At 33.3% G+C, this 51,628-nt stretch overlaps 4 protein-coding genes, 2 long non-coding RNA genes and 4 other non-coding genes across 23 annotated transcripts; 5 read left to right on the top strand and 5 right to left on the bottom strand.

Annotated features, from left to right (window-relative positions):
• The first annotated feature begins 330 nt into the window (after positions 1 to 330).
• On the top strand, positions 331 to 2,901 carry LOC7478659 (protein NLP1). 2 transcript variants are annotated; one of them, XM_002298741.4, is made up of 3 exons: positions 331 to 499; positions 726 to 1,608; positions 1,800 to 2,901. In XM_002298741.4, exons 2-3 carry the CDS (start codon positions 927 to 929, stop codon positions 2,675 to 2,677), a joined length of 1,560 nt encoding a protein of 519 aa, XP_002298777.4. In that variant the 5' UTR covers positions 331 to 499; positions 726 to 926; the 3' UTR covers positions 2,678 to 2,901. The 2 variants fall into 2 exon arrangements, with proteins under 2 accessions (XP_002298777.4, XP_024452202.2); XM_024596434.2 differs by having other exon boundaries at positions 332 to 499; positions 893 to 1,608.
• Positions 2,902 to 15,642: 12,741 nt separating this feature from the next.
• On the top strand, positions 15,643 to 19,400 carry LOC112323316 (uncharacterized). Of its 5 annotated transcripts, XR_002976741.2 has the most exons (7): positions 15,643 to 15,908; positions 16,049 to 16,451; positions 17,105 to 17,543; positions 17,798 to 17,916; positions 18,517 to 18,606; positions 18,984 to 19,046; positions 19,140 to 19,400. It is a non-coding gene; the product is annotated as an uncharacterized LOC112323316 (long non-coding RNA). The 5 variants fall into 5 exon arrangements; XR_002976742.2 differs by lacking the exon at positions 18,984 to 19,046; XR_008059246.1 differs by lacking the exons at positions 18,984 to 19,046; positions 19,140 to 19,400 and having other exon boundaries at positions 16,049 to 16,508; positions 18,517 to 18,794.
• A 1,543-nt stretch (positions 19,401 to 20,943) lies between these two features.
• On the top strand, positions 20,944 to 24,521 carry LOC7478661 (ADP-ribosylation factor-like protein 8a). The gene is made up of 6 exons (XM_002298743.4): positions 20,944 to 21,137; positions 22,778 to 22,859; positions 22,968 to 23,000; positions 23,140 to 23,261; positions 23,825 to 23,986; positions 24,095 to 24,521. The coding sequence occupies exons 1-6, from the start codon at positions 21,100 to 21,102 to the stop codon at positions 24,210 to 24,212; spliced, it is 555 nt and encodes a 184-aa protein (XP_002298779.1). The 5' UTR covers positions 20,944 to 21,099; the 3' UTR covers positions 24,213 to 24,521.
• A 2,666-nt stretch (positions 24,522 to 27,187) lies between these two features.
• LOC112328221 (uncharacterized) lies at positions 27,188 to 32,180 on the top strand. 4 transcript variants are annotated; one of them, XR_008058767.1, is made up of 5 exons: positions 27,188 to 27,542; positions 27,973 to 29,280; positions 29,485 to 29,591; positions 30,704 to 31,153; positions 31,274 to 32,180. It is a non-coding gene; the product is annotated as an uncharacterized LOC112328221 (long non-coding RNA). The 4 variants fall into 4 exon arrangements; XR_002982965.2 differs by having other exon boundaries at positions 27,188 to 29,053; positions 29,173 to 29,280; XR_002982960.2 differs by having other exon boundaries at positions 27,188 to 29,280; positions 30,704 to 31,014; positions 31,112 to 31,153.
• TRNAP-UGG (transfer RNA proline (anticodon UGG)) lies at positions 29,825 to 29,896 on the bottom strand. Its single transcript has one exon. It is a non-coding gene; the product is annotated as a tRNA-Pro (tRNA).
• TRNAP-AGG (transfer RNA proline (anticodon AGG)) lies at positions 30,382 to 30,453 on the bottom strand. Its single transcript has one exon. It is a non-coding gene; the product is annotated as a tRNA-Pro (tRNA).
• TRNAP-UGG (transfer RNA proline (anticodon UGG)) lies at positions 31,377 to 31,448 on the bottom strand. Its single transcript has one exon. It is a non-coding gene; the product is annotated as a tRNA-Pro (tRNA).
• Positions 32,181 to 32,389: 209 nt separating the features above from the next.
• TRNAP-UGG (transfer RNA proline (anticodon UGG)) lies at positions 32,390 to 32,461 on the bottom strand. Its single transcript has one exon. It is a non-coding gene; the product is annotated as a tRNA-Pro (tRNA).
• A 3,253-nt stretch (positions 32,462 to 35,714) lies between these two features.
• Positions 35,715 to 37,849, top strand: LOC7478662 (LIM domain-containing protein WLIM1-like). Its single transcript, XM_052453346.1, has 5 exons — positions 35,715 to 36,340; positions 36,776 to 36,872; positions 37,003 to 37,046; positions 37,156 to 37,239; positions 37,334 to 37,849. Exons 1-5 carry the CDS (start codon positions 36,203 to 36,205, stop codon positions 37,559 to 37,561), a joined length of 591 nt encoding a protein of 196 aa, XP_052309306.1. The 5' UTR covers positions 35,715 to 36,202; the 3' UTR covers positions 37,562 to 37,849.
• A 336-nt stretch (positions 37,850 to 38,185) lies between these two features.
• On the bottom strand, positions 38,186 to 45,875 carry LOC7470751 (uncharacterized). Of its 6 annotated transcripts, none has more exons than XM_024584544.2 (18): positions 45,826 to 45,875; positions 45,589 to 45,651; positions 45,193 to 45,286; positions 44,957 to 45,065; positions 44,829 to 44,867; positions 44,214 to 44,297; positions 44,023 to 44,084; positions 43,456 to 43,558; positions 43,122 to 43,262; positions 42,746 to 42,814; positions 42,600 to 42,656; positions 42,249 to 42,509; positions 40,969 to 41,052; positions 40,716 to 40,826; positions 40,303 to 40,373; positions 39,425 to 39,643; positions 39,153 to 39,246; positions 38,186 to 38,849 (listed from the first exon to the last, which is right to left on the bottom strand). In XM_024584544.2, the coding sequence occupies exons 2-18, from the start codon at positions 45,647 to 45,649 to the stop codon at positions 38,550 to 38,552; spliced, it is 1,959 nt and encodes a 652-aa protein (XP_024440312.2). In that variant the 5' UTR covers positions 45,650 to 45,651; positions 45,826 to 45,875; the 3' UTR covers positions 38,186 to 38,549. The 6 variants fall into 6 exon arrangements, with proteins under 6 accessions (XP_024440312.2, XP_024440319.2, XP_024440339.2 ...); XM_024584551.2 differs by having other exon boundaries at positions 45,759 to 45,850; XM_024584571.2 differs by lacking the exon at positions 45,826 to 45,875 and having other exon boundaries at positions 44,957 to 45,060; positions 45,589 to 45,644.
• Positions 45,876 to 51,628: the final 5,753 nt, after the last annotated feature.

Raw genomic sequence — 51,628 nt, 5'->3', positions numbered from 1 at the left:
GGACCCTTTATTCAATAAAATACCTGAAAATGGTTGAGGCAACTTGCTCTTGATTAATGGAATATACGTTAAAATAGAGTTGGACAGTAGAGCAAGGAATCTTTTAATAAGGCAGAGAGAAACAATAAACATTCAATATAACTTAGTGGCTAATCTTTTACTTTTCAAAATTTTCACTTTCACTGATCTTTGAAAATTAATGCTCTTGCTGTAGAAAGGGTGCCCTTCCTATCTTTCCCCGAGTAATTTTTAACCTTAATTATTATGTTTACACAGTTGACTTTAGGATGGCTGCGTCACTGCGTGGATAGAGCACGCGTATGGCTAGCCTATATAACTAGAGGGGTGTCACAACTGAAAGAAGAATAAACTCTCTCATATTCAGAATCTGTGGAAGGGATCTCATCCTGAGAAAACTCTCAACTTCCCTTAACAGCGTCATTCTTAGCTTTGGTTTACTGCATAAAGAAACTTGATACAAGGGTCTTCAGAAAGCGAGGTACTTCCTCTGCATCTTTCATTTGTTGATTTATATCACCCAACTGCTCTGTGTTTAATGTCCTCTGTTTCCATTCTCTTCGTTTTGGCTTGTGAGATCCTGCAAGACCTGATAAAAATATAGATTCTATGTACTTATGATGATACTAGTTTACTTATTTCGAGTTTGTGTTAGTTTGCCAAAGAACTGCGGTAGGTTACTGCCTCTGATCCATCTGTGATTGCAGTGGACAAGACAATTTTAGTTGAAGCCATGGTTCTGCGGCTTGATCATATCGGATTCTTGGATACAAGCAATAACAATCCTTCCTGGAAGTCCCTCCTTTTATTTTTCATCTTTACTGTTCCATGGTGTTCTGCCTCGTGACACTTTTCTGCAATTTCGATTTAATAGGTTGGACTAAATACAAATTTGAAGAAAGATCTGCATGGAAGGTGGTGCCTTCAGGAAAAATACAATATTCAGGGCCACCTCGGACACTTTTATGGACTTGAATTTCACGGATGAACTCTTGGTTCAAGGATATTGGTGCGAGAGAAGTGATGGAGTCAACTTTTTCGAGCCTGAACCTTCCATCTCTAGTGTTGTGTATGACCCTTCACCATATTTGCCTTGTATGGGGTCTGGTCATTTGAGTATAAACACACACGATCTGACCTATCAAGAAGAATCAGAGAACTCCCTTGAAAACCCTCCTCCAGTTTATTCTGAAACCGAGGAACAAGTGACTGAGACCATCACAACTCCAGTACACTCTGAAAGTTCTCAACCTGAAAGCAATGAATTGGTCCCGGAATTCTGCGAATCATGGGAATGTCTGAAACAAGAACCCGAGGAAGAAGAGATGTTCAGAGAGACAGCTGACTGGAATGACAATGATTTAGACCTGTTCCGAGAGCAGGAATTTTCAGAGTTTGGGAACCTTCAACAAAATCCTGAACACTGTACTGTTGAAAGCGGCCAAGATTCTTATGTTCCCTGGAGTAACTTGTTAGGCAGCAGAAAAAAAGGCAAGAAGAGCCAGACCAAGGCAGAGAAGACAATCAGCTTGCAAGTTCTTCGAAAATACTTTTCTGGGAGCCTTAAAGATGCTGCTAAGAGTATTGGAGGTACAAAAATATGCCATTATATTTGAATCTCATTTTCTTTTTCTCTTTTTGTATTTAGTTTTTTTTTTTTAAGTTAAGGCTAATTTCTCAAGAAGGCACTGTAGCCCAGCAGACCAATAAGTTCCTATCCGTTTTGTTTTGCTTTAGCCTAGTGAACAAAAAAGTGCTTACACAGTTTGTTTCCATTGCAGTTTGCCCCACCACTCTGAAAAGGATATGCAGGCAATATGGTATCAACCGTTGGCCTTCTCGAAAGATCAAGAAGGTTAACCACTCTTTGAGGAAACTCCAAGTTGTAGTTGACTCTGTCATGGGTGCTCAAGGTCTCATTGAAGTTGATTCTTTTTATACTGCCTTCCCAGAATTGAGCTCCCCTAACTATTCTGGGCATAATCCCTTTTCATCTTTCAAGATAACCGACTACTCAAAGGAATCAAACCCAAAACCTGAGAGTCACTTGTTCAGCCCTGAAGGAACTGATTCAAAATCGCAGTCCTCTTTGAGCAGTCCGAATTCTGGTTTGAGCATCTGTCATGGCCAAAAGCACCTTACCCGCACAGCCAATGGCTCGAGCACTGGACATGCCTCAGCTGTAGAAGACCCTGTCGAGGCGCTGAAGAGAACTTGCAGTAAATCAGAAATAAATTCCTTGAATCAGGAGGAATTTGCTAGAGCCAAAAGCCATGAAACATTAGGCCAGCATCAAAATCTGGGGACTCAAGCACGCCTAGCAATAAGTAATAGCCAGGGTTTACAAGATGGAGGTGCCTTTAGAGTTAAAGCCACTTTTGGTCATGAAAATATCCGTTTTAGCTTGCAAGCAAATTGGGGTTTCAGTGACTTGCGACGAGAGATTGCAAAGCGTTTTGATATATATGATTTCAGCAGAATTGGTCTCAAGTATTTGGACAACGAACACGAGTCAGTTCTTTTGACTTGTGATGCTGATCTTGAAGAGTGTAAAGATTTGCTTGGCTTCTCTCAGAGTCGCACAATCAAAATAACCCTCTATCCGGTTTCCACACCAATTCTAGGAAGTTCATTCAGCAGCAGCAGAGACTTGTTCTGATGCCAATGCCAGTTCGTTGTTCACTTATAGTGCATGTGCACAAAAATAGAAATGTTCTCATATGCTATAGAGGTGGCAACTTTTGTAATGTTGGGAGATTTAGATTTTGCTAGTAATCCTTTCATTTTCATGTTAGCGTAACAGTCATCAATCTCTTTTATAAATCAAAGACTATTAGAGACTTATTAAAGATGATAAGAAATATGCAGCTTGGCTTACCAAAATCACTGGATCAATGGCTGCGTATTATATTATGTAATTAATTAGATATGTAGCATTAGATTTTCATTAGTGACTTTGATTAGAGTGTATCAAAAGCGAAAAAAAGGAGTAGTTCAGGCACCAATGGTCTCTAGTTTATTGTTATACATAATGGGTACAGGAAACTTGAGACTGTGTACCCTTTGGCTGGAAAGAAGGAATTTAAGGTCTCAGCATCATGGGAGTAAAAAGAGAGTTTAAAATGAAAACAGATATGTAGTTAACCATTGATTGTTATGGCATGACCAATAACATTATGTAACAGCCTGTGGTCTCCCTCAGCTGCAGGTTGTGAAAGAATAGGAAGAGGGATTGGGCTTGATACGGCAAAATGAGCAACATGTTCGGCAACAATTAAGGAGACTAACTCTAAGGGAAGAACGTGTAAGGGGTTAACTCCACTCAACAAACCTCCAGATAAGGAGATCAGAACTTGAAGTTCATCTCCCTGGCAGCAGCGGGGGAAGGAAACTTAAATTTCCCTTTCCAGTTTCTTTCGCCTTTTCTGTTCTACTTTCTTAGTATAAATAACAGTCATTGTTGGCTGCAGGAGGGCTTCTCACAGTGAATTCTATTATGTCTTCAGTTTAGAAATTGAGGAGGTTGGCTACCTCGAATTAGTCAGAACTAGGAACAAGGCTTAGCTTTGTTATTTTCTTTCGTTTTTTAAGTTCCAGCAGTAAGTTGTTCAATTTTCCAGCAGCAAGGCCTGTCACACATTTTTTATAATAATAATATAAAAAAAAAACCCTCTTGACCTATAACATTGTTCTATACATAACACACAATCTATCAGATTGTAAGAAGAATAGCTTGCTTCCCTTTGAGGACAATCATTTGAATCTTTGAAAAGATGTCTTCGGGGGATTTTAATAACTACCAAGTACATATGTATAAAAGAAGAAGAAGCATTCTTGTGAGAAAGCGAACTCATGCGATTATAACACAAAAGATATTAAGAATTTGAGGAAAAAGAAAATAACGAACAACAAAAACAATTCCAACCAATGCTCCTAGGTGTGGTGGTCTGATGTTATATTTACCACGCACCACTCGGTCCTAGCAACAACAATACAAACAAACCTATCAAGAGTAAAACAACTCAGTCCATGTCCTGCCTGCTGAAAATCACCAGAAACAAATTAATCGTTAATTTCATCGTCTCCTTATGGCTATAAAACACGATACAGCAGCCATGAATACTGACGCTGCAATGGAACTTACACCATCAAACACATTTGCAAAGCGCATTTCTTGCAGATCCCACAGAGTTGAAACACATAGACATACCCCTTCAAAGACATCTACCAAGATAGCCATAGCACTCTTATATAAATGAAATTATAACTAAGAAATTAATGCCTCCTATATGTATAGTACGGCTTAGAGAGTGAGGGGCAAGAGTAAGTTCAAAGCACATAAATATGCAGCTTCGTTAATGGAAAGTGAAGTTATTGTAGAATTAGGTGAACGGAGTTGGATTTTTGCTGCCTCATGGGAATGGCGGCTGCTGCTTCTAGGATGCTTCCTTGTTATTTCATGCTGATTCCGTAGCAGGTACGAATATGGTGTCACTTGAAGGAACTTGCTGTAACATTGACAGAATCTCCATGTCGAAAATGAAGGGCCTTAACTGGGCTGGGAAATATTTATCGATCATGTCTTATCAGGCCATCTATGGGCTAGATGCCCTCGTTCAGACTTATGTTCTCCACCTCAATAAACTACTTCCATGGCTGTGGACACTCGGTGTGTATAGGGGTCCGATTTTGATTAAATTGATTATTTCAGTTAGTTTTTGTTTTTTGTTTTTATTTAATTTGACTGTATTAATACTTTTTTATCATGATGTCTTTCACACATTGTTCTGAGTAATATAATTAACACAGATTCTACCCATTTAAAACTTAATCCCAGTTCCTTATTGTCCCAAATTTATTTTATATCACACCTGCACAACTTAATTGTATCTGTTTAGCCTGAGGGTTCTTCATCAATTGAAATTGATTTCTTTTTTTAAAAAAAAAACACATGACTATGAATGAAAACACTACAATATATTAAGAGACTGTTTAGGAGTGTAGTAGAGGTTGTATCTCAAAGTGTTTCTCACTCATAAATATATAAAAAAAAATTATAAAAAAATTTAAATTTTATTTTTGACATCAGCACATCAAAACGATTTAAAAATACTAAAAAAACTAATTTGATCAAATTTTAGGCAAATAATATTTTGAACGCAATATTAAACACGCTCTAAATTTAACATAAACAGCTTATATACACCATCTCCATTAACTTTTTACAAGAGAAATGGAAGATAGGAGTCTAATTCAATTTAAGAGAGAATAAAGGGTTTTAAGTTGTTTTTTTTTTTTTTTTTGTCGAATAGCTTGTCACGTGTAGTGTGGTGGTGGATATGATTCTAGAATTGCTACTAGTAGGTAACATAATGAGAGCAAATAATTTGCTCGTAAGGAAATAGTGATGAATCGACTAAATTCTCACTATTTCTTCTTCACTAGTAAAACATTTTATATTTTAAGTTGGTTTTCATTACCTCTGGCTACTGTTGTATTGATTCTATTTTCATTTGGTATATTAGAGCCTTGGATCTTCGAACACTAGGCATGGCACCAAACATAAGGTCCAAGATCTAAGAAAACTAGAGGATTCCCGTGACTCTGTTAATAAGGAACAATTGCAAAAATATGAGCAAGTGATGAAGTTACTGAAAGTTTATGGGCAGAAACTAGAAAGTGTCTAAGCTAACCATAAATCCAGAATATTAAGAAAAAATTAAAACTGCTTAGTGTTTTACTGTGCAAGTCCACAGTGAAATGCTGAGCAGTTTTTTTTTTCTTTTTTTTTTGTTTTTTTTTATTATTTTTTCCCTTTTTTTTTGTTTTTATTTTTTTTGTTTTTATTTTTTTTTCGTTTTCTATATCTTTATGGGTTTTTTTTTGCTTTTTTTGTGTATTTTTCTTTTAATGAATTTTTTTTTTAATTTAGTTTGTTAATGTTAATTTTTTTATTTAGTTATCAGATTTTCATAATACGGATTCCGGGTTTGACGGGTTAACCTGGTTTGACGAGTTAACCTGAATTTTTTTTTTTCTTTTTAATTAATTGTAAAATATACTAAAACTGCTCAGTGTTTCACTGTGCAAGTCCACAGTGAAACGCTGAGCTGTCTTATCTCTCTCTTTTTTTTTTTTTTTGCTTTTTACTTTCTTTTTTTAAGCAGTTTTTTTTCTTTGTTTTTTTTAAACTGTTTCTTTTCTTTGTTTTTTTTAATGAATGTTTTTTTGTTTAATTTTTTTTGTTAATGTTAAATTTTTTTCTATTTAGTTATCAAATTTTCATGATACAGGTTCCGAGTTTGACGGGTTAACCCGGATTTTTTTTTCTGGTTTTTCTTTTTAATTAATTTTTTTGAGTGCAGTCCATAGTGAAATGTTTAACTATCTTTTTTTTTGCTTTGTTTTTTTAAGCTGTTTTTTTTTTATTTTTGCTTTTTTCTTTGTTTTTTTAAGCTGTTTTTTTTTTTTTTTTTTTGCTTTTTTCTTTGTTTTTTTAAGCTGTTTTGTTTTCTTTGTTTTTTTTTAACGAATATTTTTTTTGTTTAATTTTTTTTTAAAGTTTAATTTTTTTCTATTTAGTTATCTAACTTTCATTACATGGGTTCCGGGTTTGACGGGTTAACCCGGATTTTTTTTCTGGTTTTTCTTTTTAATTAATTTTTTCGTCTAATTTAGTTTGTTAATGTTAAATTTTTTCTATTTAGTTATCAAACTTTCATGACACGGATTCCGGGTTTGACGGGTTAACCCAGCTAATTCTGGGTTAACCAATAAATTTTTTTTTCTTATTCAGTTATCAAACTTTCATGACACGAATTTCAGATTTGACGGGTTAACCTGGTTTGAAGGGTTAACCCAGTTAATTCAGATTTTTTTTCTTTTTCTTCATTAGTTTTTTTTCTTCATGTAGGCTTTTCTTTCTTTGTTTTTTTTTTAAATTAATATTTTTTTTGTTTAGTATTTTTGTTTTTTTCCTTTTTCCTTTTTTTTCCTTTTTAATTTTTTTAAAAAATTTAGTTTGTTAATATTAATTTTTTTCTATTTAGTTATCAAACTTTCATGACACGAATCTCAGGTTTGACGGATTAACCTGGTTTGACGGGTTAACCCAGTTAATTCAGATTTTTTTTCTTTTTCTTCTTTTTAATTAATATTTTTTTTGTTCATTTTAGTTTATTAATGTTAATTTTTTTCTATTTAGTTATCACTCTCTCATGACACGAATCTCAAGTTTGACGGGTTACCCTGATTTGGTGAGCTAACCCAGTTGATTCAGATTTTTTTTCTCTTTCTTTATTAGTTTTTTTCTTCCAATTTCATCTTTAAATATTGTAATTAACTATAACTAAAAGACATCAATCTTTTTTCTTTCAATTTCATGACACAAATTCCAGGTTTGACGGGTTAAACCAGTTGATTCAGATTTTTTTTTCTTTTTTTAAGTAGTTTTTTTTCTTTCAATTTCATCTTTTAATATCGATTTGATTAAAAATTAAACTTTATGATTTGTTTTGTTTACTGGTCATTAAATTATTATGATCTCATGAGGGTATTTTACTGTACCCCTCCTTGCAAAGCACTATTCATCGGAATAATGCTTTGCTTTATTGTTTTTTTCTTTTCAATTAATCTTTTTTTTTAATTTCATTCTGTAATATTAAATTTTTTCTTTTTTAATTATCACACTTTTATAACATGACCTTACAACCAGACTCATATCAAAGGCTCTGGGTTTGATGTTGCAACCAAACTCACTTAAACTTGGGTCATACAAGTTTAATATTATTATTAATATTATAAATATAACTTTTGGATTAGGAGTAACAGAGAGACCCAATGCTCTTAGGTATAACTTTGTAGAAAAACCTAACACTCTTAAATTTTAAATTTTTTTGATATTTTTTATACAAAAAAATTGACCCGCGGCGTAGCGCGGGCCACGTTTCTAGCATATACTAAAAGGGATCAGTGTTTTACTGTGGACTGCACACTGCAGTCCACAGTAAAACACTGACGCTTTAGGTTTTTTTTTATATATATAAGTTGTCTTATTTGTTTTAGCTGTTTTTTTTATGTTTTGGGGAATTTTTTTTTGCTTCTTTTTTTGTTTTTTTTTTTAACAATTTTTTTTTGTTTAATTTAGTTTATTAATGTTTAATTTTTTTTATTTAGTTATCAGACTTTTATAACACGTTTTCCGGATTTAACGGGTTAACCTGGTTTGACAAGTTAACCCAGATTTTTTTTTTTTTTGCTTTTTTTTGCTTTTTAATTAATATTTTTTGTTTAGTTTAGTTTGTTAATGTTAATTTTTTTTCTATTTAGTTATCAGACTTTCATGACACATACCCCGAATTTCACGGGTTAACCTGGTTTAACGGGTGAACCCAGTTAATTATGGGTTGACCCATAAATTTTTTTAATTTTTTAATTTTCATAAATTTTTTTTGTTTAATTTAGTTTGTTAATATTAATTTTTTTTATTTAGTTATCAGACTTTCATGACACAAATCCTGGGTTTAACGGGTTAACATGGTTTGACGAGTTAACCCAGATTTTTTTTTAATTAATTTTTTTTGTTTAGTTCAGTTTGTTAATTTTCACTTTTTTTTTATTTAGTTGCCAAACATTCATGACATGGATCCCGGATTTAACGGGTTAACCTGATTTGATGAGTTAACCTGAAATTTTTTTTTCTTTTTAATTATTTTTTTTTTCGTTTGGTTTAGTTTGTTAATGTTAAATTTCTTTCTATTTAGTTTTTTTTTCTTCTTAGAGGTTTTTTTTTCTTTTATTTTTTCTTTTTAATTAATTTTATTTAATTAATTTAGTTTATTAATATTAAATTTTTTTCTAAGTAGTTCTCGGCTGATGCCTTTAGTTTTTCTTTTTGTTTTTTTATTGTTTTTATACCTTTGACTGTGGACTGCACAGTGCAGTCCACAGTGAAAAGGCTGATGCCTTTTGTTTTTTTTTCTTTTTAAATAATTTTTTTCGTTTAATTTAAATTGTTAGTATTAAATTTTTTTCTATTTAGTTATCAAAATTTAATGACACGGATTCCGAATTTGACAGGCTAACCTGGTTTGATGAGTTAGCCCAGTTAATTCTGGGATAACCCATTAATTTTTTTTTTCTTTTTAATTATCAAACTTTCACGATGCGAATTCAAGGTATGACGGGTTAACCTGGTTTGAAGGGTTAACCCAGTTAATTCATATTTTTTTTCTTTTTCTTCATTAGTTTTTTTCTTCCTGTTGGTTTTTTTTCCTTTGTTTTTTTCTTTTTAACTAATCTATTTAATTATCACACTTTTATAACATGATTTTGCAGTCAGACCCACGTCCAATGCTATTGGGTCTGGTATTGCAGTCCAGACACTTTTATGCTAAGGGTTAACCCAAGTTTAATGTTATTATTAATATTATAAATATTACTCTTGGGTCAGGCATTGCAACCAAACCTAAGACTCTTGGGTATAACTTTGCAAAAGAACCTAACACTTTTAAATCTTAATATTTTTTGAAATGCAAAAAATAATTGACTCGCGGCATCGCGCGGGGCATGTAACTAGTAAGAGCTAAAGGACCTCATTAGTGGGCTCTTTTTTCAACAAGGCTCGATTTTGTAGAAGCTATAATCAACTATTGTTGAACATAGTCCGATGAAAGTTTACCATGACCTTCACAGTGGAGATTCTGCTTTAAAACCTTGCTGGACATGTGAAGAATGACATCACTCTTATAAGGAACATAAGCATTTTTCATGCTTTAATGGTGATGATGTATATAAATAGCTTTATAAATACAATCTATACTTTGATATGAAGACTCTGAAAAACTTAAATTAGCCTCTTATTACTTAGATGATATGACTCTTTATTGGCATTAAAGTTTCATGAGAAGTTTAAGTGGTCAATATATCTCCTAAGATGAGTATACAGAGATTTATGTTGTGGGTTTAAGGGAAAAAAGGTTCCTTGTTAAAGGATCTTAAACAAAATGAGAGACTAGAGGCTCATATCCAAGATTTAGATTTTAATATTTTATGTAACAGCGCAGGATTAGTGAGAAGCAAGCCTTAGTGTTTTTCATGGTGGTTTGGAGGAGGAGGTTAAGAACCTAAGCAAGCCTATGATTTAGCTCGCCGATAAGAGAATATCATGTCCTATTGCAGAAATCATTGTCGCACCCGACATCACGACAACCTTTAAAAATTTAAGGAGTTGTCACCTTCACCCCTTAAACGTCGTGCCTGATGTAGGCTGCATTGTTGGTTTTGTCTTAAATTGTTAAGCGTTTGTTGGTTTATGCTATGATGGTCTGTTTGTGATATTCCTGACTCTAGTATCAGTGAATGTTCAACTACGAATACTTTCAACTCTAACGTTGGTAAGTATTACGTAGCCAAAAAAAATTTATGGTATTTTTGGCTCTAACGTCAATGAATAAACCAATAAAATAAATTTAAATCAATGCATACATCTTTTTAAAAAGAAAAAAATGTATCGTATATCGAATTTGCATTTCATAGTAAAAATCCACAGATAAATTATACAGTGAAATTAGGGGTGAGCAAAAAAATTAAAAAAACCGATTAAACCAAGAAAACCAGAAAAAAAATAACCGAATAAACCGAACAGTGAAAATAAACCGATTAAACCGATTAAAATTTTGAAAAAACCGACCTGTTTGGTTCGATTTCGGTTTTATAAGCCTGAAACCGAAAAAACTGAACCGAACCGAACCCAAACCGAAAAAAACTGGAAAAAACCGAGCCAAACCGAAAAAATTGATCCCAACCGGTTTGAAACGGTTGTTGTCCAAAAAAAACCTAACCGAACCAAAACCAGTCGGTTTGAACCGATTTTGGTTCAGTTTCGGTTTTTTAAAAAAATAATTTCGGTTTAGTTACTTTTTTTTATAAAAACCAAACGAACCGAAAATAGCTTATAGCTTGTTAGTAGTTCACTTTTGTTGAATTTCATAATCTGCTTTTTTTGTTGTAATTATTACTTTTTGATTATGTCTAGTTAGTGCTCTATAATTATAGAAATTTGTATTTTAACTATTGAATTTAAGACAATAATTTTATTTTATAAAGTTAACTATATAATTATGTTGTGTAAAACTCTAGTTTGTTTATTTTAGAGAAAAAGTTTGTGTGTTTGGGTCACATCGGTTTGGAAATCTAAAAGGACCTTGTTTATGTGTTAGTCATGGATTCAAGAATAAGGTTGTGACATTAACATATATTAAATCTAAATCCTTAATCTCTCTTAATGAAATGCTATAAATCGCATCTTAAAATTTTATGATTCTTATTTAGAAAAGTTAGATGAAAAGTTACAATAAAGAGTTGAAATGATTTACAAACTAACACACACACGCAATAATAAATGGATTTTTTGCTTTGTATAAAAAAAATACAATACAGAAAGGATACATACAAGAAAAAAAATTTAAATAAAAAAATTTAATGAGAAACTTAATGGAAATTAAGAGAGCATTTCTTAAGAGAATGACAAGCTAGTAATAATATATTTGTTTCAACCATTCAATCAATACTCAAAAACAAAAGAAATCTAGATAAATATATAAACAATGAATTTTAAACATAATTAATATTTATTTACGTAACACACACTAACAAAGGGAAGGGGGGGAATCATTGTTCTCCTCTAAGAAAGTATTGTTAATTTGAAATGATATTTTGTTTTTATTTTATTTTATCATTTAACATTAAATTTATTAGGGATCGAACTTAATAATTTATTTTTATTTTCTTTCTATGATTTTATCCAATCTCATGACTTAAGTCACTAGTTTTATGGGTTTGCCGGGTTGACTCAAGTTTTTCTTGGGTTCTTTTTTGTAATTGATTTTTTTTCAATTTCATCATTTACCTTTTGGGTTGATTGAGAATTAAACTTCATAATTTTTTTGTTTTTCTTTCTATGAGGTTATCTTAGTCTCATAACTCGAATCAAGGGTTTGAGGTTTTAAACAAGTTGACTCATGTCTATTTTTGCCATTTTTTTATTGAGTTTTTTTTTCCCACATCATAATTTATTTTGATTTTCTTTCTATTAGGTTATCTCGGTCTCATGATCCAAGTTTACGAGTTAACTAGGGTTGACTCAGGTTTTTTTGTTCCTTTTTTAATTGATTTTTTTTTAATTTCATTCTTCAACATTAAGATGATTGAGAATTATCTTTAACATGTTTTTTATTTGCTTTTTATGTGGTTATCACTGTCTCATGACCCGACTCGTGAAATTTTACATGTTAACCTGGGTTGACTTATGTCGATCCAATATGTTGTTATTTCAATATTTTTAAAAAAAAATTATGTCGTCTTGAAATTTTTTTAGTCAAACTATATTTTTTTTTTATGTCTAGGTTGTTTTTGAACCTGTCATGTTGATCAGGTTATATTAGATTAATTTCTACATGGTTTAATTTTTTTTCCTTTTTAAAAACATGTTAGCAATGCCTGAATATTTTTTGACTTTATAAAAAAAAATAATTTAACCCATAACATAATACAATTAAATAATGTAGTATATATTAAAGAATTAACAAAAGCTAAGAGGCGAGGTGAAAATGTTGTGGTTATAGGCACATCAACACTTTGAATTATAACATTGTAAATATGTTTTTGCTATTGGTTATAATTATAAAAAAAACTAAGAGGGGTCAACATTTCACTGTGTACACATTCATATTTAATTGTGGATTCATGTATTTAAATTACTACTTTGCCCTTGGAGGACAAGTTCATTTAACGTGGTCTTAGAAGTGAGAATGCCTTTTCTATAGGACCTATTAGTCATTTCAAGAATGAACAAGGTTAATCAGTCTTTTTATATTTTTATTGCACAATATAATTACTAAATTACCTTTAAAAATAAAAAAACATTAAACTTGAATCACTGGGCTTTTTGGACTTTTCACTTTATTTTACACAGTACAATGGCTTAAATTACTCTTGAAATTAAAATTTCTTGGCTTTAGGTATAAGGGTATTTTCATCATTTTCTTCTAAGCCTTTTGTATTTCTTTACCAACTAGTCAACGCTTGAGCTCCGGTTGCTTGTTTTTCTTCCCTCCCTCCCTTTCTAGAAAAACCTGTTGGGCATTGAAAAAAGAAGAAGAAGAAGTTTGCTATCTGTTTATTGAATCAAATTAGATCCTCATTCTTTTGGTTGCAATGTATTTAATCTTGAATCATTTATTGATTTTCTAATTTCATCTCTTGATATTTGATTTTTATATTAAATTTAGTCTCTATTCTTTTGATTTTGATTTTTTCTTATTCTTTTTTTAATTAAAATTGCTTTTCAATTTCATCCATCATAATTTGATTTTATTTTTTGTATCAAATTTGGTCCTCATTCTTTTTAAATCTATATATTTTTTCTTTTTTTATCTCTTTTTTTTGTTGAAATTGTTTTTTCAATTTTATCCCTGATTATCTTAGTTGGTTTGGAATTTGACATTATTATTTTTTCAAGTTTGTCTTTTATGCTGTAATCTAGCATCATGATCTATGTCACAAGTTTTCAAGATTAAATCGGGTTGGCTTTAGTTGTATTTGGATTATTTTTATTTTTATTTTTAATTCCATCCATCATCATTAGGTTCATTTGAAATTGATATTCATTATTTTTTCAACTTTTTTTTCCATTGAGTTATCCCGGTATTATATCTTGGATTATGAGTTCAACATGTTCACCATGGTTGTCTGAGACCCCTTTTTTATATAGTTTTTGATTTTTTTAAATTTCAACTTTAAATATTAGGTTATTTTGATAATTGAACTTCATAATTTTATTAAATTTGTATTTTATAGGATTATCTCGATCCCACAACTAGGTTATAGACTTGGTTGCTCGAGCAGGATGATAAAAAATTATCATGTCTCATTCCTTCAGATGATGTATTTTTAAAAATTCATTTATGTGCTGGCTCGAATAGACTTGAGTCTCGGATAAACACAAGTCTTGCTTTTTGTTTTTAATTATTTTCTTTTTAATTTTATTTTTTATTATTTTATTTGTTGGGAATTGAGATTCATAATTTTTTTTTATTTTTTTTCTATTCAATTATTCCATTCTCATTTAATTTTTACTTTGTTAACAAATAAAATCATTGAGATGTTTTAAAAATATTACTAAAATATATTTGTATAATATTGGAAAGAATTTACATTTTGTATTGAATCGTTGATTTTTTTTCTCTTTATTTGTTGTCAATATTTTATTTTGTAGTCATATTATTAAATTAGCATAGCTTACTAAATTTTTTCGGGTCAACAACTAGAATCTTAGATTAAAAAAAAACATTTATAATATCTTGATGTTTTTTTACGTCAGGAAAAAAAAAAATTCATCAATGCATATTACCTAGTGTACCTCTATGACCTCTACTACCTTAAATGGAAAGGTAAAATAGATACCCAATTGCCTTTTTTTTTTTAAACTACCAAATTAAATTATCTTTAACTATATGGTTCAGTCTATTATTTTCACCAGCTACAATGTTTTGCTGAATTTTCTGCTTCGGTGGTATTTAATATTGTATTAATGGTTATTTTTTAAAATATATATTTTAAAAAATATATAAAATAATATATATGTTTTAAAATTTATTTTTTAAAAAATCAAATTTTATGAAAATCATTATATTGCCAACCCCATGCACCTTCAACTAGAACAATTTTTTTTTTTCACGAAATAACATATTTTTAAATGTAGCAATTAGAAACTGTGATATTTAATTAGTGTTATGATTACAAATATTAATATAATTTTAATTAATGTCACAGTTTTTAACTGCAATATCTTTTAATTTTCCATAAAAAAATTTATTTTCTTCTGATATTATTTTTTTTAATGATTAAAAAAGAGAAAAAATAATTAACTTATGTTTTCATGTTAGATTATACTATTCTTTTACTACACTAATAGCACAAAAACAAAATGATTTTTGCTCTAGAATTGGAATCAAGAAATCAACGGGACTGGAAATTAAGTATTTTTTTTTTTATCATATCATGATATAATTCTATGTTTCTCATGAAAAATTAATTGATATTGCCATTCCAACCATAACATCTAAAAATATATTGTTTCACTAATTTTTTTGCTTCTATATCATTTTGCTATTTATTTTAATTTTACGTGCTAAATTCCTAATTTATCCGTTGTTTTGGGAGGGTGTCATGGAGTTTTTGCGGTGGCTTCTTCTCCAATGCTATCACCCACACTTGCCATGGGTTCGGAAATGGGTTGGGTTTTCACGGGGGAATTTTTTTTTTTTGGTTATGTAACTCATAATTTTGAAATTTGACCTCATGGGTTGATCAAAAATTTAGCTGATTCGGAGTTGAAACCGGGTCGGATTGAAAAAAAAAATAGAGAAAAAATAAAACCTGGTATGACCCGGCAATCTGATCAAAAATCTGGTTGCAACTCGTTAAATTTTGTTTTTTTTACTAAAATAAAATTATTTTAATTTAAAAAAAATTAACCCGAGGAATCTAATGATTTGATCAAAATCTAATAAGGTGGTTAAAATTTAGAATTCAGATCTTGGACCGGGTTTACCAACAGAAGTTCTAAAAACTATGGTGTCACGTAACACCTGCCTAATAAAAAATAAAATTTGCAGATTTGGGACTTACACATCGACGAGTAAATCAAAACTCTCTCCTCTCTCATATCATTATTAGTGTGAAAAAAATTCTATCTTGGCATGAAAGCTTATCAGGAGATGGGAAGATCCAATGCAATTAATTGGCGTTAAATTAAGGGCTTAAATCCATGATTGATAAGGAAGCTGATATTATATCACATATGTCATGCACCATGCTGATCTCTCCAGGTTTCTCTCTTCCTTTCACCTCCTGAATTTGGGGATTCTTATTTTGCTTGATTTGGTTGGTGAGAAAAAAATAAGCATGAGATTTTGAATTGTTTTGAGGTGTGATATTTCTATTTCAATGATTTTGTTTGATTTTTCAGTGAGGAAAACATGGGTTTCTGGAATGTCTGAAAAATATGGTTCCAGATATTAGGGAGTTAACTTTTGCTTGAATATATCTGGCATTACCAGGTCATCAACCTTCATCTGCTACTGCTCTTCCTGAAGGCCTTGGCATGAAGCACGGCAAAGCCCAAAGGACAAACCAGTTTCTGGAATCCTTGAAAGCAGAAGATGAAATGATTGTTGAAGACATGCAGCCATCAATGTTAGCCCAATATACATCAACTGCTCAAAATCTAACTGATCCTGTCACTTTGACCGCTGAGAAGAAACTCAATGTCACTCTAAAACGGGATGCTTGGTGGAATGAGTAACTTCGATGTTCAAGGGAAATTATCACTTCAAATTCTTAACCAAGAAGATGGGTTCATCCAAGTTCAGGTCTACCATCAATCTCTCTCTCACACTCTTTGTCTCTGTTGTGCATGCCTGATTGAGGTAACAAAAAAAACATCTACGTGATTATTAAAAGAAATATTTTATGTATTATCAGGTAATTAAGAGATGACTTGGCATCCATGACTTTAAATTGTGAGAACTTTTAAGTTTGCACTGGGAATTATCTTGACCATCATCTTTTATTTGTGAGCAAAAGGGTTTCTACCATCTTCCTAGGTTTACTATTGTTTATGAGCAGAATGCTCATCTTTCCAAATCAGCCTCTAATTTATTGCTGCTCTTTTCTAACTAACTAGAATTTACATAAACATGTGAAATGCATACACTTAATTTGATAAAGTTCGCTTCTTAATTTGGTCTATATCATCTGCATCCATAGTGGGATATTGCTGAAGGGTTGGACCATTTAGAGTAAATCACACCATCCTCTCTCATGAATAAAATGCTTTTGAAATAAATTGTTTCTGTCTTATAATGGCTACTTCACATTTACAGATAACTAGAATTTCATACCCTTTGGCGACATTTAGTAGCATATATATGTGTGTGTGTGTGTGTGGCTTTGATTTTGAAGTTACTGCAGTAGCTTCTATGCTTGGTCTTATTAACATTGTGATGTCTATTTTGTTTTGCAGATTGAAACTAGGGGAATCCATGCGTCATTTTCAAGACACATCCTAACATGAACAAAGAATTATTCGCTAATGAAAGCATTTTAGGCTTGAGGGATCCCAACAGACCTTTCCCCACTGGTCAAAACAGGGATCCAGGTGTTGGACTTTGAAGTGGAGAATGCAAAGAGTCGATGAGTCAATGGTGCCCCTGACACGTGGATACAAATCTAAAGCAATAGCTTATCTGATCACTTTACACTTTCTGTTGTATGTTTTAATGCTATGTTTAATTCATGCATATTGCAGTCGATTGCTGGCCATCTGATTCCGGAAATGAAACATATGTCAGCATCGAGGATGAAGCTTCATCAAGGCTTGATCTATGAAACATTGTGATTTCAGTTCCTCTACCAGCCCTTCGAGATGCACCAAGTGTTAGGCAGATTGATGGAGAACAGAAGTAAGAATTTTGCTCCATTCTATTGTTGTTTCATTGGTGTATCAAGTTGAAATTAATTTGGTGGAGATCCATATGTTGGGTGGAGTAGAAATTGTCAATTCAAGTTTCGCTGACAGCATTTCTCTAAAAATCAGTAACATTTAACTTTGATTTCCATTAAAGTTGCTTTAAAAAAACTAACACACCCACTTTACACTTCTATAGCGCCTTCTTTTAATCAATCAGCTATTCAACCGACACATTGTTTTCTCCAGCCTTGCAGCTTCTCAGACAGCACTTGAAGACATCACAACAACCTTTGGAATTTCTACTACATGATGCTTCCCTTTCAAGCGCTGAGAAACACAGGCAGTCTGCATCGCCCTTCACAAAGGTCTCGTTCCACAAATACTTACCACATTCTAAACATATTTTTCTGTAATTCTATCATCTGTCTCATATTTTTTTTACATATTGCCTTGGACACTACAACTACAATTGGGATGATAATAATTATCATATCCATTTGTTCAAAAACATCATTCACCTTTATCTCTATTGGTTTTCCCCTTTCCCTGTAGAGAAATAGACATCTGTTAAGCATGATGACGGTCTATGTCATGTTCATTTTTGCTGGAAAGCATCCACTCAACCTGATTCGAAAGCAATCAAGAAGTGAGGATAGAATCTTTGACCTCTGTTTTTGAACTCGAGACCTTTTGTTAAACCTTTTGAACCACTGGTAATTTTAAGGAAATAACCAGGCCTGGCTAGGTTTGGTAGGATAGACGTGTATAGAACCCTTTTTTTCTTATTGAAAGTGGACATAAGTTGCCCAACATGAATTCATTGCGAATCATATACTCATGTATGCGTGTATTTTTAGACACACATTTTGGTTACAAGATCAAACTACTAAATAACTTATCTTTCACATCAATTTTTCACAATTATTCCACTTCTAATCAGATTACTTTCCCTTTTCTCTTTGCAGGACCTCTAAAGTAGACATACAATTACATCAGCATTACTTTGGATCTCTCCTTTAGTACATTTCAGCTTCTTTTTGCTTGCTTCAACTGCAGTATGCCTTTTTGCTTTGAAACTCCTTTCATGTTTATATACTAACAGAAACTGTTGCATCAGTTTATATGTAGTTTTGTATACACAAGTTCACCTTATTATAAACATTTATTTTGTATGAAACACCACTGAAGTTTTTGTAGAACAATTCTGGTGTTATGTATCCAATTGTTCCTCTTGCTGTAGTAACCGTGACAGTTTATCATCTCCCATTTAATATCATTAAATGGATAAAAAGCCAACCTAATATTTTAGAGCTAAAATTGCCATGAAATGTTAATTGTGATTCATTACATACATGATACAACTTGACCCATGTGGTGCTTAACATTGATTCTTACAGTAGTCTCTCTACATCTTCGTTGTCTGATTGAACAGGTATAACAAGTATTGACATAAATAACAACACACACACATATATACACATTGCTAGAAGTGATGGTGAGGGGTTGCTTTGTGGTTAAATCTTCTATTTACTATGTAGTGTTAAATCTAGATTGTTCAATATGAGACTTGATTAAATTTTTCAACTAGGATTGTGATCTATGATCTTCAATGGACCTACACCACTTTTCTGGTGAGGCATGCCCATGCATTCAACAAAGACTTTCAATCCTTCTTTGCTTGGAACAAATAATTTCCTCTGGAAATAGGGAACTCAACTTCGACCATCCTTCTTCTCCCAGGTGACTTTAATGTTATACAAGGCTTTAACAACTTGGGAATATGATATATGCCTGGCCTTTTTCAGTTTCTTCAGGACATTTGTACGTAATAAAAGAAAATGTTAAAGTATATATAGTGTTAATAATTAAGTATGTTATATCGACGATGGTGAGTGGGGTAGTGATTGTTTTTCAAAGTATTTTTCGTGTATCAAAGAAATAGTTTATTTTTTAAAAAATATTTTTGATATTAATATATTAAAATAAATATTTTAAAAATATAAAAAAATTAATTTAAAAAATTATAGAACACAAATTGAACTGTAATTCTAAATAACTTTTGAGGGTCTAGAAGAAGAAAAGTGTGTTAGAAATTGTTTTCTTTGCCAACAAATTTCAACAATGTTGTCGTGATAAGTATTGCAAATACATTATCAGGACGGGTCTATTTAGAATTGTGGTAGCGGTTGTGGTTTAAAGTGATTTTTATTTGAAAATATATTAAAATAAATAAAATTTATTTTTGACATTAATATATTAAAATGAAAATATATATAAAAAATTTATTTTAAACTAAAAGAAAACTAAACGTTTTGGTTGTATTAAATATGGAATTATTCATTCTCATGCCTTGGGACAATGAACAATGATTGGAGAAAGGTTCCTGCCATTTTTGGCTTTATATTCTCAAATCATTGAATCAGAAAGCTATTACAACAACTGTTAGCCGCGGGGCCTCACATCTAGTTAAAATGCTATAAAAACATACAATTTTTTTTTTTTTTATTCACGTGGGGTGTCCGGGCCAGTTTACGCGCACCACGATTATTCCCCACGACCCACTGGACATCCTGCAAGCCCAGGAGCAGGTAAGGCACCTCGGGGGTAACAGGCATGCACACAGAGGGTCAAACCCGGGAGGGGACGGAACAAGTCCACGATGGACCACAGCAGCTAGACCCTCAAGTACTGGGTACACACGAGAGCTCGAACCAGGACACTTAGGCAGGGCAAAGCCTGCCAAGGCCACTGAGCTACAAGCCCCGTGTAAAAACATACAATTTTATAATCATAGGAACATGTTATACAATTGTCATGTGCTCAAACGAAGCTCAATTTTTTTAATTTTCGGTTTGAAAAAATAAATGGCAGAGAGCAAATAAATGTCGGTCCAATCAGTTTGTCTTGGTGGGTCCGCTAATCGGACAACCTGGAGATCGCAACTACGAACTAAGAACCTGGCAGTTAGCCAGCCTATGCAGAAGTGGAAGAAAGCCAAATCCTTTCTTCCATTACTCCACGTCATGGTTTTACCAAACCCCCCATTTTCATCACTAGCGCGTGTACGTACTTCTCCAACAGTACACCTTCCGCCACCACTATATAATTGGTTCAAATTGACCAATCTCTTTCCAATCGCGTGGATTTAAAAAAGGCGAAAATCCCTTACGCGAAAGTGATCGTATCACTACATTCCACACCCTCTCTCCCCATCTCACCTAAGCGCGTGTATATACTTCACCAATGAGGTTCTCACACGAGCTAAAGCTGTACAAACCCACGAAGATCGGTTCAAATTGACCACTCTCTTTGACAGCGCGTGGGGACATTGTTATTATCTGGCGTTTCTATTTTTAAAAGAAACAGGGAGGGAAATAGATTTCAATAAAAGAAAAGTAAAAAAAAACCAGCCAAAACATACTGTCTGTCTGTCCCTCTAATTCTAATCTTCTCTCTCCTCTCTCAGCAAATTACAAATCATTCCTTTTTTCCTTCTTCTTATAGCTTCGATTTCAAACCCTAATTTTTCGAATTGGTGACCTAAAAAGATGGGGTTATGGGAAGCTTTTCTCAATTGGCTACGAAGGTATAATCCTTTTATCTTTGTGTTTGTTTGGATGCTGAGAAAGTTTGGAACTATTTTTTTTTTGCTGTTTGGTTTATTTGTAAAGATTGATTATTGGGGAATTGTGACTTAAAAATTGGTTTCAATGGCTATTTGGGTTTTGATATTAATTGATAGGCTTACTGTCAAATTAAACCATTAATGACAAAGCTCAAATTGTTGTTTATATAATTTAATTGGGAAATCTAATGGGATTTATGTGAACTTTGGATTTCTTGTGTAATTTATTTAGAGGGAGTCTGTGGAATTTGTTTTACGGGTTATTCGGTTATACGAATCATAGGATGGAATACTTGATTTTCAACACCTGGAATTAGTTTTAATTGTTTTTCTGGGTAACCTTGGCTGCAAGAGTGGAACTATGTAGGAATTGCGAGGCTTTTGTGGTATTGCTGTTTTGGCAGTGGTTTTTGCGATTGGGAGGGTAGAAAGGTGTTGTTGTTAATGTAATTGTCATGCCATCAATTCATTAGTATGAGGTGTGTTAATTTATGGTGGTAAAGACGGCCGTCATGATGATGAGAATAAGGGCAATGATATAGTATGAATGCACACCATATGATGATTGGATTATTATGAGCTTAAAAGTCCTCAGTTTAGCTTCACTAAAGCTCCATGAACCTGATACCATGAATTTTTGAACCGGAGCAGCATTGATTTGTGAAGGAAGAAAATGACAGCATCAATTGCCATTGTTGTTAAAAAAATTTAGAAAATTTGAAGCTGTAATTTTATGGCTGTACTGAATTATAGAAAAATTTTCGTAAGAAGTGTGAAAAAAGGAAAGATGGTGTTAGGTAGCATGTTGGCAGCCTTGTCATTTGGGTCTGTTTGGTTGTATGGTGAGGTGTGGTTGAAACTACTTCTTATTCCAATCACAGTTTTGAAAGTGTTTGGTTAATTAACACACACCACAGTTTTGCATGGTTTCATTGAAAACTCTCATTAAAACTTGGTTAAGAAAAAGCTGCCATTTATAGCTTTTTTTAAACCTATTTTTTCAAACCGTAACTGCAAAAGCTATCACAGTACACACTTATAGTGTCTCGTTTGTTCCCCACTGTTTTTTTCTTTGCTTTCAAGTCTTGTTTATTCTTCTATCTGATTTTCCATGTGGAGAGGCAATCAGAAAAAGTTCCACTTGTATTGAACAGATTACTGGTTCTTAAGATAATCGAAAAGATTTTGATACTCAAGTCATGTACCCTTCTGCTTGAAATTCATTTTTTTTTTCAGCTGCTCCTATGAAAAAAATATTCTGTGAGAACTTTAAACCATGCTGTTTCTGCTGGCCTTATTATTCTTTTTGGATGGGCTTTAAAGATTTTTTTCTGTACGGAAAGTTGACTTTTGTGAAGCCTTCTGCTTTAAGGCAGATTGTTCATTTGTATTTGATTGTCTGTATCTCCAATATTGAGATGGATGGCATGAATGTTCATTTTTGGATTGGGAGTTTCTCTATATTTATTGCCAGGCTGTCCGGGTTGAAATGAACACAGTTATCCTTGCTGCTCATCTTTTCCGTTGGTTTCTAACCTGGAGAGACTTTTACACATAATTGAATCTTTCTATCTAACCTGTTTTCTCTAATGTGTTTATAGTCTCTTTTTCAAGCAAGAAATGGAGCTGTCTCTTATAGGACTTCAGAATGCTGGGAAAACTTCTCTTGTAAATGTTGTCGCTGTAAGTAAAAGTTCTTGTGAGAGTTGTGATATATATTTTATATGCTTCTCTTCTACTTTGGTTTTGATGCTGATGGCTGTATTTTTGTTTCTGGCTTGTTGATTCTAGACTGGTGGATATAGCGAAGACATGATCCCAACAGTATGCCATTATCTCAAAAATTGTCATTCCATTACGAGGAAAATTATACCTGAGAAGCTTTCAATCAAATTGCAATTTTTTTTTATATCATGATGATGTTAATCCTATTGACATTTTAGTCACCTCTTTTTTCCTACAGGTTGGATTTAACATGAGGAAGGTTACAAAAGGCAATGTCACAATAAAGTTGTGGGATCTTGGAGGTCAACCAAGGTTCCGCAGTATGTGGGAGAGATATTGTCGCGCAGTTTCAGCCATTGTGTATGTCTCGCACTTTTTAATATTCTTATAAAACTGTCTTCGAACTTGGGAAATCTCATTATATTAGTTTTAAAAATGGCCATTGCTTATTATTAATTACAGAGGACATTTTGTATTTTATTTTGTTCTTTTGTTTGTTTCCCTATGTGAAATAAAGCATATGTTTTGTTGGTCTTTTAGTGGATATTAATCTCCCATAGAAATTGCTGGTCACTTTTTAAGTGCTTTTATAGTGTCATTGGAAGGGATTTTGGACTAATAGAAGATCCTATTCATACAGTGCCCTAAATAAAAGAGTTGCAATTTCACATTGGCCTTTCATTTACTTCATGGTTTATGTTTATCCCACTCTTTCTGTTGCATCTGCACCTCTGTATTTCAAAGCTAAGCATGTGGATTACAATGTACCATTTTAGTTGTGTGGGGGCTGCAAACTAGTTAAATTAGTGAATGTTGTTGCACATGGTGAAGATTTGTTTATGGATAAGATGTCTTCTGCATTCAACTGTCTGGTAAATGAGCTTAGTAATTTATATTACTTGTTTTCTCTGATTTTCTTGCAGATATGTCGTGGATGCCGCTGATTTTGATAATTTATCTGTCTCGAGAAGTGAACTTCACGATCTTTTAAGTAAACCCTCTCTGAGTGGTATCCCTTTGCTGGTACTGGGAAATAAGATTGACAAACCAGGAGCCTTGTCCAAGGAAGATTTCATGGAACAAATGTAAGCTTCAACTAAATATCTTAAGATCCATTTAGGAGGCTTGTCAAACGCTTTTGTATTATCAGTTTTCAGAGCATTTTATGGTAAGAATAATGTTATTCTGTGCAGGGGGCTTAAGTCCATCACCGACAGAGAAGTATGCTGCTACATGATCTCATGCAAGAACTCAACCAACATCGACACAGTTATTGACTGGCTTGTAAAACATTCAAAATCGAAGACTTGAGCATCAGTTCCTGTACTTTTCACTGTCGCAGTTATGATTTTGAGTTGCTCATTTTTATTTTATTTTTTAAAATTGTCCGCAATGTCTAACTGGGTTATCGATGTCTGACCATTGTCTTTATTTTCTCCTTGTGGCCGAGTCATTGCATGTATCATTTGAGTTCACATCCAAGTTTTATTGACTCGCCAGCATGTTGTTTGGTTGCATACTGGTTTGATTTTTATATGTGAATATTAATCAATTGGTGTGATTTCCGAATGCAAACTTGCTACTCATAGTAGTTTTGAATGGAATAATGGATTTTGCTTATGTCGTCAGTTTTGTATTTCTTTGAGGTGCTGGTACTTGCCTTGAGCTGATGGTTGTATATTCCCTGTGGAATAGTCGCTGTCTTCACCTATTTTTGGCTGCGGTCTAAACTCTGAACACCCATGGCCTCATGCAAGTTGAAGGACTCGTAAAAAGGTTTGATTGTAAAGAAATCATGCCACAAATATAACAAATCTATTTTGAGGGCAGTTGATTTTCGCCAAACAACATCTACTATCTCAACTGGTGTCTTTCTCGATTGAAAGAACTAGCTTTCTTGTTCAGCGGCAAGGATTTTTATGTGAGTGGGGCGGTAATTATGACTTACTAGAGATCGTTTATGTTGGGTTTAACTATCATATTTAGGTGATCCTAGTTTGCATTAGAAGCCAATGTTAAGAGTAGCTTTGCTTGGCCCATATTATCTAGTTTAACCTGTTTTTTTTATTTGAAATTAATTTTTTAGTGTTTCTAAATTATTTTAATATATTAATATTAAAAATAAATTTTAAAAAATAAAAAATATATTATTTTAATATATTTTTAAATAAAAAATATTTTAATAAATAATTTTTACCATGTTTCCTTTAAAGCTGGAGCCCTCTTGATTATATAGCATGGTACTGGGCCTTCCTTTTATTTAACTATTGCTTTATAAGTACAAATTAACCTAGTACTATAAAAACTGTAGCATTCCAATGTGGTGTCTTTTACCATTCTAAAATGGAAAAACTAGTTATTTGAACATCGTAGATTAAATATATTTTTTAATAAAAATATTGTATATACTAATTTTTTTTTACGTGTTTTTATAAATAAAAAAATATATATAAATAAAAAAACCCATGCATATATATAATCAAATAAATAAAAAATTATGTGGGTTAATATATGGCAGAAAAAGTCATTAACAATAACTAAAAATAATAATAAAGCAGATATAAATCAAGATATTTAATCTCGCAAGACAAGATATCTACCTAAATATGCTTACCGAATTTATTTATTAAAATTATTTTTTATTCAGTTAAATAATATAGAAATAAATACACAAATTAAATTGATTGAATAAAATAAATATTATGCAAGACTTCATATATTAAAAATATTATCTAAAAGTAAATATTTTTTATTTTTAAAAATAAAATTAATCTATATAAGAGATTAAAAAAATTACAGATGAATCAGCATAATCTTTTTAAGAACTAAATACACATAACATCATTAAAAAAATCTCCATCTAAAAATTGTTAAACAAAAAGAAAAACAAATCATTGAGGAGAGATATTAATTCAAACATAATTTTAAAGATTATTTAAGAAAAAAGATATTAAAAAAAATATTAATTAAAAAAGTAATATTAGAAAAAGAATAATATGTATGTTGTGGCTTAGCTCGTCATACTTGTGCTCCTAATCATGTACTCAACCAGATTTAATAATTTTTTAAAATTTATATTAAACCTTAAAAAAACAAAAGAGGACCAAAAAACATCTCGGGCTCATGGTGCAATGAGCCTGGGCCATTGCAAGGAAAAGTCGAGGCGTGTGGGCGAGCCTTCAAGCTCTCAGGCTCTTGGACTTGGTTTTATTTTTTTATATTTTAAAAGGTTGTTATATATATAGATGACATGTCATTTGCGAGGCCAGATTTCGCCCACCTAGTGGTGGCTGGAAAATTGGGGCAGTGCTTTTTTTGTCCAAAAAACCTAATTTTTAAGCCATTTCAACCAAAAACAAAACCTCACCTATTCCTTTGAAATACCCATAAATCAATCCATCAACTCAAAATACGTAAAAAATAGTCCAAAAATACAAAATCAAATCGAGTTAGATTTATCTTTCTCGGTCTAGATCTGTTTTTTTAGGCAACATTGAAGTTTTAAATAATCACCATCAAGCTCCTCTCATCACATGAAATTGATGAACACACCGGTTTTAGTGGTCGGAAATGGCTTGAACGACGACCTTCTCTCTCATCATCGAAATCTGGCGACTCCTCTCTCTCTCTCGTCTTTCTAACCAGGGACTGAAAAATACTATAAATAAACTTTTATACAAAAACTGATTTTTGTGAAATCCAAAGGGATCTAAATTATATAATTTGCATTGTTTTAAAGTTTGAGAACCTAAGTGTATTTTAAAAAAACTTTTTGGTACACCACCCATGTTTGACATTTTTTTTTTTTTTATTTTGGTCCCTCTCATTTCAATTCCACCATTACCTAAGAGATCAAAGGTAATTGGCCTGCAATTAGGATTAAATTATCCAAAATAAAATTTTAAAAATCAAAATAAATTATTAAAAAATACACGATATATCCCCAGTGTTTTATGAGTGTATAAACAATATTGACTCAACCGTGTTTAGTCCATGTGGTTTAGTATTTTAGTTAGTTTTGGTAAAATAACATTGGCTAGAAAAGTATTAGGGAAGTTTAAACACAACCATGAACAACTATTGTAATTGTCTCAAAATATATTTTTTATTTAAATTAATTAATCTGAACAAAAATTAATTTAAAATTTTATAAAGATTTAATAATAATGAGGTTCAATATATATATATATATATATATATATATATATATAAGAAAAAATAAAATAATACGACGTAAGAGAGAAATGATAAATAAATGAGTCATTAAAGATATGTTAGGAATTTGTTCTCGACATACTTGATATTATTAAAAAGATGAGACGAGTATAATCCTATCTTACAATTTTGTTTGATAATCTTCTAAAAATATAATTAAAATTATCTTATTGAGTTCTGTCTGAATACCTGTCGAGAACAGATTCTCAGTGCATCATCGGATACGTTTTTTTTTCTTCCTCCTTTCTCTCTCCTATTGTATCATCTGATCTCCTCTCCCTCTTTCTTGATACGTTGAACCAACGCTGACATCTATCATGGAACGTATTCAAGCTATGCCTGTATAGTAATTACAAACTCTTTACCCCCACACTCTCTCCCCCTGGCTTAATAATTGTAGAGTATGATTGAGTAGACAAATTAAAGGTATGACAAGCGAAACCTTGTAGTGATAATTTGTGGGTTTTGGTTACTTTTGTTAGCTATGTAGGTTTACTGTCGTCAAAGATTGTTTTGTTTATAAAGATAATACTGGGCAACTCTTTGAAGCTTCTGGGTTGCAGCCTTTTCCATGTTAAGTTGCACGACTCTTTTTTCTGGGTTTTGTTTTTGTGTAATTTTTAATTGAAAAACCTTTTTTTTTTGTTTGGTGTCAGTTATAATGTTGGATTAGATGCCTAGCTGCATATTCTTTTATGTTCTTTTTTTGCCATGTATTTTTTCCCTCATGTTGTGGCTGTATGCAGTAAAGGTTGTGAATTTGTTGTTTTATGTTTCATGCTGGATGTCGTAGTTTATCTGACTTTGTGACTGATGGTTGTCTTGCCATTTATACTCGACCATTACTTTTTAATAGAACTTCAAATCAGGGTCAGCAAAAGTAAAAGTTCATTGGCATGCTCTGTGAAGTTCCATCAACTTCATTACTGTCTGTGTTTTGGTAGTCGGGGTGGGCAAAATCGAGGGCCTTTTGGATCTAATCAGGCTACAGATTATGTTCATTTACGAAGCCTAAATTTTATCGTGTTGTTTCAAGGCAGTGTCCAGTTCATTTTTGTCACCCGTGCAGTCCATTCCATGTCATATTTTGGTTCTGTAGTAAATCAGACACTTGTCAATGTTGTTATTTTTCTGGAATCATTTACCAATCAAATCTGCAGTGGAGCTTCTCTTCTAAAATGATTTTTGCACCTGAACATGAATAGTGTGCTGTAAAATAATGTCTCTGGTTTCTTCTTGCATGCCCATCTCAGCAGTCAACTCTATCTATTTATTCTTTGTGGGCTGAGTTGGGATTTAATTCTCTGTGTTTCTTCAATTATTCTGTAGATATCGAGGTAACCAAAAACTTATGGTTTCATCCTGTCATGAATAGCATGATTCCAACGGGGCATTCCGAGAATTAAACTCTGGACCTCTTGCACCCAAAGCAAGAATCATACCACTAGACCAAATGCCATCTATGATCCAGGAAAGCAAAACCTATATGGCCCTTTAATTCCTGAAACAGGAAAATAGGCCGTTTTATGCTGGGATTGGTTGCTTTGCACCCAACCTGAGAATTTTCCCGAATCACTTTGGATTATCTAACCACATATTTTCTTATTCACTAACCGAATCAGATACTTTCTTGATTCTTAAACTATGATTTATATCAATGAAGGTTCCTCATATGATTTTCTTTTCCTTCTGAACATTAATAGGCTCTACTGCATTGAATAGAATGTTGCCAAAACAGAAAAACTCATGTTATCCAATGTGTTGATGGAAAGCATATAGATCGTGACATTAAACTATATATCCTAACGTTTTAGTTATTTGGCAAGACTGAGCTGACTGTAAATTTGGCAGAAAGCCAATCACTGAGATTTCTTGCCCAACAGACTGAACCTTTTGATGTGTAGATATACAAGCTGACTTTCAAATTCTTTCCCGTGGTATAGCATGTCCTCTTGCATTAATTGTAGCTTTGGGCATGTTTCTGTTCTCTTATTTTGTCATGTCAATTGAGTTACTGAGCGCATTGCATCAAATTGATGCTTACACCATTTGGCAGGTTCAGGTAAATGACTTCTCTCCAATGTCTGAAGCTAGTGACAGTTGTGAACCTAGCTTGCATACCTTGATTTCAGCAGAGTCTACTTATTTATTGATCGTTTTATTGGTAATGAATCTTACCAGAAAAGAATATACATCTAGATTTTCTTTAAAATATTATGTTCTCCTGTTAGAGTTGACTTCAGGTTCTTTGCTAAAATATCTGAACCTGCACGGGAACCAAAAACTATATGGACTTCTAACTTCCTGGGAACCTAAGATTTACATTAATCATTAAATATTGATCTTTAGCTCATCACGCATGATGCAGGCATAACTCTACCTTCTAAACCTTGCTGGGTTGTTTGTTGATATGCATTTTCGTACCATCTTGAAGGGTTGAGACTGGTGGTTCTGCATTGATTGACGAGGCCACAGGTATATTTCTTGATTTTACTACTTGATCTAATGATCGAATGCTTATATGTATAAAGTCAATTCCTTGGAGAGAGTTTTGGAATTTTCATTTTGCAGTGCAGTTGACTTTGAGAAAGATCATGGAGTCAAATTATTTAAATTAATATTGGAAACCTACCCCTGAAAAATAATATGCTGGCAATAACAAATCAGGTTTCACATGAGTTCTTAAGACCAAAAAACAGAATGAAACTGGGGCATTCCGAGAATTGAACTCGGGACCTCTCGCACCCAAAGCGAGAATCATACCACTAGACCAAATGCCCATTTCCTGATTTCCTTTTCTTTAATTTATAATTAATCTGTTAATAAATTAGACTAAGGAAAAATCATGCTAAGCAACTAAAATTCTTTTAGAGGGATGCTAAGTGTCATGAGTCTTTTTTTTCTTTCTTGAATGAAGTTGAATCTGTGTGAATGAAGTTTCTCATTAGATGGCTTGCTGTTGATGCAATGCAACATGTTTTAAATATGGGGTAGGGATGAAATGGCTATGCATCACTACAATGTCTATACATTTGATTGTGTGTGTTAGTGCTGCCATTTGGTTGGGTTTAGTGTTTACTTCACCCTGCCAAATGGGCTTCTTTTTCCTGATAAATGAGGTGAGATTGTGCCATTACAGTTTTTCCCTGTCCTTCGATAGTTACCATGAGAGTTGATTTTAGGTTAGTTTCCTTGGCTAAAATATTTCAAACTGGAATATATCATGGGAACTAAAGAATTAATTAGCAAAATTTGCAAAAAGCATGGGGCATTCCGAGAATTGAACTCGGGACCTCTCGCACCCTAAGCGAGAATCATACCACTAGACCAAATGCCCATTTGCTGATGTTCTCTCTGGGTGTTTATATAATTATTTACTCTGTTACTTCAAAGTGAAATATGGGTAGTGGCTCAAAAGTCTCTGGTCTCTTGGTCTTTTATTCAATGCATTTTTTTAATTTTTATTGTCACTTTCCTGGTCGGTTTGGGTGTAAAGGCTTTTTAAAGGTAATTTCCACCGTTTAGATGAACTGGAACTCAGATCTACATGTGGTAATTATACTGAATACTTGTCATGTTTGATGCAGGGATATTTCTGGCTTGACCACCTTGTCATTAACATCCACAGAGAATCTATTTTCAAAAGTATCTTGTCAGGAAACTAATATATCTGCAGATCAAAATATTATATCATTGTTTTCATGTTGTTGTCTTGCTACATTTTAAGATGGATAAAAAAAATTGTCATATGGTTAGAAATAATAACTTGGGACCTCTCGCATCCAAAGGGAGAATCATACGGCTAGACCAAATGCCCAGTTGGTGATACTCATCATGCGAAATTTCTGCTACTAATGCATTTGCTAGCTTGAAGTTTTAGATCTCAGTTTGTCCTGGTGTATGTCTTACTGCCAGAATTACAAGGGAAAAAGCACAATCATTTTTATTGAGGAATTGAACTTCCCCTTGAAATGTGTTTTTGTCCATTCTGGCAGGTTCAGAGGCTAATGGTCTTGCATTGATTGCCGTGTCCAAAGGTGTGTTTCTAGACTTTTTATCTTGATTTCTTGACCAAATGCGTATTTGCTTACCTATTCCACAATCTTTTCCAAAAATAAAATAAAATTATGTACGGTCTTGGAACTTTCCTATTGTAGTGCGGTTGACTTTGGGAAAGAGCACGGGACCAACGCCAAACTGCGTAAAAAATGATAAGCGTGCTGTTACTGAGCTCTTAAAACCAAAAAGCAGTATGAAACTGGGGCATTCCGAGAATCGAACTCGGGACCTCTCGCACCCAAAGCGAGAATCATACCACTAGACCAAATGCCCGTACGATGCTCATGTTTCTATTCAAATTGTAATTAAACTACTAAGTATTTTAGACGAAGGCTTCATCATACTACTTGACTATAGAGTCGTCTGTATGGTCTAAGTTTACGATTTTTAGTTAATACTAGCAAGGAATGCGAAGCCTTCATGCCTTATTGCTTTAGATATGGACGGGGATGGGATCACTAGCTAGTTAGGTGTGAAAAAAAAATTCAGGAAATGGCATGTCATAGCAGAAGGCAGAATTATTTATTTGCAGCAATAAAAAGTGAGTGCACTTGCATATAGTATAATCTGTGCACGTTGGACTGTGTGTGTTTATGTTTTAATGGTAGTACCGGTGGTTGCCATTGAATGATAACGAAGAGAACCATCTGGGTGCAGTGTTTTTGTTATCTAATGTACGTACGTACGTAGTTGTCTTGGTCAGTGGTTGTTTGTATTAATGCCACTAGTAAACAGCTCTTCTTTTACGAGATGAAAGAAGCTACACACAGATATGATCCCAGCACCATATGCATATACATGCGCGAAGAGCACTTGCAAGTGTTTTCATTCTAGGTTAGCTGTCAAAAATATTCCAAAGTACTGTAAGCATTGAACTCAGGGACCCAAAGCGAGAATTGATTTTGGTTTTGTAATTGTTTGAAGTTTTTGATGTATGGCACTGTCTCTGGTGGTTTGGTAGCTTCTGGTCGCCATGAATATTTGAAACTCACATTGGTGGCTTGAGTGCAAGTTGTTAATATTTTCCACTCTTTGAGGACTTGATTTCTCATATATCTTGAAGCGGGAATCTTTCTATCTTGTCCACCTTGTTTTCAACATCTACTGCCAATCTGCTTTTCTGTTTTCAAAAAAATAATATATTTTCATAGAAACTTGTCGGTAAAACCTGTAATATCTGATCAGAAAAGGTTATGTTCAACTGTTGTGAAGCTGGGGCATTCCGAGAATCGAACTCGGGACCTCTCGCACCCAAAGCGAGAATCATACCACTAGACCAAATGCCCAATTTGTGAATGTTGATCATCTACTTTTAGATTATCTGCACGTAACTTTTTCCTTGTGTACAAAATTCACCCGACTAATTCAAATAATACGTAGAATTTTTCATCTTTGTTTCCAAACTCAACTCCCATGACACTGTCAATCACATTGTATAGTAATAAATGCATTTGTTATTTCTAATTTATTGGTTGTTATCGACACCAAAAATCTTGTGATTAATATTTCTCATCATGATACATGAGAACTAAGGTCTTCCAAACATAGTTGATACAAAAGAATGGCATCAGCCACGACTTTTTAGTTTTTACTGAAAGCATAGGAAAATGGAATACAAGTTGGCGTCTTTATCGACCAATATTAATTCAAATCTACATCAAATCTGCAGGGAAAGTAGTGGCTTATACAAGGTTAGAGAAGACAATGCAACAAAAAAAATTAGAGAGATGGGTTGCGGTGTTTCAATGTGCTTTGATGAGCCGGCCAGTTTTGTCCAAGAATTTCAACGGTAATAAGCAACCACCATTACATTATTTTGAGATACTCATCACCGAGTTATGGATAAGGATAGTTGACTAAAGTTTTTATTTTTATTTTTTTCTAGTTGATTTTTTTGTAAAATTTTATTATTTAATATTGAATTGATTAGGGATTACACTTCATAATTTATTTTGGTTTGTGTTCTATAAGGTTATCATGATCCTGGAAGATGGTGGACCAATAAAATCCACACTGTAAGATTTTTGCAGTTGTTTTTTTATAAAAAATGACCCCACATGCCTCAGAATAACAAGATTTGATGACACCACTTACCTCATTGTCGGGAATACATCTTTGAAATATTTGATCAGGACAATACTTGAGTAAGTAAGAATCATTTGAATAAAAATTCTTCATTTCACTTAAAAACTTTCTTTTATCTTGGTAACTCTAATGAGCTGTCAAATTTCATGTAGTAAGAAAATTGATAATATTAGTAAACCAAGACATTGTAATAATAAAGAATAAATATTTATTAGGAAAGTAATTATTGATTGGTGTGATGTTAAATGTTGACTCCATTGTCAATCTTGACATTATCTTTTCAAACACATGAGAACTAAGTGATTATTCCTGTGAAGTCTACTATTTGGTTATTTTATTTTAAAATAACCATTATTAAATATTGAGAATTAAATTTCATGATTTTTTTGACTCAAACTATATTTTTATTGGTTGTTCGAGTTGTTTTTAACCTATCAAGTTAATTATGTCACATAAAATCAATCATTATATAATTTATTTCTTTATTGCTAAAAAACATATTAATAATATCTAGATATTTTTTTTATGTTCATCAAGTTAATTATGTCACTCGGGTAATGATCTAATGATTAAAAAACCCTATAAAGGGAAGGGAATTTAATGTACCATTATAATAGTGTACCATAAGGAATAAAACACTATTTATTATAATATTGTAATGATGAAATTGCTCTTGAGCCATATAACCTTTGAACTAAGTATTTGGAGCAGGATGATTTTTTTTTTATCATGATACAATTATCTTTTATAAATTATATGGAGTTAGACTGAACATTTTATTTTTTATTGTATAGTAAATTACTAATTTAACCCTGAATAAAAAAATACAATGTCTATTACTAAGGGGTGTTATGGTCTTTTTTTTCTTTAAGATGTTCTTAAAGACAAAATCAACATAACTCTCTCACATTGGCTTTTATTTTTTATTTTTCATTATTTTTTATTGATTTTATGTAGATTTAAAGATTATTCAAGAGCATTTTTGTAATTAATATATATTAAATATTATTATAAAAAATTGTTGGCGCGTGCGTAAAATGTGTCAATGTGTGAAAGACCCCCATGTCGTTCAAACAACGTGTATGGGGTCGTCTAACCATCAAACACAACATTTCAGGGCTTGGTTTGAAAGGTAACAACGCCCCTAGCCAGAAGGGTGGCGCATGCCCCAAAAGCTTCTCGAGTTTGGCATCAACAACCGTTGACAAAAATTCAGACTAGCCTCTGCAATTTATTTTTCCTTCACATTTTGTCCATGTCCCTATGATTATTATTGTTTTTATTTTTGAATTATCTATAAATTACAAATATTTTTTTTAATTTCACTCCCTATCATTTTTTTAATTTATAAATAGTTTAACAAATTACAAATATTTTTCAACTTCACCCCTTATGATTTTTTAATCTTTCAAATTTGATCCTCATTTTTTTATTGCTATTTGTTTTGTTTGAGATTATTTTTTAAATTGTTTTTTTTAACAATTTCATCATCCTTAGGTTTTTTTCTATCAAATTTTATCCTTATTTTTTTTTTGCTATCCTTTTTGCTTTTGAGTTTTTTTATCAATATTTTTTCTTGATTTTCCTTCAAAATTAAATTAGTTAGGAATTAAACTTTTTGATTGAACTCGAGCCCATAATTTCATGAGTTTCAAGTTTTAGAGATTAGATCAGGTTTATGAGGCTTGCTAGTATTTGCTTAGTTTTTCCTCCCCTTTTAAACTGGTGTTTTCTTATTATTTAGTTTTTTATTTAGTTTTTTTTTGTTATTTTTTACTATTTACTTTCTATGAGATTAGTTTTAGATGCATGACTAGGATAACCGGTTTCAAAGGTTAACTCAAGTTCACTTTATTTTTTTATCTTTTTTTAAAAAAATTATTTATTTCAATTTCATTTTTGTCACTCAAATTTTTTTCTCCTGTTTTTCTTTATACGAGATCAACCCAATTTTACGTTCTTGGTCGTGAGGTTTGCGACTTCACATGATTTAAATGAAAAGGTTATTTCTAGAAAATGCCTCGTCGTTTTGCCATGAATAAATTTGAGGTGAAATTATGAAATCGACATGATTTACAATCTGATCTGATATGATAAACCACAATTTCCAATCATAATGTTGAGTGTGGTTGAAGACAAATTTGCATTAACCCAAGAGCTCACTGGGTCACTAGTTACATGGAGCATCATTGAAAGGCTTTGATTGATGCCAATTACCTAATTTAAAAAAAGATTATCCATCTGATGAATCATTTGCACTGGCCGATTATAACTCATGGAAAAAGTAATCAAAGAATAAAACATGACAACGAAAAAGAAACGTCTTGCAAGGCATCCAGCCAGGAACTTCATGATGATATTCCAGCACTCAATATAATTCTAGACCCACCACCTTTGTGAAAAAGGATTTACTCATCATGTTCCGCTGTGATCTACCTAGAAAATCAACTTTATATCATTAATAACTTCTCTGTTTTATTTCCTCGAATATTAGCTAAACCAAGAACATTTCTAAGAAACAGGAAAGTAGAAAAATTTGGGAGCCAAAAGCTTGAATTGTCAACTTCCTTTTAATGGCATGTGTTTTATAATTGTACCTCCCAGAAATAGAGAAAGAAAGTAGAATGATTACAACAGAAGGATTATCCTATCTGATATGAATTACTTAGAAATCGGACAAAATGATAGCTAGGTGGCGCCAGGCCATTCCTGTCAATCATGTACTGATTTGCTTTCATGTCACCCGCGATTATCTGCAACCCATTGCTTTTTATCTCCTCCTTTAAGCTCCCCTATCTTCGGTATAATATAGCCAAGATACAGCTTGAAGAGAGACAGGACAGTAAGGCAAAGGCTAAGGACACAACACAAACGAGAAATATCACAATCGGTGCACAAGTGTTAAGGTTTCTTGCTCTTCATCTTTGAGGGGGGAAAAGAATATGGCAGCCTTTGCAGGAACCCAGCAAAAATGTATGGCTTGTGACAAGACAGTGTATCTTGTTGATAAGTTAACGGCTGATAACAGGATTTATCACAAGGCCTGCTTTAGATGCCACCATTGCAGGGGTACCCTTAAGGTAACAGCATATCGGTACTGTAATATCCTTGTTCATGTTTTATCCATCTTCTTTGAACTGTAATGTCTCATGAAAACCTTTTTCTTCTCAGAATTGCCTTTTATATATTTTTTTTTTTGCTAAAACCCTTTCCATCAATTTTCTTTCTGATCAGATGACACCATATTCTCCTTTATATTAATCTAGTTCCAAATTTTCAAGGCCCATTAAATTTTTTTTATATATATACATATGGCCAGCAGCATAAAACATATTTTCAGGCTAATCTAAGAGCCAGGATTTCTGAGAATCATCTTTCATTTTCTTGGTTCTTTTGAAATTGCTTTCCGTTTTCTGTTGATGGAAAGGAATGTCAAATTGCTGTCCTCAAAGCCAATTAACTACTCATTGCATTTCTTGATGAGCACTCATCGGCATACTGTTTTGTGCTAGCAGCTAAGCAACTACAGTTCTTTTGAAGGGGTTCTGTACTGCAGACCTCACTATGACCAACTCTTCAAGAGAACTGGCAGTCTAGACAAGAGTTTCGAAGGTAAAAGCACAGTTAAGCCATTATCAAAATTTACACACTTCAAATCTTACTATTATTATCACTAGCCAGTTAAATTCTTTTAACTTAAATTCAATTTGCCCTCTCACTTTCTATAATTAATTTCTGCCAGGAACACCAAAAATTGTGAAACCAGAAAAACCTGTTGATAATGAGGTGATCTCTTAAGTAATTGATTGGAAAATGATAGTATGTTGTTTCTTGCTATTTATTTTATTCAATTTCTATCCACAAATAATTAAACTGAACTTGATATGTCTCACAGAACGCAAGCAAAGTCTCGAATTTGTTTGCTGGCACCAGAGAAAAATGTGTTGGGTGCAACAAGACTGTCTATCCTATCGAGAAGGTAAGAAATGAAGACTTTATTCATAGAAACAGAGGATCATCCTCTTCAAAGATGACCAACATTTTCTGAAGATTGGTCTTTGATCTTCTTCCAGGTTACAGTAAATGGGACTCCATACCATCGGAGCTGTTTTAAGTGTACCCATGGAGGTTGTACTATTAGCCCATCCAACTACATTGCACATGAGGGAAAACTCTACTGCAAGCATCACCATATCCAACTTTTCAAGGAGAAAGGGAACTACAGCCAGCTTGAGAATGAACGCGAGAAAAATCCAGTCACTGTGAATATCACCGCTGTGGAAATTGCCGCTGAATCATAATCAACTAAAGACTACTTGTCCCCGTCTCTAGCCCTTTTCAGTCCTTCCTACCGTAAATGGCATCGCAGGCTCTTCATGGATTTTCTTCTCTTCTATATGTCAAGGATTGGTTTTCGCTTGCAAGATTGGATGTGTTAGTGTCCCATGGCTGTAATTTTGTGGGAACTCTGAGTGTGATGTGTCAGTTGAAATTTCTGCCAAGATTGAGTAACCTGAGATACTACGTGGCACAGTTTGTATCCTCTGTTTCCTCAAAATACGTAAAGATTTCGGTATCCTGAATGATTATCACCGTGTTCTATTTAGTTGTGAACAATTCAGCAGGAAAAAAGTTGCATCGACCAAGAAAGAAACTGCGTTGTTCAGAAAAAGAAAGATGCCGTCCCACCCTACGGTAAAGCATTTTAAAGCAGAAACATTCAAGATAAACAAGGAATTCTACACGTAATGAGGCATAAAAAAGCTTCATAACTTCTTCATGGCATAAGCAGTTCCTGCCACATGGCATGTATAGACCACAAATTTTCCCAGTGAGTTTAAAGCCAACAGAAAATGCATCATCCCTCAATCGCTCAACATAAACTTTGACAATTAAAATACAACAGGCAGTACTGAAAGGAAACATACACAAAAGCTCAGAAACTGTCATTGAAATAATCTAATAACCCAGTTCATATTACTGTACTTTATGCAACTGGCCTATGTCTAACCATGTATATACAAAGGAATTGAACTCTATTCCCTCCTCCTTTCCTTTCAAAACACCATAAATACAATAAAAGGCTCTACAATGACAAGATAAGCATCGGCTTTCATTCTGCACTGATTAAGTTGTTCCAAAAGTTCGCCGTCTTCCTTCACACTGCACAAATTTTCACTTCTCTTTGCCGAAAAGCCCCTTTAGTATGCCCTAAACCCCTATTAATTACTTTATGCTTTTCATCACAGAACAAAGCCCACACAGACCAGAATTAAACAAACTCCAATCTCAGCAACCCTTTATGGTGTTATTGTCCTTTAGTATCTGAGCTGCAAGTATCAGAAGCTCCACCATCTCAAAACCTGCAGCAGAAACAGAATCTATCTTCTCTCCAATGGGGTTCCCATAAATATCACTTAGCTCATCGCAGACACTTTCACCAATTGATGCATCATCTGCCTCAGCAGACCAACTAACAGGTAAGGAGCTTCCAAGGGCAGTCTTCACAAGTCTAGCCTCAGAAATGATATCATTAAGAGCTTCTAGCAAGCCAGTACTAGTACCTTCACGAGTATCTGACTCTTTGACCTATAGATTATGCAGCATCAGCAACAGAAAACCTATTAGCTTCAAAATATGGACAGATTATCTAACCAAACATCATGACAAGAACCTTTATGGAGCAGGTAACGAAATCAGCATCATATTAATATTATTATGATATTGCATGACCTAAAGAGAAGGGAAAAAAGAAAAGAAAAAGCAAAATTTCAACTGTATCATCATTCCTAACAGTATTTATATTATTGTAGCATCCTACAGAGCTGATCCATTCCTGAGCCAAAAAAGAAGCACATCTCCATGCTGTACATGTGATGAAGAAACATTTACCTTTAGAAGTGCAAGGTGAAGTCTGTGAATTGAAGAAATTAGGTGGTCCATACATTCCATGCTTTCCTTGAGAGTGGCATTTTCAATCTTCATTCTGAGAACATACAACCATAAACATCCATTTCATTAACAGTTATTTTGTAGAAGAAGAGTTTTTCTTCCCTTCCTTTCTGCAGATAGATGGGGGGGGGGGGGGGGTCATCAGAGGGTATGATCTGACATGCAGGCTTCACCAATCTAGTCTTCTGTTATGGAATCCAATTATTACTAACCTGGCAAAATCCATGTCATTTGCTCTTTTCCTAGAGAAATTCCCTTCACTACTCAGGCAAGTTTGAGCTTCATTTCCACGAAAATCCATTGTGCCCATCCAACGTCTTAGATATGTCCTCTTCAACAGGTTTCTTATCTTTCCATCCCTTTCTATATTAGAAAGTCTCATCTCCCCAGTTTCAGCTGAAAAATCTCGTTTTATTTCACTGCCAACTTTTCTGCATGAGTTACATTCATGCAGGTAGTTTTAGTCATCAGATCAAAGTGTGCATGTTGCAAGGGAAAAGGAATTCATGCATACTTTTTTTTAACAAGAGTTACCAGTTACTTTAAGGATATATAAAGAGAAAGCCACATCAGAGCAAAAACAAGACAGACAACTAGAGAAGTGACAGGAGAACACTATTGCATTTAAGGAGTGAACATCAATTTGAAGGAAAGTTCAATATACTCTGAAAAATAAAACTGCAAACCTTTGATTTCGATCTGGAATAACCTCTAGTGGATATCAAAATTCACAATAATCAGTATTGCTCACAAATAACCTGAATATCTTAATTAATTAAGTATTTTAATTTGATTTAGACTTGTACGTCAAATGCATACAAGCTGCATGACTTCTGAACTATGATTAGCTCTGGTTTATTCTGAGAAATTAACCTTGTGAATACTAGCAAACACCTCTAAAATAATAATATAACAAAGGATAATGCATCAAAGCTCCATAGCTTTGGGGAAAGGTCCTTATCAAAGTCATTGGCAGCATTCAAGTTCCAATAAAAGAATTGCCAGCAGAAAACAAAAGAAGTATAGAAAAACAATGATTTTAACAAAGCATAATTGCATGCTATGCTTTAGGGAAAAGAAGAGATCATACTTTTGTAGTTGTTGATATTCGAGCTTTAACTGCGCCAACTCCATAAGAGCTTTAACCTTTTCATTGGTGACCTAAATCATCACAACATCTGTGCACTCATTATGAGGTTCAGGAAGGATATGAAATTTTAAATTTGATAAATTCTTTATCAAAACTTCATATTAGAAGATATCCAGACTCAGTGAGGAAAGAGCTCCATGTGACACATACCAAGGAGAAAGGTCTTTCATCCTGCCTACCAACATTTTTATAATGTCTCCTCCGTATATGATAAGATAATTACTATAGTGAAGCATAATTCTCAAAGTCCATATGTAAATTTGCAAAACTTCTGCCGAGTTATGTATAATATTCAAGTAAACAAGAGGCAAACATTCAAGACGTGCAAGTAAAAAAGAATCTACAGGAATTACTTGTAGAAAGTTTCTTTGAAGCTCCTCCATCTTTTTCTGAAGAGCTGCATTGACATTTCTCTCCAGTAAATGTCTTTCTTCCTGCTGAGATAAAAGCAATAATGCTGCAACCTGACGAGGAAAACAAAATTGAGCAGAAAGAAGAATAATTATTTCAAATCAGCTGCATAACTTGAACATCCAACCGACCAAATATTTACAGAGAACAGAGATATAGAAAGTAAATCATAGGGCATGAAATATATCACAGAACCTTTTCTTGCATGGCCTGTGCAAGGGCTTCAGATGTGTTGCCTTCTTTATGAGCCACAGCATCTAGTGCTCCTTGGTCAATTCTCTACAGCAGGTGATGAATGTAAAAATGTATAAATCAATAAACAAGAAATAGAAATTGATTATATGAGAAACAGTAGGACAAAAATTATTTTTGACCTTCTGATTCTGTTGAAGTATTTTCCTTAATGTTTTAAAATCTCATCACAAGTACAGAGACAAGATGAATTATCAAATCAAACCAAAACAGAAGGCAGAGTGAAGGGCTTGTTGGTAAAAATAGGTAGGGTTAGCTGAGTGAGGTTTGGCGACCAGGACAAACAATTCTACAGGGATACTATCATCAACTTGAACTATTGAAATACCATACATCGAATCTTTGACACAAACACCTATGTATTTTCTCTTCATGCTCAGATTGATGGAGGTTCAGTGCAATCTTTTACTGAATCTTTGTTCTGTGTTAAGTGAAAAAACTAGGAGAGGTTCAGTGCAATCCTGTATTGTATTAAGTGCATACTAAAAAACCATCCAGTAGTTCAAAAAAAAGATTAGAGCACTAGTAATCTCTTGTATATGAACAAAACTCTCAGTTCAAAAAGTTGGTAGAAAGTACTGGATATCAAATGACTGAGGTATGAAAATATTCTTGAGAGGTGGATGCCTGACTGAAAAATAGATAATAAAAGCTGATCTCAAGGACGTTTAATCACTCTATTGACCCATTTTTCTTCTCAGATTATTAATTGCAAATTTTGGAGTTGGGTCTCGCATCAAATTGCAAAAGATCATTGGAGACAAGGTCAGCTTTAGCAGAGTGCTTCTCAGTTTCTATTTGCTAACTTCTCCCTGTGCCACTGTTTTATACTTATAAGAGAGCTTCTAATGGAGTGGAATTGGAATTTTGTTGCACCAAAATACTGCAATTGCAGCATTCCATGAGCAGGATTATGCCTATAACTATTTTTTAAAAAAGTTAGCAGACTAATATGTTTATCAAGAACTATTTATCTTGGTCAGGAAGCATTTGATGACTCTTCCTCCCAGCTTATTATCCCACCACTACCTAGCTAGTGGCTTATTGGGGGCCCTGGCAGGAGGGCTGAGGCACCATAAAGGAACCATTTACTATGGCAAGTACACAGGAAGTGATTCTTCATGAGCTTTAAGAATTTACTTGTGATGGTGAAGCAAACTATTTCTATATGCAATGCAGATAAAGAGAGAGAAGATGAAGTACAATGATAGTAGCTAGCCTACCTTGGGTGCCAAGTCCGGATCAGCATCAGTACTCATATGCACATCTCGAAATTCATTTTCTTGCAGTCTTACAACTCTACAAGGCACCAAATCCTGTTCGCTGATCACATCAAATTGCTTGATCTTTTCTTCTACCATATCAATAATTGATTTGATATGAGATCTTTCCTTGCTAAGTAAACTCGTGATCTGAACTCTATGGTGAGAATGGTAATGGTGTAATTCTGTTATCCCCTCCATAACCATTTTGTCCCAAAGAACCTGCAGAAAACGTCAACAAGTTCAGTTATTAGCAAAGGGATTCGATGATCAAATTTAGAAGCTCAAACATCAAGACATTAGTCTACCCACTTGCTTATTTTCAAGTTCAAGAACTTTCTTCTTTAAGTGATTTTCAATTTCCAAACCCTATAAGCCACAACAAAATCCGTATTAAGCAAACACACAACATAATAATACAATTAAATAAAACAGACATTAACCAGATAATTTCATACCACTCGTATTTTGCTTTGAAGCTTATCCAGAGAGTTCCTCAGTGTCTCCACCTCTTCTTCTAACGCACTCTGTCTGATGAGAAGTTATTCAAGTTGCATGCAGAAACTATGAAGTAACTCTAGTGACTATTCAAATTCTTGTAAAAGCTGATTTAATTTCTGCTCTGTGTGGATCTAGGAAATTAATTAAACACTGTCAATTTCTTTCACCTAGCATACTTGCTTATGGATCTGGTAACATGCTTTGAATAACAAGTATTTGTGGCTTCTAAAATAGTGGGACAGCAATCCTAAACATAGGTACATCATGTAATAACACTAATGTGTATGATGGATACTCAAGGAACAAGCAAAAAATGAGGTCTTGAGAACTTACAATGTATTTAGAAGTCGAGGAATCATTATAACTCCACAACTCTTCTGAGTCATGTAACAGCCATGCACATTTATTGTCCCAACTAGTATCCTCAAATCCCTCAAGAGAATGCTGCCTGATCTCGTAAAACTTGTTGACAACCTGTAAATGAAAGGTCAATAGGGACTAGAAGATGCATCCTAAACTTCAAAAGTACAACGAAATCTGAAGTTCACCACACAAACAATTTCCATGTTTCAAGTAGTTCTTGGCACTATTTCCGGTAATCTATATGCCAGAAGTGTAAAGGTTTCAAGTACACTCTTGCTATTACCCAAGAACATGAAACAATTACCTTCTTGAAAGTCTCAATCTGCTCATCTTGCTTTGATAAATCACTCTGCAGTGTATCATTTAGTCTCTTCTGTTCAAGAAAATCTGAATTAAGCACTTCTAACCTGCACAAAAAATTCTTTAATCATGAAAAGGTATTCATTCAACCACCAGCATCCTAACGATGCATCACATAACTAAAAACCATAAAATCCCTTTGAAAAAAAGAAAAGGTCACACATGATAAAAGATACACTATCTGTCAAAAAGTTTCACAAATGAAAAGTCATGATAGTCATGAAATCATGACCACGCAATGCCACAATCTTTTTCAACGATTAGGGAAGACTTTGGAAGGAACAAGACATCACCATAAACTATTTATAGCGTTCTTACATTTAATTTTTGATGAGAAAGTGGAACATGACAATGTTCGGATACGTAGGAAGTGTAACACTCAAACACTAAGAAGATATGCACCATAATCTCCAGATTACATAATGCAACATAATAAGCAGTCAGTAGAGAATAACCTTTTAATTTTGCGCCTCTTAACACAAGAAAAATAGAGCATAAACATAACAAGTACCTCTGCTGAATTTCCTTAAATTTCTGGGACATTGACTCCTCCTTCTCCTTTGCCTTTTCAGCCTGCCATCAACCATTATGGAGACTCAAAACCTTAAGAATATACACTCAAGAATACACTTATGAAAGGTTATGGGTAAGAAACCAAAGACAAACATATAATCAACAAATGTCAAAAAGATTTTTCATAACCTCCATTATCGAATTATCACGCTCAGCAAAAGCAGCAGCTACACAGCCTTGGAAAAACTTAACCTGTTTCTCTGCCTCCATGTTCTGGAAAAAAGGAAATGAAACAAGTCAGGACTAATGATGAAAGCAAAATTCCATCCACTGCAATCTAAACACATGAAATATTTTGGAAAAGAAAACAATAAAGGGAATAGAAGCATTCCACAAACATCATAGCTTGCAAAAACAGCTAATCCTGTCACCAGCACAAATTGCTTGTAGGTGAAACCTATGTCATAACTTTGTTGTCATCAAGTTAGTATCTCCTCCAAAAGAAAATATGGTAATCAATCATGATAGATCCTCAATAAAGCTAACACAAGAAATGACAATTGAAAGACAAAAGAATCTTGAATGCAAAGCTTATGAGTCTTTCATTTGATCAAATGTTGCTTTTAATGATGCTGAAGTATTGTCTATTCTCTCCTACTTGGTCAATGTTGCCATTTGGTAGTGTTTGATTCATTAATTCCCTCTGGTAGATGTTTGATGAAAATAATCTCAAGAAAAGAAAGATTGACACCACATAAGAGGGCATGCCCAGATAAACCGGCACAGAGAGTGTGATAGACCAACCTTTGCAGCCTCTGCTTGGTGTAGTTTGGCCAATTGGGTCTGATGACAACATAGTAAACGCATAAGCCTATGATAGAAGGCCTCAATAAAAGTGGCATAACGGAAAATGAATACAAAATTTATCTCACTTTGATTCGGTAAGCCTCAGAAAGCTCCTCTTGAAGATTAAGATTATCTCTTGAGCAAGCAGCCAACTGCTTTTTCAAATTCTCAATCTCCTGCTCCAATCCAGCTGTCCTAATAGAGCAATAATTAATAGTACAGTCCTTACGTCCCTTTTCACGAGTAGCAACCTCGCAGAATCATAAAATGATAAAACTCTGATCCTATAAACAGAAAAAAAAAAATACATAAATAACTATACCTTTGAAAATGCATTCGAGTAGCGGCAGCAAGATAGCCAGGTCCAGCTTGCTGCATACACAATTGTTCTATATCTTTATGCAATTCACCACGCTCTACAAAACAAATATAATTCAATCATATCATGGAAAGTCATTCAATCACAATGGAAAAGGAGGCTATCTGCAGAATTGAGTTTCTTTAACTATCTAATAAAGTGCTGTATTTTAGATTCAGTGTGGTCTCCATGTCTAAGAACAAATAAGAATTCTTGAATTAGGGTTTAATAATTGAACAGGGAATTCTAAAGAGCAAGCAGTATAGTGTAAGAGAACAACATCACTGCAGTTTTAAACAAGAAAAGAGCATCCTTTTGGACAGAGAGGAAAAAAAATGTAAGAGAGAAGAAAGATATTACCATGTTCCAATTGTTGGATTCGAGCAATCATGGACTCCTTGTCGTTTAAATTTGTATCCATCTCTGTTTGTGAAATAGGGGAAATTATACAGCAAAACAGAACTTGGAAAGCGAGAACAGAAATTAAATTGATTACGAATATTTTTAAATTAAATGGATTTGATTATTACAGGTGAACAGAAGAGAAGGAGGGAGATGAACAACTGCAGAAGAAGGAAGGAAGGAAGGAAGGAAGACCTGAAGAAGTCAAGGGCAAGACAGGAATATAATAATCTCCCGAAGCAACAACAACCTTATGATTGGGTTTGTGCAATGATGCCTTTCTCTAATATTTTTTTTTAAAAAATATTTTTAAAAGATTTTAAATTTATTTTATTTTATTTATTTTAAAATAATATTTTTTTGATGTTTTAATACATTGATATTAAAAATAATTTTTAAAAATAAATAAAAAAATATTATTTTAATACTTTTCTGAGTAAAAATTATTTTGAAAAACAACCGCAACCACATTGTCAAACACATTCTTAATGGTATATGAATTGGTGAGAGACGACCACACTTTTTAGATATGACGTTCAACGTTTCTCAGTAATTAAACATTGTCTTTAATGATGATGGGTGTGTTAGGAATTGTGATTGTGATTGTGATTATTTTTTAAAGAGTGTTTTATTTGGAAATATATTAAAATAATATTTTTTATTTTTTAAAATTATTTTTAATATAAACGTATCAAAATAATCTGAAAAGATTAAAAAAATTAATTTAAAATAAAAAAAAAGTTAATTTTTTAAAAATACTTTAAAATATAAAAATAAATAAAACCGATGTTGATGTTAATTATGTTGAAAGCATGACACCATCATCTTCTGCACGGCAGTAAGAAGCGTGTGAACAGTATAGGAGCAGTTGGTTTCAATAAACATTTTTTTCTCACTTTTTACTTTTTGTGAGGTTGTTTTGATATATATATATATATTATTGATTTTGTGTTTAATAGTTTTAAGTTTTTTTTTATTTCTTGTTATCTTATTTTATTTTATTTTTATATTCAATTTAATTCTTATTTTTTATTGTTTTTTATTTTTTTATTTCATTTTTTATCTATTATTTTAAAAAATAAATATTTTTTTATCATCTCAGGTTATATCGATATTAATTTTGGTTTTTATTCTTTTGATTGCTATTTATTTTATTTTTAATATTTTTTAAGTTGTTTTTTTTTTCAATTTCATTCCTCACCATTTATTTCATTTAATTTTTTATTTAATTTAATTCTCATTCTTTTTATTTCTATTTTATTTATTTATTTTTATCATTTTCTAATTTATTTTTTCAATTTCTTCCCTCAACATTATATTTCATTTAATTTTTGTATCAAATTTGGTTCTTAGTTTTTCTAATTTTTTTTATCCTTTATTACTTTATTTTATTTTTCAATTTAGTCTCTCATTATTTTTTTTCATTTTGTTTTTGTACCAGATTTGGTCCTTGTTATTTTGATTGCTATTTTTTAAAAAAAATTGGATGACTAGGAGTTTTGTTTCGTGATTTTTTTCGTGTTTGTCTTTTGTATAGTAATATCGGTCTCATGATCCTTGGTCACAGATTTCAAATATTAACCCAACTTAACTTTTTTTTATTTTTTTTTATTTCATTATTTAACATTAGGTTATTAGATCTTGAACTCATGATTTTTTTCTACTTTTCTTTTAATGGGGTTATTTCAATTTTATATTCCTGGTCATAAGTTAGTCGAGTTAGACCTTGAAAATTGATTTTTTTTTTAATGTTCATCTTTAATCATTTAGTTTGCTTGAGAGTGATCTCTTTTGTTTTATTCAATTTCTTTTATACAGGCTTATTCTAGTCTTATGATTGAGATGCAAATTTGGCATATGGACTTGAGTTAGTTTTTTTTTTTATCATTTTTAAAAATTAATTTTTTTTCAATTCATCCTTCAATATTTGCTTTACTGGTAATTGAGTTTGAATATCTTTAATTTTATTTTCTATGAGATTATCTCACTCTCTTTTATTTTTTGTTTTACTATCAAATAAAATTGTTGAGATGTTTTAAGTATATATATAGAGGGTGAATTTTCATAATACTAGTAAACGTTTATTTTTTATTTGTCATTGATGTTTTCTTTTTAGGTTTTTTTTTAATGTGTCATTAGTTTTTTTAAAATTATATTATTAAATTAATCAAGTTATTGAATCCATTCGAATCAATGACACAATCCTAAATTTTCTACTTAATTAAAAACACTATCATCTCATCTAAGCATCTTTTTATTACGTTAGGAAAAATTTAATCTAGCATGCGGTGTAGCATGGGTACCTATCTAGTAATTGTTTATATTAAGTAATATATATTAATTTTTACATATTTTTTATTTTATTTTATAGAATTATTCAAAACATATTAACTGTAGAATAAAATTGTCAGGACCCACGACCCCACGAGGATTAGCTGTGTCAATTGAATAAATGAATTATAAAATGACAGATAGATATTTCCCCGTTCAGAGATGTTGAAGTTTTCCTTACAAATTTGTATATGAAATTGATGTAAATAAATACTTGGTCAAGAAATTAATTGAGGAGACCCGACCCGATTCTGCCAATAGCAGGGCTGGAAGTGTAAGATATTGTAGGGTTTGTGTGAAGCACTGCGTAATCAATTAACTACAAGTAGTATATATATATATGTTGCAGAGAATCTGCAGTCAGTTACAACAAGTAGAGTTTAACTCTACTACAATCTTATCAACCTACAACCTTATCCTAATCCTTATCTCTTAGGAATTTAAATTCAAATAGTATATACAGGGATACTTGCTTACATGCCCCCTCAAGATGGACGGGGATTGATGAGTCCAATCTTGTCTTTGAGCAGCCAGAACAGTGAGCGAGGTAAGGATTTTGTCAGCGCATCAGCTAATTGATCTTGTGAAGACACATGAGACATTCTTAGGGTACCCGATTGTACTCTCTGACGAATGAAGTGAAAATCAATAGCAACATGTTTCATCCTTGAGTGGAACACAGGATTTGAGCTCAGCTGGGTGGCACCAATGTTGTCACAATAGATTACTGGAGCATTATTTACTGGAAAATGTAGCTCTAACAAGAGAGAGCAAATCCAGCTGATTTCTGTTGTTGTGTCAGCTACCGCTCGGTATTCTACTTTAGTGGAAGAGCGGGCGGTTGTGTGTTGCTTTTTGGACGACCAGGAGATGGGATTCCGACCAAGATAAATTATGTAGGCATTGGTGGAAGATAAGTCGTCCTTGTTCCCCCCCCAGTCTGCATCAGAGAAGGCATGGACTGAAGGTGGTGAATGACGATGTAGTAGCAGACATTCTTGTACAGTGCCGTGCAGATAGCGTAAGACACGTTTCACCATTTGCCAATGAATGTCTGTTGGCTTATGCATGAATTGTGAAAGTTTGTTGACAGCGAAACAGATGTCTGGCCGAGTGAGAGATAGATACTGAAGACTTCCAAGCGTGGCACGATAGGTGGTCGGATCATCCATTGGAACACCCATGTACAATGTCAAGGTGCAACCAGGAGGCAGAGGTGTAGAAGTAGGTTTTGCAAGAGCCATATTGTTGCGTTGTAGGAGGTCCATAATATATCTTTTTTGAGAAAGGAGCAAACCACCTATAGAATGAGTCTGAACCTCAATGCCTAAGAAATGAGTGAGGGAACCCAAGTCTTTTAACGAGAAGCGAGCTGCTAGATTTTTGATGAACTGGTTAACATTATGAGCATGATTTCTTGTAACTATGATGTCGTCAACATACACCAACATATAAATAAGACATGAGTCGTGCTTGTAGATGAAGAGTGAAGTATCTGCGAGGGAGTTGGAAAAACCAGAGGCAGTCAGAAACCCCTTTAACTCTTCATACCATGCACGAGGCGCCTGCTTTAACCCATAGATAGCCTTTCGAAGCTTGCAGACAAAGTCAGCTTTGTCCGGATCAGAAAAACCTGGAGGTTGGGCCATGTAAACATCTTCAGTAAGGGTGCCTTGAAGGAAGGCGTTGTTGATGTCTAGTTGGCAAAGCAGCCAACCATTGCTGACAGCAATGCTCAGAACAAGGCGAATTGTTGTTGGTTTTACCACAGGGCTAAAAGTCTCGTGGTAGTCAAGGCCAGGACGTTGATTAAATCCCTTTCGCCACGAGTCTGGCTTTGTAGCGAGCCACGGTTCCATCAGTGTGTCTTTTGAGCCTGAAAATCCATTTACAGCCAACCATATTAGAAGCAAAAGTAGGAGGGACTAAAGTCCAAGTTCCATTACTGATCAAAGCACTATATTCCTCAACCATGACAGAGCACCACCTGGGGTCACGAGTGGCTTGGGCAAGGGTGGTTGGTTTTGTGATGTCACGGGTGAGTTGGGTGGTGAATGTGAGTTTTTGGATTGGTTTATGAATGTTGTTTTTGGATCGGGTAGTCATAGAATGACTGGATAGAGTATTAGTTTGTGAGGAGATATGCAGTGTTTAGGTGGAAGTTTGGGGTTAAGGAATGGCAGTGGACACGGTAGGCATGGAAGATGTTGTTGATTGGGTTGCAGGTATTGGTGTTGGTGGAATGATAATTGGCGGAGGAAATGTGGCATTGATAGTGCAGATATCAGGCGCAGCCGATGAAGAGTGTGTAGAAGGCGCAGGAGGTGTCGTTTGAACTGAGATTGTCGGTGGAATCCATATGTCTATGGCAGTGGATTTCAATGTAGTGTCTGTAGTATGGAAAGAATTATAAGGAAAAATATGCTCATGAAATGTTACATGCCTAGACACCATAATTTTGGAGGAGGTGGGTTCATAACACAAATATGCACTTTGTGACAAAGAATAACCAAGGAAAATGCATGGTTTGGACCGGGGTTCTAACTTATGTGCATTGTAAGGACAAAGCCAAGGATAACATAAGCAACCAAAAACTCTAAGTTTTTCATAATGTGGTGAGCGTTGAAAAATAACATCATAAGGTGAATGAGTATTTAACGTTGGAGTGGGCATGCGATTAATTAGATAAACTGCGGTGGCAAAGGCATATGACCAAAAAGAAAGTGGTAATGATGCATGAGTTAAAAGCGTGAGACCGGTTTCCACAATATGTCTATGACGACGCTCAGTAAAACCATTATATTCAGGAGTGTGTGGGGGTGTTGTTAAATGAGAGATGCCATGTGTAGCAAAGAATTCTTTCAACGCAATGTATTCACCCCCATTGTCAGAGTATATAGTCATAATTTTTGTCTTGAAATAATTTTCCACAAGAGCTTTGAAACGGATGAATGTTGGTTTGACCTCAGATTTTTTTCGTAGTGGATAAAACCATATGTATTTAGTGAAGTGATCCACAAAAATAACATAATATTTAAATGCATCGAGAGAATAAAGAGGAGAGGTCCATACATCAGAAAATATTAATTCAAGAGGATTATGAGACACTAAGCTGGAGATAGAAAACGATAATTTGTGACTTTTATTACATTGACATGCATTGCAAACAAAATCTTTAGAAATTGAATGTGAATTTAAATGATGCTTTGACAAAATGGTATTTAAAATAGAAAATCCAGGATGGCCTAATCTAAAATGCCAATTGATTGGAGCGAGTTTGACACTTGGAAAAGCATGAGGAGTGACAACACACGGCTATTCGTACACACCTTTATTGGTTTTGCCCTTTGCGCGAATTTCCCCCATCAATAGATCCTTCATAAGAAAACACCATGGTAAGAACTCAATTGAGACATTATTATCAACACAGAATTGATATATGGAAATTAAATTGCGTTTAATGTCAGGAACACAAAGGATATTATTTAAATGAAATGAGTGAGTGGAGAAGGAAAGTTAATTGGACCCCAGGTGTGTAATTTTTAAACCTTTACCATCCCCTATCAAAACATCATTAGTGCCCGTATATGGTAAATGGTGAGCAAGGTTTTGAAGATCAGATGTGATGTGGTGGGATGCCCCACTGTCCATCATCCACGGAGAAGAA

The sequence above is a fragment of the Populus trichocarpa genome, chromosome 1 (assembly GCF_000002775.5).
Source record: "Populus trichocarpa isolate Nisqually-1 chromosome 1, P.trichocarpa_v4.1, whole genome shotgun sequence".
NCBI lineage: Eukaryota > Viridiplantae > Streptophyta > Magnoliopsida > Malpighiales > Salicaceae > Populus > Populus trichocarpa.
Note: the sequence above shows the minus strand (reverse complement) of the source record. Positions and strands in the feature narration are given on the sequence as shown.

Coding starts and splice junctions, on each gene's coding strand:
- LOC7470751 (XM_024584544.2), bottom strand. CDS start 45,649: ATGGATACAAATTTAAACGACAAGGAGTCCATGATTGCTCGAATCCAA. Junction 44,298..44,828: donor ACCAAGCAGAGGCTGCAAAG/GTTGGTCTATCA, acceptor CCTTTTTTCCAG/AACATGGAGGCAGAGAAACA. Junction 39,247..39,424: donor AATGACATGGATTTTGCCAG/GTTAGTAATAAT, acceptor GTATGTTCTCAG/AATGAAGATTGAAAATGCCA.
- LOC7478662 (XM_052453346.1), top strand. CDS start 36,203: ATGGCAGCCTTTGCAGGAACCCAGCAAAAATGTATGGCTTGTGACAAG. Junction 36,341..36,775: donor ATTGCAGGGGTACCCTTAAG/GTAACAGCATAT, acceptor TTGTGCTAGCAG/CTAAGCAACTACAGTTCTTT. Junction 36,873..37,002: donor TCTAGACAAGAGTTTCGAAG/GTAAAAGCACAG, acceptor AATTTCTGCCAG/GAACACCAAAAATTGTGAAA.
- LOC7478659 (XM_002298741.4), top strand. CDS start 927: ATGGAAGGTGGTGCCTTCAGGAAAAATACAATATTCAGGGCCACCTCG. Junction 1,609..1,799: donor TGCTGCTAAGAGTATTGGAG/GTACAAAAATAT, acceptor TTTCCATTGCAG/TTTGCCCCACCACTCTGAAA.
- LOC7478661 (XM_002298743.4), top strand. CDS start 21,100: ATGGGGTTATGGGAAGCTTTTCTCAATTGGCTACGAAG. Junction 22,860..22,967: donor CTCTTGTAAATGTTGTCGCT/GTAAGTAAAAGT, acceptor TGTTGATTCTAG/ACTGGTGGATATAGCGAAGA. Junction 23,001..23,139: donor GCGAAGACATGATCCCAACA/GTATGCCATTAT, acceptor TTTTTCCTACAG/GTTGGATTTAACATGAGGAA.